The 60,948-nt window shown below is 40.7% G+C and overlaps 3 protein-coding genes and 2 long non-coding RNA genes across 5 annotated transcripts; all 5 read left to right on the top strand.

The window, feature by feature from the left end:
• Positions 1-1,353: 1,353 nt before the first annotated feature.
• On the top strand, positions 1,354-1,898 carry LOC131333814 (uncharacterized). Its single transcript, XR_009201922.1, has 4 exons — positions 1,354-1,439; positions 1,535-1,570; positions 1,710-1,766; positions 1,862-1,898. It is a non-coding gene; the product is annotated as an uncharacterized LOC131333814 (long non-coding RNA).
• Positions 1,899-1,918: 20 nt separating this feature from the next.
• Positions 1,919-6,725, top strand: LOC131332730 (uncharacterized). Its single transcript, XM_058367026.1, has 11 exons — positions 1,919-2,113; positions 2,201-2,236; positions 2,331-2,366; positions 2,459-2,509; positions 2,600-2,814; positions 2,892-3,065; positions 3,221-3,325; positions 3,414-3,483; positions 3,569-3,664; positions 3,754-3,850; positions 6,588-6,725. The coding sequence occupies exons 1-10, from the start codon at positions 1,919-1,921 to the stop codon at positions 3,835-3,837; spliced, it is 1,062 nt and encodes a 353-aa protein (XP_058223009.1). The 3' UTR covers positions 3,838-3,850; positions 6,588-6,725.
• A 5,652-nt stretch (positions 6,726-12,377) lies between these two features.
• LOC131332729 (putative disease resistance protein At1g50180) lies at positions 12,378-13,695 on the top strand. The gene is made up of 3 exons (XM_058367025.1): positions 12,378-12,962; positions 13,097-13,227; positions 13,311-13,695. The coding sequence occupies exons 1-3, from the start codon at positions 12,378-12,380 to the stop codon at positions 13,693-13,695; spliced, it is 1,101 nt and encodes a 366-aa protein (XP_058223008.1).
• Positions 13,696-13,731: 36 nt separating this feature from the next.
• On the top strand, positions 13,732-16,218 carry LOC131332728 (disease resistance protein RPH8A-like). Its single transcript, XM_058367024.1, has 3 exons — positions 13,732-13,968; positions 15,317-15,512; positions 15,590-16,218. The coding sequence occupies exons 1-3, from the start codon at positions 13,732-13,734 to the stop codon at positions 16,216-16,218; spliced, it is 1,062 nt and encodes a 353-aa protein (XP_058223007.1).
• A 13,964-nt stretch (positions 16,219-30,182) lies between these two features.
• LOC131333810 (uncharacterized) lies at positions 30,183-31,119 on the top strand. Its single transcript, XR_009201921.1, has 3 exons — positions 30,183-30,286; positions 30,581-30,868; positions 30,971-31,119. It is a non-coding gene; the product is annotated as an uncharacterized LOC131333810 (long non-coding RNA).
• The last annotated feature ends 29,829 nt before the right edge of the window (positions 31,120-60,948 follow it).

The raw sequence follows: 60,948 nt of genomic DNA, 5'->3' as shown, positions 1-60,948 counted from the left end.
ATGGGTTGGTATGCGAATAGAGTTCACTTAGACGATGCTAGGTAATGGATGAATTGGAAAGTTTTGTTTTCTTTAGAATGCCTGCAGGCGGGATTTTGAGATGTGATGAGTTGGATGTGATGGTTTGAAACTGGCAAAGTAAGCCCAGTGTTGAATGATGAATGATGATTGGCAAAGTAAGCCCAATGATGAATGATGTATTGATACTGGCAAAGTAAGCCTAGTGATGATTGTGAAGTGGTATATAAGATAAGCGAACCCTAGTTATGATTCGGGCATGATAAGCTTTCTTTTGTTGTAATGAGAGGGATACACGCTAGGTACATAACTGAAGTGCAATCCGCGACAACAAAAGAAAGTGAGCTCATGGGACAGGGCATAGCTAGCGGTTGGGGAGGAAAGATCCCGCGGAGGAGATCTTAGATTACACGACAAGTTAATGGATAGTAATAAACTGATTATATGGAACAAACTCTGTGTTACTTTTTCGCACTATTATTATCCTGTTGCATGCTAATTGTAAAGTAAGAAGGGTAGTTTGGTTGGATTATACTTCGGGGTGAACTTGTTCACTCAGGTACGGATTGCCTGGCTTCCGTGCCAGATTTTGCAGATAATCAAGAAGAGACACCAAATCCTGAAGGTGAACAGTTTTATGCTGAAGAGAACCCAGAGGTGGGAGCTGAGCCAGAATATGCTTGGGATCCGTATCAAACTTAGAAGATGGCTCTGTTATTTTGTTTAGTTTATTACCACAAAGACTATTTTCAGTATTTCTACGATAATTTGTAATAGATGAAAATTTAGGGTATTATCCGGTTTGGATTTTGAATTTTAATTCAATAAATTTTAGAAATCAGTATTTAAAACCTCCGATTTTATTTTCAAAAATCGGGGCGTTATAGTATTGCCCAAAAAAGTAAAAACCATTTTCCTAAAAACTCGAGCCAAGATGACGCTGCGGAATTCACGAGAGAATAACTTGTGTACTATTCCAAACGAGATAGGTACTCATAGCCACAAGCAGTTCTTAATTCCAGAGAAAAATAGAGAAAACTCTGCAATATTATTAATAAAAACTTAATAATTCAATAATTTACACCCCTATTTATACTAGCAAGAGTCCTAACATTAACGTAACTACTTAGAGTGGAAACCAAGTAAAACAATACTTGGAAACCAAGACTAACAAAATTAAAAGACGGATAGAAATATGCCAAAACAAGCGGCATTAAAAGAGAAATTCCTAAAACGAATAATTTCTAAAATAAAGTTTCCATATAATTGAAATCTCCTAAATTCTTGTCATGCATCACAAGACCTCAATTTTGGACTCCGTCGTCTGCCGAGTTGTGCATTCTGTAGGGGCGGCTACTGTAGGAGAGGCGGTCGGGTTTCATGTAGCATGGCCCAAAAGCCTTATATTGTTTGCCCCTGAGGTATACATATTATTATGGTTTTGTACATGTTGAATTTGAATTACTAGACTACAAATTAATTAGTATTGTTACTTATGGGGAAATGTTTGGATTAGGTTGGTTCGAAAAAACCTGGCATGTTTGGAGATGAGGTACAACGTGCTCTCCTAAAATTAAATTGCCTTACTTGGTTTACTATGGAAAATCTTTAACTTAGAGAGCTTTACTAGTATTTTTCTTTTAATGTTAAAAGTTGTTTATCCTTGTGCACTCTATCAATTTTTAATGTAGGCGACGCCAAAAAACCAAGATTGTAGAAATAATTTGGAGTTACCAAACATCAATAAGGTGCAACTTTATTACCGTGAAGTTTATTTTTCACATCGTTCATGCATTGTCAATTTATGATTATTGTGATCTAATTTCCTATCTTTTTGTTGTAGAGCCAGCAATGTAGACTAGCAGTGGGATCAGTCAATAAAAATGTTGCTCTTGGTACGATGTTTTGGAAGAGTGGAGCGAATGAACTTCATACAGTACCACTAGGTGAGGACCATATGCGCGTGTCAATTGATGTTGTGAAGGTAAAGGATGCCCTTCTTCCTATACCTATCTCCGAAGAGGTGGCTACAGTAGGAGATGCGGTTGGTTGGTTTGTAGCTTGGCCCAAAGACCTTATATTTTTTGCCCCTGAGGTATAATATCATTATGCTTTTTTCCATGTCGAATTTGAATTACTAGACTACTAATTAATTGTTACTTTATGAAAATGTTTGGCTTAGGTTGCTTCAAAAAAACCTAGCATGGTTGGGAATGAGGTATAACGTGCTATCTTAAAAGCTTTATGATGATTTCTTTTTATAAGCTAAGTTGGCTTACATTGGTTTTCTTTTTGGGAAATGTTTGGCTTAGGCTGTTTGTAAAAAACCTCGCATGACTGGAAATAAGGTATAATATGCTATCTTAAAAGGTTTATAATGATTTCTTTATGCGATTTAAGTTGGCTTACAATGGTTTACTTTGGAATTCCTTTCACGTAGAATGCTTTGAAACATCATGGAGTGGTTGGTCGTAAAGTCGTCGGCGATGAGGTAAAAAGTAACACTTTAAACTATTTATTACTATTTTTCGAAAAAAGTTGAGAGTAACTTGTACTTTTGCATTCTGTCCAATATGACTAGGTGACTTCAAAAAATGTGGAGTGGGAAAGTAATTTGGAATACATTGAGATATTTACCACATTGACCAAACACACCGATAAGATGGAAGCTTTTCAAATTCCTATAGATGATGACATATTTGGTGCGGAGGTTGATGCTCAACTGCAAAAAGTTGACATGGAGTACATGTGTCATATGAAAGAAGTATCTGCTACATGCATAATGTTATACATAAGGTAAGAGTTATTGAATACATCTTTTAATGGTTGCAGAAGTATGTAGTGGTTATAAATTTTGTTTCATTCTTTTCCAGACAACTCTATTCGGGTATCAAGGTTTCCAATATGGATACAAGATTTGCATTTGTTAACCCTTGCTCACTTAGTGAAAATTATAAGACTAGTGAAGCTTCAAAGCCCGGAATGCTTGCAAGTCGACTTGAAGATGTCAAGAATGACCAATTGCTTTTGGTTCCTTGTAATATTGGGTAAGTTTCACAGATCTATACATTGTTCCTCTTAATTTGCTTTTGTTTTGTTCTGTTTTTGCTTTTAGTATGCTTGTCTGGCTCTCTATTTCTGTTGTGTCTGTAGCAAAGCAAGAGTTATTGGTCATAGCTAATTATGTCTTGTTTCATATTAGGGTCCATTGGGTATTGTGTGTCATTGATTTGTCATCTTCAACAGTGTACTACATGGATTCAATTAATAAGGAAGTCCACTCACCCCTTAAACTCTTGATTAAGACGTAAGTTTTTGGACTTTGAGCATTATTGTTTGAGCTCTTTTCCTAATATATTATGTTGATAGTACTTACAAGTATTCCCTCCTTGAAGTGCATTCAAAATCTATGACAGCAGTAAGGGAGTTCGGAGTAGTCGAATTATTAATTGGAAAACAGTCGAGGTATCAATGCAATCTCTCTCTTTTTGGGTTTTTTTGGAATTGTTTTTATGTTTTTTCTGATTGAAATTATCGTGTTTGTCTACAGTGCCCGAAACAACCTACAAACGTGGAATGTGGGTTCTATGTAATGAAATACATGAAAGATTTGATTAGAGAAGAGAGGATCTTAAGCAGAGGAAGTGTAAGACTTATTTTTAACTTGTATTTCTTTATATTGCTTTATGAATAGAACTATTAACTTGTAAGTATTTTTTTTTCAATCCATTGCAGTTCAATGGAAAAAAAACTTACACGAAAGCCGAAATTGATGAAGTGCGAGCCGAGTGGATAAAGTCCGTCATGAACGAAATATAATCAGCTTATATGTGTAAGTTAGCTCTTCATTTATTTGAGTTTACTGTGTGCTTGCTCTTCATTTATTTGAGTTTACTGTGTGCTTGCTCTGCTGCCCAGTTCTGAATTGTGGCTGCTTGTGATGGCTATTGTTCCTATCTACTGTTTTTCTATGGATTTTGTTCTGCTACTGCTTCGATTGTGGCACTAGTACGCTTAAGCTTAAGCGACTGTTGCTGTTGTTGTCATAGCTTTGTTGCTGTCTATTGAATAATGGCTCCCGATAGCTACTGCTACTGTTTTAGTTGCATGCAATCTGTCATGTAGCTTCTGGTATATGCTAGAATACTTTATGAGTTCTACATCTGTTTTGTTGCTGATGTTTCTATTGTGGTCATCATGGCAATAGTTAGCTGCTGCTGTAACGTTTTGTTTGGTGCTGATCAGTATTGAAATGTTCTGGTATATGCTAGTATAACTGGACCTGTTGTTGCATTTGACCATGTGGGATGCTAATAGCTATAGGAAAATGAGTGAGACTAATTACCTGTTATGGGAAATTGAATTGTATCATACGCATTACCTATAGTTGTCTTTGTTCCACCTTATTTTCCTGTAGCATTTTTAAGAACCCTAACCTCATCTGATAAGGTGTTGAGTCTTGCATCAGAAGTTTACATGGAAGATATATCTTGGGTTTAAAGTAGGAGCAAAGATCATGATTTTGGGGTGGGGGTTGGAGTTTGTAACAACCGTATCTGTTTTGGAGTGTCTAGTCGCTTGGAAGCATGCACTTTGGATTTTGGGTATATAAGTAAATTTTTTAACCTTCAGTTGTTGCCATTGTATGAATTCTCCGGGTAGATGTCATTATGTATTGCACCTGTTAGAGGGGATGCTAGTTAAGCTTGATAATTCAAATCGTTAGTTCTGTTTGTGGTTGTAATCAGTCAGTTGGGAGTTGGTTAGAGAATGGGTATATGGACAGCTTTATTTATATGAGGTGATAACTAATAAATTTAGTTATTGATCTATTGGGAATTCAGTTGATAAAAATTTTTCCTTTAGGTACTGTGTGTGTGTCTGTGTGTGAGAATCCATTCACCTGTTGCTTTTGTACAACAGAGATGTCATTCTGGATTCAGCTGTTGCCATTACCTGGGCAATGTTACTTGGGACAAATTTGATCACATTTGTGTTCTAAATTTCGAGGGTAGATTTTGCAAAAACGGTTCTCCCGTTTTCCCTTGCCTTTTTGTTTTGTTGTGTTATTGTTCCTTCTTCTTTCCTTTACACTATAAGCTTCTATCCTAATTTTGGTGACACAATTGCCGGTATAACCTTCTATGTAATTTTATGATCAACTTTGTCTGCCACATCTCTAGGCGCATTTAGTGACCACTGCTTTACTATTAGTCTCACCTGTGCAGTCCAATAACCATCCTAATGGTAGTACGGAGAACTTCAAGGTTCAGTCAGTTGCCAGAGTTTGGTTCTAAAGATGTGTTTTCTGCTACTTTTTTCTTGGAGTTCTTGTTTAGTTCACACAGTGATCACCCCAGCATATGCGAGAGTACACCTCATTGTGATTCCTGCTGTTGGTCACCAACCTTATCTAGTCATGAGCAATAAGAGTGTGCACCTGCTGTTAACCTTTTGTGTGGGTCGGTATATGGGTACGTTCATCCCATTAGGGTCACATTGCAAAGTTATGTTTCTTAATTCCATGAGTGTACATGTTCTGAAGATGTGGAGTGTTATTATAGTGTCTTATTGCAACAGTTACATACACTTATGAATTATGTACAATTTTTCATGACTTTGCTGTAACAACGTGAAAACAGGGGCGAACAACTGGATATTTTACTCGGCATAAAGTTTTTGAAAGCTCTATATGAGGCATATTTAGTGTTTCTCATAGGATATATAGGGATTTCTAATAATGGAGTTCTTCGTTTTACCCACGTAACTAACTTTAGGTCTCTAGATGGTTGGCTCCCTATCCTTGCCTTTGTCTTCTCCTATGGCTGCAGAAGTTGATGTTCCTTGTACGAATCCATTGTCTTGTTGAATGTCAACTTCAGATCCCAGTGCTTTGTGATATTGTAATGTTGAGTTTCAATTTGGCTAAGTCATGATTTAGTAAGAATATAAACCCAGCTTGCATGGTTCAGTTTCGGTTTAGGTTGGTACAAACAAGTTTAGTTTAGCCGAGGAAACTTCAGTTCTTGGATTAGGTGTTGTTCACTAAAGCTTGGTTTTAGGCTATGGAAACATGGATATACATGAATATACTTTGCCATACATATGTATGATATTTGATATGTAGCCATGCAGTAAGATACTTCATAGAAGGGAGAAGTGCCTTAGAGAGGCAAGCGTGAGGCGTGTGCGTCTCATGAAGGCCACCGATTTTGTAGTTTGTGATGCTCTATTTCCAATATCTTCTATTGTTCAAGTAGCAGATTTCTTTCGGTCCAATATCTCACCATTCGGTACTTAGCCAAATATGTATTGTGAGTTCTGTTGATCCTATTGTTGGCCAATGCAATCATGGTTGTCCAGCTTTATGATTTCATTGTGAAATATGACAAGGCTACTTTATGCCCGGATATGTGTTTTTATGAATGGTAATTTCAAGATCTTCTCTTGACTGCAGACTCGTGCTTTCAGTATGCTAATGTAGTTAGTTTTTTTGCTTTTTTGTTTTCTGCTGGATTTAAGCATTGGAGTTCTTGATGTTGCTACTTTTTGTTTTCTGGTGGATTTAGGCATGCTCTGAGGGACGAAGTGCTTGAAATTGGCTTCAGAGAATGAAGAAGTGTTTGAAATTGGCTTCAAAGAATGAAGAATTCGTTGTAGCTTAGGACATAACTCCGTGCTTGTGGTTCAATTAGTTTTCTTTGTCCTTTTTATTGTTAAGCTTTTGTTCTGCATTTTTTATACATTTTCAGAAATTTGATTGACGGTAGGTTAATTCAAATGTAGGCTTTCCGGCACGATGTTTCTATCTATGACCTGTTTTGTGCAAGATGCAATATCAGTTATGCATATTTCGTATTGCAATGTCTTTTGTTCTGGAGAAGATAGCTATGGGTTGAATACATATTTTACGTGTATTTATTATTGGTTAGAGATTCGGGCATTTTTTAAATGCACAAAAAAAAAAAAAAGATAGCATCTTTCAATCACATTTTTAGACTGTGATGATAACAACATTTAATCACGGTTTTAGACGAAAACTGTGATCTAAAAAACAGAAAAGATCACACCTAACTATTTTCCATCTCATTTTTTAGACATGATAGATCACAGTGTTTGGTGGTGATTGTTATCTACATATAATCACGGTTTTTTAGGAAGAGTGTGATCAAAACTCGAAAAAAAACACGGAAAGGAGTTTCCATCTCGGTTTTTCCTAGAAACGATCACGCTTTTTGGGTGTGATTGTTTCTATTTTTCAATCACGGTTTATAACCATGATAAAAGAGAGTCACTTACAATCACACCCAGATCTATCACAGTAGGAGGAGTGTGATAGAAGACTAACTATCACTGTCAATAACTGTGATTGTTATGCTTTATTGTAGTAGTGGTGTCCTAATGGGTTGTTTATATTGCCGCAGTCTATTGGACTGCAATCGTTCCCACCACGTAGAAACAAAGTCATGTAATTTATGAACCACATATTTGACCACATTCTCTTCCGGAATACTCATGTAGAACTCAAAGAATTTATCAACTTTGTGAAACCAATAAATAAAATTCTTAGGATGACAATACCCATGAAAACAAAGAATTATTGGTTCTACCTGAAAAGTTGTCATCTGTGCGATAAAACCCTTCAAACCTTGAATGTCGCTTCTTCGACTGACATCCATATTAATCCTCAAATAACTCGTCTTTAGATTCATCCTCACTTTCAAGTTGGTAATAAGAATATCCTTCAGAGACGTTTTGGTTAATAGTTGGTTGTGGGCAAATTCCTCAATACGGTTCCTATCAACTTTGTATTTAACAGATTGATCATGGACAAATCCCTTGGTGTGAGTCCTGTTAAATCCTTCCCCATGACTCAATGGGTGTGTCTTCAACTATGTTTAGTGCCATCGAACCAAGCAAAGCCTTGGTCTAATACTACTTAATGTAGAGGAATTCACGAGAGAATAGCTTGCGTACTATTCCAAACGAGGTAGGTATTCATAGCCATGAGCAGTTCTTGAATCCATAAGAAGAATAGAGAAAACTCTGCAATATTTTTTATAGAAACTTAATAATTCAATAAATTACGCCCCTATTTATACTAGTAAGAGTCATAACAATAAGGTAACTAGTTAGAGTGGAGACCAAGCAAAACAATACAGGAAACCAAGACTAACAAAGTTAAAAGACGGATAGAAATATGCCTAAACAAGCTGCATTAAAAGAGAAATTCCTAAAACGAATAATTTCTAAAATATAGTTTCCATATAATTGAAATCTCCTAAATTCTTGTCCTACATCACAAGACCTCAATTTTGGACTCCGTCGTCTGCCGAGTTGTGCTGTCGTGTTGCCACAACCACTTATCATAATAGGATAACCTATTTGCAATGTCGACAGTCAATCAGGCCATATCTCTACTATTGGTTAATATTCGCAAAACGGGAGCAGTGTATTGAGGATTGGATACAAGTCTATTCAAAAGAATAAGTGGCTCTCCGATTAGCACAGTTCTGGAGAAGAAAAATAGCCCATTAAGTATTAAGTGGCACATCTAAAACCAGATAAACAGAATCATAAACTTTGAACAGAAGTTTGTACTTTATATTGATCGACAAAATTTTCAGCCTTGTATCCTAACTGTTTCCGTGAATGAAAAACTACTGCAATACTAAAACAAGAATATTATGGATATGATAGTATCTAGGACACGTCTGAATTTCCCAATCAAATTCAAATGACTCCGCTCTCTTCTTCATAATAAACTTCTTTACCGTTTCAAAAAAAAAAAGAGCGATACTTATTCATGGGGCCACTATAAAGCGGCTCTTTACGGAGGAAACGAATCACGATCATCCAAAACCTCCGTAAATAAACTGTTCATGGAATCCTCCTTTAAAAAGATTTTCTCAAAAAAAAAAAAAAAACCTTCATAATGAACTTCAAGCACATAATGGGCATGGGTGCTAGGACTTTTCTTTGGCTTGACATTTGGGATTTGGCATCCCTTTCGGTCCCCTCTTTTCAGATTTGGGGACAGGGTTGTGTTCAATTTAGGGAGGGTGGCCCCTTCATGCTAATAATCGAAGTTGACACTTTGATTCGAAATAATTCTTGGTGTTGGCCCAGGACGAAGAAAGTTGTCACTAAAGAGATCATGGACAGCACTTCTAGATCACTAATCCCAAATTCTACCCTAAAAAGTATCTGAGATGAGGAAAAAATGGTTTGGTTAAGTAACATGTTCTTAGGTGGGCTGTCATTCAACGGACGGTTATCCTTTGAAGATTATCAACCAAGGATATATAGAATGTAGAGTTGGGGTTTAGTTACTGACAGTGTGTGCGTGCTCTGCGGATCTGATTCAGAGAGCCATAGCCATCTGTTTTTTCAGTGTTACTTTTCTGTGGAATGATTAGAAGTCCAGTAAGGCCTAGATCAAGAAGTCATCTGGGCTATCCAACACATGACTGGGAACGGTTACCAGCATTCACTGTATAAACCTGCTACTTTGTACCAATTAGCACTTAAGTTATCCGATCACGCTCATCAATCACGGGGCTATTCTAAAACTTAATGAACGGAACGAATCCATATTAAAAGATATAGACATAAAAGAAATAAAAGAAATAATGGACAAATAAAATGGGATGGAGGGAGTAAGTGCTTTAGAAGCTTTTTTTCACCATATATTAGCGTAGGCCCAATTTGAAATCTATTTGCCCCACATCGGAAATGAAATGGTAACAGAGTTAGTATATAACGATCATGAATCCTGAGCAGCAATCTATAACTCAAGATTAATCCTTTTAGACACGTGATTAGGCTAAGAGTTATCAAGTCAGCTAGCACAACTCATTATGCTTGACGACTAAGTGTGTGACTCCCATACTAAGGTATGATGGAGAAGGCCCATAAAACACCACATGGCGATACTCGAGAAACACTAAATAATAACTCGTGTGTTGTCTCATTCAATAAGGACCAATAATTGGTCTAGTGGAGATAGTAATGTGTTCATACTAACTTCTTTTTCTTTATAACTTAGGGTGTTTGAATCCAAATACGCATACCTTGACTCATCTATGGGAGCCAATCCCTTAGTCTACTGGCGGGGACTAAACCCAAGACAAAGTTTCGTTGAGACTAGACCCATAACAATTTTGATATCACTTAGAGGCTGTAGGAGGAAAAAACTCCTAAATCTCACAGCTTGACCACCGGCTAAGGCTTTGGAGTTGTGTTCACACAAACTTAAATATTCAGAATGATAGTGAGTTATTCTCGTGGTTAGTGAATTTCTTTGTAACTTTTGGTTAAAACATTAGGAATTAAGTACTCCTCAAAATATAAAAAATGTTGATCAAAGTTGAAAAAATACGATAAAAAAGAAGACTATTTGTTATGAATAATGCATGTGGATGACAAAGTCAAGAAATAAGTTATGAGTGAATAGTGATTATGATTGTAATAGTCTAAATAGTTTTTGCTTTGTTCCCTTATAGTTTGCCTATATAAATGGCAATTGGTTTATAAGTAATGGACAGATTTTTGAGAATAGATGAAACAGAAACAGAAAAGAAAGGAAAGAAAAGAAACCGACAGAAAGGTAATGAGAATATGATCAATCTGGAAGATTGATCTCTATAGTTCTTGAAGAACTATTTGATATATATATATATATATATATATATATATATATATATTGTGTCCAATGTTTATTTACATTTATGCGAGTTCCTTTTATATTTGTCTCAATTTTATAACACTATTCACTTAATTCAGACAAATATGCTCTAAAATAGACTTACAAATAAAGACATAAACCGTGTCTCTTGGAGTTGTTTCTAATCAAACTCCCAACTACACAGAATGAATTTAGCCCTTAGAAGAAGTACTAGTTGCCATCAAAGAAACAGTCAAGATGTGAAGCCCCAAGATTCCAACTGTCCCATATCAGGGAGTTGGAAAGACCCACCAGTTACTATTAATTTGAGGTTAACCTTTTGAATCACGTGGTTAGGCGAATGGTTAGCAGGTCAGCTGGAGCGAGTTGTTACACAAGAGCAATTAGTTGGTACCCCATTGGTTTACTTCCCGTAGAAGGACCCAATATTAAGCCAGAATAGGTCTTTTCTTTGGTGTAGAAATTTTTCAGTGCCAAGCGGGAATATCTCATGTGGTACCTGCTCGGCACATCTGAGCCGTCCAATGCACTTTTGAACGGCCCAGATTGAAAAAATTTCCCACTGGGAGTGGGAGGTACGATCGATCGATGTGATAAAGGCTTGTTGTGGTGTCGGGACTGGAAAGGGTGGTGGACTGGTTGGGGTGCTAGGCAGTGCAAGGGGGCTTGGGGTGGTTGCTATTTTAGGGAGTTTTTGTGGGGGAGAAAAGGGGAGGGAATTCTGTTAGTTGACTTGATAGTCAAACTAGCAGCTAGCAGGGGGAAATTGCAATGTAATTATACACCAAAGGAGAGAGAGAGAGAGAGAGAGAGAGAGAGAGAGAGGGAGGGTGAACAATTCAATGCAATTATAAACCAAAAAAAGAAGAAAAAGTTCGCTGAATGTTAGGTCTGTGAAATCGAAGGATTTGGAGATATTCATTTTGGCCGAATGTCAAGTCTGCAAAACCGAAGGAGAGAGAGAAGGGGTGAACAATTCAATGCAAAATTGAACTCTCACCCACCGCATGTATATTTCTTTCCACATACTAGTGGGGTCCATTCACCTCATTTCACACTCTTTGTCTAAGAATTTACTACTACTCCTATAAAGGAATCAAATTTCTACGGATCAAATAGGGGACCAGAGTAACTGGTTTAGGGGCATTTTTACTAAGCAAAAGTTATAAGACAACAATTAATTTTTGGGTTTTGTTCTTATTTTAAAAAAATTCATGCAGCCATATTTTTATGCATTATGCGCTTGTCTCGACGAGAGCAATCGAAAAAATAAAAATTATAATTTTTGCACAAGTATTTGGTAAAATATCAAAGAAAATAACTCAAAAAGCCGACTTTTTTTTGTTGTTGTTCTTGATATTTTTGCCAAAAGAGATCTAACTTTCCACAAAATCATTTATTTCACAACCAATCGGGGGCTCCAGAATTAATTATGTAATCAACTTTCCACGAACAAAATAGGACCAGCAACATCAACCACACAAGACTTTTCATCACAACTAGTCCCGTGTCACTTGCTGGACAATATCCCATCCCATATAGGCTATCATATTCGGGGCTCACTTGAATAACATATAAACTAAGAAGATTATTATTCCAGTTTTACCTCACAATCTCCTTTCTCTCTACATCCAAGGGCTACTATAGGAAGCAACAATTAAAACAAGAAAAAATGGCAGAGGGTGCGGTGTTCCAACTTCTATCCAACTTCGCACCCTATCTCCAGGAAGAGGTAAACCTGTTAACCGGAGTGGGGGAGGAGATTGAATTCATTAGAGCCGAATTCGAGCGCATGACAAATTTCCTCAGAGTAGCTGATGCTGTGGAAGAGAGAAACCTGGAACTCAAAGTATGGTTGAAGCAAGTTCGAGAAGCTGCATATGACACTGCAGATGCTCTTGACATTGCAGATGCTCTTGACATGTACATGCTTCGCCTTGGACATCAACATGGCGCAGGATTCTGCGGGTTTATTTGCAAGGTTTCTTGCTTTATTAAGACTTTGAAAGCTCGCCACCAAATTGCTTCTGAAGTAAAACGAATCAAGTCCAAATTCATTGATATTTCCACGGGATATCAGAGATATAGTAACGTAGATGGCACAATAGAGAAAGGCTCAAGCTCCACTCATTCTGGCATTGTATGGTATGATTGTCGTGGCGACGCCCTTCTACTCCAAGAAGCTGACCTTGTGGGCATCAGCAAGCCCAAATCACAATTGATTCAGTGGCTATTGGATGTAGATCCTCAACTCAAGGTGATTTTGGTAGTAGGAACGGGTGGTTTGGGCAAAACCATGCACCCTCACTAGAAAGGTCTACAATGATGCAACAGTGAAGAGGCACTTTCAAACCCATGTACGTTTGGATCACTGTTTCTGAAACATTCAAGGTCGAAGAGCTTTTAAAAGACATGATCCAACAACTCTTTGAAGAATTCAGGCTACCACTCCCACAAGGAATGGACAATATGAATACAAATAGCTTGAAAAGGATAATTAATGATTTTCTGCAGCAGAAGAGGTATGTGTTTGTTTTGGACGATGTCTGGGGTATTCCTGCGTGGCAATTTTTCAAAATTATATTTCCTGAATTAATTGTGGCAGCCAAATAGTCCTAACAACGAGAAATCTTGACTTAGCCTCTTTCGCTAGTAAAGAATATCATGGTTCTGTTTATACTCTCCAACCCTTACCTTGCGAACCTTCATGGGAGTTGTTTTGCAAGAAGGCATTTCAAGGGAATCCTTGTCCCTCGTATTTGGAAGATCTTTCAAGAGACATCTTGAAAAGATGTGAGGGTTTACCACTTGCAATTGTGGCAATCGGTGGTCTTTTATCAACAAAGGAGAACCGTCTTGACGAGTGGGAGATGATTTACCGCGGCCTTGGAGCAGAACTAGAAAGCAATGACAAACTCATGAGCATGAAAAAAATACTGTCCCTCAGTTACTTTGATCTCCCTTACTATCTCAAGTTATGTTTTCTATAATTGAGTATTTTTCCTGAAGATTTTTTCATTGATCACATGACGTTAATTCGGTTGTGGGTGGCGGAAGGATTTGTAGAAGTGAAAGCTGGAATGACAAAAGAAGAAGTTGCTGAGGGATACGTTAATGAGCTAATCAATAGAAGTTTAGTTCAAGTGGCAAAGAAGAGGCGTGATGGGAGGTCGAAAAGTTATCGAATCCATGACCTTTGGCGTGAAATAGTTGTTTCAAAGTCTAGAGAGCAAAACTTTGTGTCATTAACTAGTGCCGAGAAGGTGCGACGCTAGCTTATCAGTGCACACTAATTTGGAAAACATACAAATCAATTGCTTTACTCGACTTCGTTCTTTGTTTGTGTTTGGCGTGGAAGATCCACTATCCATGTTGTCTAAAGTGTTGTCGTTAGGCAAAGGGACGAGGCTATTAACGGTGTTAGATTTGAGAGGTACACATTTGAAAAGATTTCCCGAAGGAATTGTGAAGCTAGTTCATCTTATTTATCTAAGTCTAAGGGAGATCGACCGAGGTAAAATTGATCCCAAAGTCGATTGGAAACCTCAAGAAACTCACTACAAGAAAAATTGCATTGGGTGACGAATGAAAATCGTCGCAAATTGTATATTTTTCGTCACAAATAATATAGGTGACGAAAAAAAATTTGTCGACTAGAGGTTGTCGAGGATTCCTACCTGGTGACGAAATCTATTTTTCGTCACCTATAGTGCCTTTTGGTGACGAAAAATTTCGTCACGGAAAAATGACTTGGGGACGAAATTTTCTTCGTCACCTATTGTGTTTTTTTGATGACAAAAAATTTCGTCACAAATTATTCCCTTTGGCTCGTCAAAGGTGATCCATCGGTGACGAAATTTTTCGTCGCGAAAGACATTCTTATATGTGAAAACAATCTCACTTTCTTGCTCCTGCGGGGTTTCGAACCCGAGTCTCCTAAGTTTTGCACACAAGCTTTAACCAACTATACCACACAAACTTCTCAGCATATGTTTGAAATATCTAATATATAACACATACATTGAACATTAAAATGTATTTTGAACGGCATTTTAAACTATTAAACATTAAAATTAGCAATTTTAATAAACATGAAAGTCGTAGCTCTTTATGTTATTGTTCAAACCCAATTTAAATTATCTCAATCAGAGTTCTGAGCAAAGAGTTATGCCCGAAATATATTTGGTGACAAAGCGTAATTCATAAATTTCGTCACCAAAGGATAAATTTTTCGTCACTGAAAACGCAAAAAGAAGACGAAAATATTTTTCGTCGCCAAATTGGTTCATTTGGCGACAAAATATTTTTTCCGTCACCGAATAGTTATCTTTGGCGACAAAAAATAATTTCGTCTCCTTTTTTACTCTTTTGGCGACGAAAATTTTATTTCGTCGCCAAATAGGAGCATTTGGTGACAAAAATATCTTTTTCATCACTAAATAGTTATAATTGGTGACAAAATAATTTCGTCAAGGAAATTATCAAAACAGTGACGAATTTATTTTTTTGTCGCCAAATATACTCATTTAGCGACGAAATTAAATTTTGTCGCCACTTTTTCGTCACTAAACATACTTTTTCTTGTAGTGACTAGAAACATTGGATCTCAAGTTGACACGTGTTACAGAGTTGCCAGAAGAGATACTGAAGTTGCAATATCTTCGTCATCTCTTATTGACTAGTGTTAACAAAAGATTGAGGGGTTGTTACGATGGTTTTCACGTTTTAACTGGATTCAAAGTCCCAAAAGGAATAGGGAGCTTGACATCCTTGCAGAAATTATGTTATATTGAGGCAGAAAATGGAAGTAAAGCATTGTGTTGAGCGAGCTTGGGAAGCTGACTCAACTGAGGAAGTTGCACATTTTAAGACTACCACATGAAGATGGAAAGGTGCTATGTTCATCCCTTGAGAAGCTAAACAACCTTCAATCGTTGCATGTTGGTGCAAAAGAGGAAGATGAGATCATTGATCTAGATTCTTTGTCTTCGGCACCTCGACGAATTAGGACACTCTATTTAAAAGGACGCCTACAAGACCTACCCCACTGGATACATTCACTTCACAACTTGACGAGAGTATGCTTATGGTGGAGTAAGTTAAGGGATGTTGATCCACTGCAATCCTTTCAAGACTTGCCACATTTGGTTAGCCTTAATCTCGGGGCGGCTTATGAAGGAGAAGGATTATGTTTCAAGGCAGGTGGGTTTGAAAGCCTCAAATGTTTATGTCTGACTCGAATGGAAGGATTAAAATGGGTGAGAGTGGAGGCTGGCTCAATGCCTCTTCTTGAAGAGGCATATCTCTGTGAGTGCAAATCGATGAAGAAGTTGCCCTCAGGGATTGAACATCTGACCAACCTTAAACTTCTTGACTTGGCAGATTTGTCAGATAGCTTGATTACAAGTTTGAATAGAGACTTAAAAGGTGGGGATTTTTGGAAAATTGCACACATCCCTAAAGTTTTGATTGTGGACAGCAAATCGGGCATTTGGAAAATAACTTATCTATAATATGGTGGAGAGCAGGAGGGATGATGATCTTTGAGATCGGGTCATATCTTAAATTACAGTGTCCTGTTTTTATTTTTATTTTTCAGGGTTTTTTACCACTTGGCAACTTATTTGTAAAATCCTATTGTGAATAATGGATTCAAAGTTTTATTTTTCGTTCTTTTTTTGTTTTCGAGATTAGTAGATCGAGAATCTCTTATTTAACATAATTGGCTTGACTGGATTTGGAACAACAAAGCATGCATTCGGTTTGAAATTAATAATTGCAATTTATATTAACTGAACATCAAGAGTTCTTTCAATGAATCTAGGATTCCTTAGGCTTGTGAAAATCTGTCTTGTTTGTATAATTGTACTAGTGTAATGCCTCGTGCTTAATTCGTACGTTTTTGTATACTCATTGTGGGTGCCCCAACCTGAATTTGTGAGAGTCGCCATCCGGATTTTTGAAATGGACGATCAGAGAAACCGATGACTTGTTTAGAAAAAAGCTTTTGGTCTAGCAAAAACGTTGAGATTCTGGATTTGAGAGCCATGTTACGACCGTAGAAGGTTTTATTGAATAAGCACCCCGCTCGCCTAGTGAAAACCGGTCTCTGCTAAGCGTTTTAAATGGGGGATTTAATATCATTTGAAAATTTGAACTTTTAAAACAAGTACGGGAAAGGGACATGTGATTTAATATGTCGCACAAACGTGCCTAGTTTGCTCACTGTACAGTATGAAAAATGAGTGAATAATGTGAAAATAAAACAACAATTTATATCAGAGGACTACTTCTGCTAAAAGAATACCGCTCGACGAAACAAATACGCCACACAGTGTACCTAAAACACCGTGCGGTGTATTTGTCTGCACATTCCTCACGTTTACATCATAAATGGAACCTACGTCTATAAAATGGCTTTTATGCATTCTGAGTTTTTGGAAACAGTTAATTAGACCATTTCGTTCATTTTATAATGTAAAATCCTGTTAAAAGCCATTTTGAGATGTTTAAGAATGTTAGTGAAGCCAAAAGTGACTTTTAACTTGTAAATCCACTCTGGAGTGTACCTGCACAGCCTTCAAATAATGTTAGCTAAAGTAGATGAGAGAGAAATACTGAATAGGTGTGGGCATGCGTGCCCGTTTTCGGAATTTCCGGATTCCGAGACGCGAGGCAGGGATCGAGGGAGCGCGAGCGGGGAAGCAAGCGCTCGCAAAATACAGAGTCGCCACTCGGGTTTTGAAGGTCTGACACCCAAGGAACCGTATTTCGAAGCACTTGCCGCGCTGTTTGATTTGAAAAAGTTAAGGAACCAATCCGTCATAACCATATCTGGGTTCGGGAGCCAGGTTACGAGAGGGGAAGGGTTTTATGGCACCCCTCTCGCCCAATCCGGAGATCGGTCTCTACTTAGGCATTTGCGAAAATGTTTGTTTGCGATTCTGTTTGATTAATCAATTTTTAGCCAATTAGGGCGGGGGAACAGTTAATCGGGGATTAAAACTGTAACAGTTTGCAGGATGTGATGGATAGCATGCATGAGCAGTTAGTATAGGATGAGAACAAATTGGTGTGGGAGTTTAAACAAACTGGGAGGCCCCTGTTTTGGAGTGACGTGCGCAGGAAGAAATCAGCATGCACTGAACAAGTCACCGCATGCTGTTCACTCCTGCGTGCACAACTCCAAGACACGCGCGCGCCGGTGAGCCTAAACCCACAGCTCTTATTCTCAAACCATCTGGGCTCTGGAAGGACCAGTGCACACCCAGGACAAACCACGCAGTTTATAGCAACATAATATACAGTTTAAAGGAATGTTAAAGGCTAAAAAGCCCTACAAATTAATAAAACTCCCCATAAACAGTGTGGGGACAAAATAATGACCTAAAACTAAGCTACCCGTGCAAGGCCACTCACTGGTCAGAGGCACTCTGTCGCGCGATGGTTTCAGATTGGCGCGCGAGGATGCGCCCAGGCGCACTGTCGCGCGACGGAGCCAGTCTGGCGCGCGATGGTGCGCCCTGGCGCGGACCAGTGTTTGGTTTACACATTTCTGGGTTCTGGGACAGGTCCAGAATGATCCCAGGGGTACTCCAAAACAGAAGACATGCAAATTGAACTACGGCTAGCAATTTCTAACAAAGGAAAGCAGTAAACTGGTTTTTAACATGCTTAACAGAGTGATCTATACATAAAATAAAGCACAAAACAGTAGGACACCAATCCCCACGCGGTCCATCGCATGCAGCACCGAAGTGTCGCGCGCGATAGTGGGACCATCGCGCGTTGGTTCCTACCTCGACGGTTTTTGAAACCTTGCTACCTTTAGGACCAGGACTGGTATTGATTACCAGCCTTGGCCCTGCCAGCCCCCCTCAGAGATCAGAACAGCAAACAGAACAAAGGTAAGCTATACCTTCGGTTTTGAGTTTGAAAGGTGTTTGAACTTTGATGTTTGAAGGCTTGATTGAGGAGTTTGAGTGGTAGAAGCAAAGAACAAGCTTTGTTCTTGGAAGGTTGAGGTGTGAAAATGGGGAATGGTGACCCAAAGTGTATTCTTTTGAAATTCTTGAACCCTTTTAATGGAAGAAGAATGGGGGTATTTATAGAGAAGGATGGAGGTGAATCTGGTTGGTGTAATGAGAGGAGCTCAACCAGTCCACGAGGCTGGTTGAGGTTTGCTTGGTGGCTAAGCATCCCAGCTGATAAAGGTGATGGGGACAGCTTTGACCATCGCGCGATGGAGTCAGTCTGTCGCGCGATGGTGCGCCCTGGCGCACTGTCGCGCGATGGAGTGAGTCAGGCACGCGATGGTGCGCCCTGGCGCACTGTCGCGCGATGGAGTGAGTCAAGCGCGCGAGGGTGCGCCCTGGCACGGGATGGTTGCGCCCTGGCGCACATCAGTAGGGTTTTTGATTTTTTTGAAGTGGCTTAGGCTAGGTTAGGTTCAAGGGTTTTGCAAACACTCAAAGCTCAAACACGCTATCATTCCCAGGGTGTTCTTGATCCATTTCATCATCGGGGAATCAAAAAACCGTAAGTAAACTAATCTGGAAGCCCAGATTGGGGTGTCTACAGTAGCCCCTCTTTGACGGCACTTGAAGCACCATCGACTTGGTACAAGTAACGTCAAAGAATTCTAGACACCCCTCAAGGCAATCCAGAGCAGAACATACTAGCAAAGTAGACAAGTAAACTTAAGGAACCTGATCGGTGGAATGGACTGGCTGTCCATTGCCGGGGATGGAAGTAGAAGTGGACGAGTGAATCGCCGCTTGTTGATCGAATTTGGACAGAATAGGCTGTCGTTGCAGATGTGGACGGGACAGGCCGTCGTTGCTGGGGATCAAGCTATCCTCGGCATAAAGTGTTCCCACAAACACGGGTAGGTCGTGTCAGGCAGGTTGAATTCCATCTGTAGGGAATCAGAGCCAATCTCCTTATCAAAGACCACCCGAGACAGAGCAATAAGCCTGCTGGAAGATGCCCTTGAGGCTAGACTGAGGGTGTTTGTCGTTCGGGACAGGCCAAGACGGACTCTCCTGGGGAACAATCAGTTGTGAATGAACGGACCATCAAATGATGTTCTGGTCGTTGTTTGTGGATTTGACAGGACCGGCTGTCGTGAATGCGGACGGAGAGATCAATGTGCCGAATGACCAAACCGTTGGGGGATTTGACAGGAAGGATCATCAGTATAAATGATCAAACCGTTGAAGTCTGGATGGAAGGATCATCAATATAAATGGTCGAACCGTTGCAGACAGGATGGAAGGATCATCAGTAAAAATGATCGAACCGTTGAAGTCATGATAGGAGACGGGTTGATCAGTGTGCAGAATGATCAAGCCGTTGATTTGGTGGAGATAAATGATATGGCTGACCGTCATGGATGATATGGCTGACCATCGTTGAATGACTGATATGGCTGACCGTCATTGATGATATGGCTGACCATCGTTGAATGACTGATATGGCTGACCGTCATGGATAATATGGCTGACCATCGGGTTGATTGAGTCAGACGATATGGCTGACCGTCGTTGATGATATGGCTGACCATCAGGTTGATTGGGTCGGACGATATGGCTGACCGTCGTTGATGATTTGGACGGGCGGGAAGATCACTTTGCAAAATTATCAAGCCGTTGGACAATGGACAGGACCGGCTGTCGTTGATTTGAGACGGGAAGATCAGTGTGCAGAATGATCGAGCCGTTGAGAAATGGACAGGACCGGCTGTCGTTGATTTGAGACGGGCGGATCAGTGTGCAGAATGATCGTGCCGTTAAGAAATGGACAGGACCGGCTGTCGTTGATTTGATACGGGCGGATCAGTGTGCAGAATGATCGAGCCGTTGAGAAATGGACAGGACCGGCTGTCATTGATTTGAGACGGGTGGATCGGTGTATAGAATGATCGAGCCATTGAGATTGGATTGAATTCTGATTCCCCAAAGAGCATTCCAAGTGCCAGCAGAGTAGGATGGCAAGGCTGTGTGCTTGATGGTTACCATGGCAAGCGAGATAAGAAAAGTGGCACGTGGCACGCTCCCGTACTTGCACTAACCCACAGAAGCGATTCCGTCATAGAATTTTCTTGCTTTAAACATTTGATATACAATATGCAAAGATGCATACTAAGAAAATGCACAAATTGAAAATGTAGATGCAAGCTAAGGGCGGCTCCTACGAGGACAACAATGCCTAAGGACTACCACTGAGCTCCAGTACTTTACTGTCTTTTGCTTTTGGGATACGCATCCAGATAGAGAGATGCCCGAGCGAGCCGGCGTGCCCAGTTGACATGGTAACAGCATTGGGCCTGCGTGCCGTTTCATCGATGCTTGGGCGGATAAGCCCCAGAGATATGCTTTGCTTGGCCTTGGGCCGACATGCCCTTGATGCTTCAAGAGATTCCGCTGCTTGCGGATTACTGATACTAGGGTAGCAATGTAACAATTGCGCTTTCCAGTTTATTGACACTCTTTTACAAGTGTTGAAGAAAATGCAAAAACTAACCACTAATATCTAATTTGCATTGACAAGTGATTTGAATCGACACACAGACGTGCGCACATAAACAGACTCGCCTAGCTCGAATGAAAAGGGAAAAAGAGCCCCAGGGTATAATGCAAACCCTTAGACACACGGAACATAATGAAATTTTTGGGTATTAATGAGCCAAAAACTCACAACATTCCTTTAGACAGGTGAAACTGACACTTGCGAAAGACGCAAAAAGGCACAAAGACCTGTACAAACAAAACCGAGAAAAGTATCTCGAAACGACAGTTGATTGAAAAGCTGGAAAAATGTCGCAAAAACGGACATAAGACGCAGATAATGACTCGTATAGGCCCGGACTGAAACCGACACCCCCGTGCAGTCACATTAAGTCCATATGGCTTGCATGGTATGACAAGACTTGGCAAAAGCCCCTGGAATGACATTCGAGGGTAGTAGCTAACTGCTACCGTCTGTTGCAAGAAACGTGCGCAGGTTTGAGACCAACGCGCATCACTTCGAACAAATGCGCTGCGGTTGCTTATACCAGACTTCGCTGAACTTAGAATAAATTGTGAGCCGGTTAAGGCCTCTAGCATTTCGTTCTGTTTTTTGATGCTTCAAATATTTTAAGACTTATGCTCAACCTGTAAATTGAAGAAGCAGTTTGTAATAAAATTGAAAGACAAAGGTTTTCCCCCTTCTGATTCCTCCAATGCAGTTTGATGTGATCTTCGATCCTCTTCGACCTTTGATGTGTACCAAAATGTCAACCATGGATCCAATTGATAGAATGTGACCGAGTCTCAAAAAGAGACTGCTTACGTATCCCAAGCTAGGGAATCAGGTCAAAACGTAGTTCAGGCTAAGGTTCACTCGAGTATTTTACCTCACCCTTTTACGCTTTAACTTTTGCCTAGAACCGCCCATTCGGGTTTTCGACCTAGCGAGCTTTCAAATGTTGCCTCTACTTTTGCCTAGACCTCCTTCATAGGTTCTTGGTCTAGCAGGCTGCTCTAACTTTTGCTTGGAACTGCCCACCCTTGGGGTTTTCAGCCCAACGAGCTTCTCTCAGGGAAAAGACTTTTGAATTGATCCATGTTGACCAAGGTATTTGAAATTGATTGCCATCAAGGTCGTCGAGATCGATGATCTCTAGCCACAGCCTCAGATAAAACGGCTTTGATAGCGCAGAGTCCAGTGTGTTTTGGTTGACATGTCTCGTTCCAGACCAATTTTGAACTTGCTAACTTGTACTTGGTGGAACGTTGTTCCTACAAACTTGAACATGTATGAGGCGCTGGACCTTTTGAGCTTCTGCTTTTTGGCTTGGCATCTGGTAGCAAAGGGATTCGATGTTTCTTTATCTCAAGATCAATACCAGGCGTGTCTTTGTAAGACCATGCCAAGTCGTTGCTGAATTCTTCGAGCCTGTCTGACCGGGGGCAATGCTCCTTTGGGGGCAATGTTGAACCAGTTTGAACTATTTGGAGGTCTACTTCATCTTTCAAGTTTATTTGAAACTACTTTTCCTTTTAATAGGCTGAGCATGCCTTTCGTCTTCCCTTTCGGCGAGGGAACACATTTCCTTGGGAATGTCCCATCGAAATCTATCCCTTCGTCGTCTGGGTCGACACAGTTTATTCACAAGCCAACAAAGTACTTAGAAGCAAGATAAAGCATATCATAAAGAAAGCCCATCGGGGTTGCCAAGTACAGCAGACTCAAAACTTGAAACAAAAGCTACGACGTGGAGGGCCAAGAGGCACAACCTCCGACTCAGAGCTAGACTACACAAATGCAAAAGACTCCGTGTCAGACTCAGACAAAACGCCAATGCAAACTAGACGCGGTTTGAAAATGCAATATTAAAAAAGCTACCCATAGCTTCCACAAAAAGAGGCAGGATCCAGCGGGTGTCAGGCCCAAGCAACAGCACTTCGGCTTCCTCAGCTTCTTGGACCAAACCTACTCGGTGCTCCTTTGATCAACGGACTTCAACTGGCCAGTCCGCTCCTTTGTAAGTTCCTCATTACTGTCAATCCAGGTGTCGGCAGTGAAGACCTCAATTGCCCAACCTACAGCCATCATGTTAATCTCCGATTCGAACGGGATGGATACGATTGGTTTGGGTTGGCTCTCTGGGACGATATAGTGGCTAGGGTTGAATATGGTGGAGCTTGGGTTGATTTGAGTGGAGGTGATAGATATTTGACCAACCAGAGGGTCAAAGTTGTGTTGAGGCAAGGAGTTGGAAATGACGTTGGGCTTTGGTGGAACTTGAACCATGCCATTGTCAATGAGATCTTGAATCTCATGTCGAAGACGATAGCATGCGTCAGTGGGATGTCTAGGCATTTGGTGGAAGGCACAGAAGAGGTGAGGTTTGTAACCAGAAGGTATAACTTTTGGCGGGGAAGTTGGGGTCAAGGGTTTGAGATGCCCAGACTTGACGAGTTTTTCCATCACTGCGGATAGAGATGCCTCGAAGACAGAGAAATTCCGAGGCTGGGTTCGAAAACGGTAGCTTTGGGCATTTTGAACCTGATTGACATCAGCAGCGTGATTGGAGTCGAAAGCCATAGCATCGCTCCCACTTGTAGCTGTATTGGAGTAGTTGCTGTTACCAAACAGAGCGCTACTATTTCCAAAATAGGGCTGCGGCTTCGCTTTCTGTGAGGAGGACTCTCCCCTAGGCAGAATTCCACTTTGCAGTGCATCCTCAATGGCTAGGCTTGACTCGAAGAAAGTCTCAAAGTTTGCAGATGCTTGAACCAACACGAGGTGCTTGGCGACGTCAGGCTGAAGATTGCGGGAGATGATGCGGAGTTGATCCCTCTCGCTCGGGCGATCAGTCATTAGCGCGGCTTTGGCTCTCCACCTCTTAACAAAATCCGCAAAGGACTCATTTGCTTCCATTTTTGTAGATTCCAACTCACGAGTAGTCATCTTGAGTTGAAAGTTATAATTGTACTGCGAGACAAAGGCAGCCCCTATGTCTTCCCAAGTTCTTCTTTTGGAGATGTCAAGCGACAGAAACCAATGGAAGGCAGGCCCAGAGAGAGTCTGTGGGAAAAGCTGAGACATGGCCTCACTTTCCACACCCAACAGCTTCATGGCAGCATGGTAGCCAAAGAGATGAGTCTTGGGATCACCGCTCCCATCGAACTTAACCAAGTCAGGCATCTTGAATTTGTTAGGAAGCCTAGCATTAGGGTACAGGCAGAGACGATCCAGGTCAATTCCTCCTGCGCTGATCTTCTCAGATTTTGAAATAGCTTCTTCCAACCTAACCATCTTGGCCATAAGAGCAGCTATGTCAGGGTCTTGAACAGGCCTAACAACAGCGGGATTTGGAGCAAGCACACGAGCCTCTCTAGAAGTGGGCTGAACGATAAGCCGGCCTTCACGGTTTGGATCCTCAACAAGGACGGGTTCCGCATGAACATCCTCATCGTCCTCGCCTTCCTCTTCGGCCACTGGTGGAAGACGAGTGTTGATAAGGTCATTTAGGCGAGTGATGTTAGCATCTGTCTGAGTAGCCCTCTGTTGCATAGCAGTGATGCTAGTCTGGATATTCATGAGGATGGTTTCCAAAGTGAGCGGTTGATCTGTCATCGCAGGTTTTTCAATGGAGCTTGAAGAAGCTGAAGATGGGGAAGCCGGCGGCGTGGCTTTTTGCAATATCGATGGCGAACCCGACTGTAGGGCGGCCAACAGTGAACCTGGAGAAGCCTCCGTTGTGACTGACAGGGAATCTAGCCTGACAAGCCTTTGAATCGGATTCTGATGCAAATGTTCCCAAGTAGGTTTGGCTCTTCCTTTCGGTACTCTCTTGTTCGGTGCAATGACCTTAAGCTTCGGACAGCAAAGTAAGACAAAAGCTCAGTGATGTTCCTACAGCAAAATGCAATGTACACGTCGTTGTCGGTGTCAACCCTAGACTCTAGAACTAGAGACAAGTCTGTCTCATGATGTTCGGAGGCTGCCAGAATCCTGAGAATTCTTTTTGGGGGTGTATCCTTTGAATAGATCAAACTGATCCTAAGAGATGTCAAAACAGACTAAGTCTTCGACTAGTCCCATTTGAAGATTCGACTTTGAATTAGAAACAACTCGGTATTAACGGCATGACACCTTAACCGGGGTGGCGTGAGCAACGCTGTGCTTTAGCCGGGGTGGTTGTAAGTGACAAGGCACTTGTAACCTGAATGATATCAACGTCACGACATCAATACTTTGTGGTTCCTTATTGTCGGTCGAATCCTTAATCGGGCATGAGCCAAGGACTTAATAAGGTCTGATTTCTCAAAGTCTTGCTGATCTAAGGACTTTGAAAAAAATTAACAACGTGCACCATCGAGATGCACGACTCTTCATCGGGTCTAGCAGCGTCCTAATAAGCATAAGACAGACTCGAAAGAGAGAGACAACCTAAAAGCCGCCCTAAACATGCTCCTACGCAAAACAGAATGTATGTACAGTGCATGCGATAGGAAAAGCAGTAACACGTAGACAGGATATGGGGGTTAGATGCAAGTAGATCTTACCTTGCAGGTACCTGTCCTAGTTTGGAGAGTTCTAGTGCTTTGTATATGCAAAGGCTGGTTTTGGCTTGTAACGGGTTCCTCGGACTAGAGCCAAGATATACCTCCCACTGCCCGCGTAATCGCAGAGCAACAGTCGAACGGTAGAATGACTCATCATCGTCGAAGGTTGTTGGTCATTCGGGGTCCCCGGGCTCCGGTAAACCGTGCCGGATTGCCAAAACGATCCAACGGGGCTTTATCCCACATCAATGCAAATGAAGATGCTAAAGAAGTTGATTAATGAAAATAGAATCGCAAATTCGCAAACGCCCTTTTCAAATTTGGCTCACTTTATTTAATCAATGCTTAGAAGAAACTACACGAGAGAATGATCAGAAAAGTCCCAGATTGGATTGGCCGGACACGAGGTCCCGTTAAATCACCATTCCAACCTTCGGCAGCGCGAAGCTCACCGTCTTGACAAACTTTTGTGGGATCGTTCTTCAAGTGTACTGAAATCTAAACATAGACCAATATTGGTTCAATCCCCAGCAGAGTCGCCACTGTGGGCATGCGTGCCCGTTTTCGGAATTTCCGGATTCCGAGACGCGAGACAAGGATCGAGGGAGCGCGAGCGGGGAAGCAAGCGCTCGCAAAATACAGAGTCACCACTCGGGTTTTGAAGGTCTGACACCCAAGGAACCGTATTTCGAAGCACTTGCCGCGCTGTTTGATTTGAAAAAGTTAAGGAACCAGTCCGTCATAACCACATCTGGGTTCGGGAGCCAGGTTACGAGAGGGGAAGGGTTTTATGGCACCCCTCTCGCCCAATCCGGAGATCGGTCTCTACTTAGGCATTTGCGAAAATGTTTGTTTGCGATTCTGTTTGATTAATCAATTTTTAGCCAATTAGGGCGGGGGAACAGTTAATCGGGGATTAAAACTGTAACAGTTTGCAGGATGTGATGGATAGCATGCATGAGTAGTTAGTATAGGATGAGAACAAATTGGTGTGGGAGTTTAAACAAACTGGGAGGCCCCTGTTTTGGAGTGACGTGCGCAGGAAGAAATCAGCATGCACTGAACAAGTCACCGCATGCTGTTCACTCCTGCGTGCACAACTCCAAGACACGCGCGCGCCGGTGAGCCTAAACCCACAGCTCTTATTCTCAAACCATCTGGGCTCTGGAAGGACCAGTGCACACCCAGGACAAACCACGCAGTTTATAGCAACATAATATACAGTTTAAAGGAATGTTAAAGGCTAAAAAGCCCTACAAATTAATAAAACTCCCCATAAACAGTGTGGGGACAAAATAATGACCTAAAACTAAGCTACCCGTGCAAGACCACTCACTGGTCAGAGGCACTCTGTCGCGCGATGGTTTCAGATTGGCGCGCGAGGATGCGCCCAGGCGCACTGTCGCGCGACGGAGCCAGTCTGGCGCGCGATGGAGCGCCTTGGCGCGGACCAGTGTTTGGTTTACACATTTCTGGGTTCTGGGACAGGTCCAGAATGATCCCAGGGGTACTCCAAAACAGAAGACATGCAAATTGAACTACGGCTAGCAATTTCTAACAAAGGAAAGCAGTAAACTGGTTTTTAACATGCTTAACAGAGTGATCTATACATAAAATAAAGCACAAAACAGTAGGACACCAATCCCCACGCGGTCCATCGCATGCAGCACCGAAGTGTCGCGCGCGATAGTGGGACCATCGCGCGTTGGTTCCTACCTCGACGGTTTTTGAAACCTTGCTACCTTTAGGACCAGGACTGGTATTGATTACCAGCCTTGGCCCTGCCAGCCCCCCTCAGAGATCAGAACAGAAAACAGAACAAAGGTAAGCTATACCTTCGGTTTTGAGTTTGAAAGGTGTTTGAACTTTGATGTTTGAAGGCTTGATTGAGGAGTTTGAGTGGTAGAAGCAAAGAACAAGCTTTGTTCTTGGAAGGTTGAGGTGTGAAAATGGGGAATGGTGACCCAAAGTGTATTCTTTTGAAATTCTTGAACCCTTTTAATGGAAGAAGAATGGGGGTATTTATAGAGAATGATGGAGGTGAATCTGGTTGGTGTAATGAGAGGAGCTCAACCAGTCCACGAGGCTGGTTGAGGTTTGCTTGGTGGCTAAGCATCCCAGCTGATAAAGGTGATGGGGACAGCTTTGACCATCGCGCGATGGAGTCAGTCTGTCGCGCGATGGAGTGAGTCAGGCGCGCGATGGTGCGCCCTGGCGCACTGTCGCGCGATGGAGTGAGTCAGGCGCGCGATGGTGCGCCCTGGCGCACTGTCGCGCGATGGAGTGAGTCAGGCGCGCGAGGGTGCGCCCTGGCACTGGATGGTTGCGCCCTGGCGCACATCAGTAGGGTTTTTGATTTTTTTGAAGTGGCTTAGGCTAGGCTAGGTTCAAGGGTTTTGCAAACACTCAAAGCTCAAACACGCTATCATTCCCAGGGTGTTCTTGATCCATTTCATCATCGGGGAATCAAAAAACCGTAAGTAAACTAATCTGGAAGCCCAGATTGGGGTGTCTACAATAGGCTGGACAGAACAACAAAACAGAAAGAATATGTATTTAATAAAATGCTGCACAGTGGACTACGTTACGCCGCGCAGTGTAGTAGAACACCGCATGGTGTAGTGTATCCAGTGCATTTGCTAGTTTTTTTTTTTTTTTTACTTTTTGAATATACAGCTTGTTCGAGGCTTTAACCCGGTATGGGCAAACTGGGAAAAGGCCTCTATAGCCTCCCCTCAGGACCAATGTATGATTTTGGCCAAAGGAATTTCGTTATACCTTTTTGAGCTTGAACGTGTTTGAAAGATGGAGAAGGAGGGTGACTTGAGCTAAGGGGTACAAAAATCAGTAGGAGTACTGAGTTTTTGAGAGAAATTTCAGAGTATTTTGAGAGGAGGATGGGTTTTTGCAATGAGATTGCTCTGTGATGGGAGAGGTATTTGACATTGTCCGTGAGTTCAAAGGTGAAAATAGAGTTGGTTTTTATAGAAAAATCAGTCAAGACAATGATGGTATAGTGTAGAGTAGGCCCTTGACCGAGAATAATCATGGCGATTTTCCGCCAATGTCTTAATTAATGAATAATCTCTAAAGAAAAGCAAATTAAAGTACCTCCTCCACTAAACAAAGTAATTATGTGATTGTATCCATCCTCCTAATCCTATATGCTAAAGGGAACTGATTTTCGCGCTCCAAGATTTACTGCAGGCGCTTCACCTTTTTATTTTTATACTGTGATGTTGCTGGCAACATCAGTGTATATATTTTGTTTTTACACTGTGATGTTGCCAGCAACATCACTGTGTAAAAACAAAAAGATGGAGCGCCTGCAGTAAATCTTAGAATGCGAATATCAATTCCCCTCCTAAATCTCCTATCCTAATCTCTCCTAAATAATAAGAACCGGATTGGGGGATGCCCAATTTTGGTTCAATTTTTCCAATTGTGCCCCCGGAGGTTCCAGGCTAGAGAGTTTTGGGTGTCTAAATTCGTAATTTCCCTTGGGCCTGGGGTAGTGGGCTACCTGGCGTGATCCGCGTGCTCTGCAGGGTGCGTGCAGTATCTTGTTCGTTGATTCTGCTGTCTTCCCTGACGGCTTTCCCCACTCCCTTGCATTTCGTTTCTTTTGTTGCAGCAAGCTCCGCTGGTTTCTGACCTTCTCCTCCGGGTTTCAAGGGCTTTCTGTTGCGTGATTTTTCAGGTACTGCTCTGCCTTCGCCTCCTTCTCCGTTGTGCATTTGGTTTTTTGCCCCTGCTTTCGATGGCCTTCTCCTGTACCTTCTTGCGGTCTGATTGACCTCCCCTCCTGCGCCCTCGGGTGTCCCTTCGTTGCTGGTATTGATTATTGTGTGATTAGGTTAGTTGTGCAGGCTCGCCAATGGCGTTGCGTTTGATTATTTTCTTGCTGAAACCCTGTTACCCTTTTGTTGTTTCCTATGCTGGTGACTTGTATTGGCGGGAAGTGCGTTTTGTTGGTAGCCACTCTTTGGTTTTGTTTCCTGTTTATAGAAAAAGCTTAGCTCGGTTTTATTTTTTCGAGTGATTTTGTTGTGTTTTCCATATGAAGGGTGTTTGCTCTGGTTATCTTCTCCGATGATTTCTGATTGCTCTTTGCGTTGTGTTCGCTTCTCGGCTTTACTATTATACTCGGAGTTGTTGTCTGCAGAGTTGGTTTTGTGTTGTCTCGGCGTGGATAGATGTTGTTCAGTTTAGCTGTGCTTTTCCTACTTTTACTGCAGGATGGTGGTCCATGTTCCGTTTCAGCGTTGGGATAAGATTCCCAGCCCTTCTCCCGTGTCTTCAAGAGGAGCTTCATACTATCTGGAAACTGCTGAAGGGGAGCAGGTGATTGCTGCTCTTGTGATGCGTGGTGCTGACAGTCGTATGGTTTACCAGCCATTTGATGAAGACTACTAGGATGTTTTCAATTTGGGCCATGTTAGTGAGTGGAATTATGGCTTCCAGTTAAATGCGTGGTTGGATGATGTTGTGTACCATTCATTTGTGAGGTACAGCGAGGAAGGTATGTATTGACCAAGACTATTTTTTGGCTTCTCCAATTTGACAATGTTATCTATTGTGTCAATTTCCATCTTGCGTTTGCACTGCTTTTCATTTTCCCCTTTTTTGGTGCGATTGACCTTTAGAATTTTTCCTGCACAGCTGTTCATCGATGCTGGTATCTAAAAAAACTTTCCTTGCCCCGGTGCCACTGAGGTTAGATGTTACATTCTCTTAAGGTTCCCCCCCCCCCCCCCCAGAGGATTTCCCTAGGGTCAGTTACACAGAGTAATGGACTTCTCCGGCTTTTTCGCAGAGGTTGCCCTGTGCTCTTCATCAATACTTCCCTACCGATGGTTCAAGTACTTGGATTCTCCTGCGCCATGGCAAGAAAGCTTGGTCAGTAGAAATTGTCGGCCATGAGTTTCGCAAAAATTGGAATGAGTTCCACCGGCGCATCAGCTAGAGGTTCACCATGGGATTGTTTTTTCGTGTGAGCGTAAGTGGATCTTTCATACAACTATGTTCGATAAAGATGGCTGCGAACTTCTGTTTGATTGGTCTGGCCCAAGTGGTTGCTGGCAGGATTTGCCCCCACCTTCAGGTTAGCGCTGCAATGTTTCCAGACAAATTGCCTTTGTGTGTAGTGTCCCCTTGCTTTCAGCTTCAGCTAATATATGTATGTGATTTGTTTCTTGTGTTATAGGTAATCTACAGACTGCTTGCTTGCCTTCGGTTCTTGTCGATTGTCATGCAGTGAATGAAATTCATTTACTTCGATGTGTATGGACCTGACCTGCGCAATGTATGTTGTGCCTCTCTTTTGGCTATGTTCACTGCCTTCCATTGTGTGCTACATTTGGAAAATTATTCCTTGGTGTTGACCAATGTGTTTGCATTCCCCCTTCACCAGGAGTTCAACATATAGTAATATAGAGCTGATTATAAATTAGCAAGGAAAATGAATCGAAAAATAAATGCAGAGATCAAATCAACACAAACTTTTATTCGTAGTCTTTTTTCGGAATTTTTTGCCCAATGCCGCTTAACGCTTTCGGTACTGTTCCATCAAGAAAACAGCAATTACAGAAAATCATGCACAGCAATAAAAAAAAAAAAGGCAAAGAAAAAATAAAACCCATGCCATATACGAAAAAAAACTTTTGTTATTCTACTCCCCCAGCACTGTGTATGCCTAGATAATAGTGAGCCACCACTTGCATTTCACACATGCTCTCTCCACCAACCACGGTCACCACCAAAATACTGTGCCCATTAGCAGTTAGAGCTTCCAGGCTAGGGCCAGTTCTTCATTGACATTCAGTGCAGCATTCAGTTCATCCTTCATCACTGCCATGGAAGACGAACTCTGGTATCTGTGTCTCTTCCCTTTAACTTTTAACCATGCATATGTAAAGAGATCAAACATCTTTCCTGTTTTTGATTGTCCTGTTATGTAGTGCATGTTTTCATGTTCCCATTTTTTAGCATATATATTTGTAGTTCCATCTATGCACTACTGTTTCTCCTCAGCACACAGTGTTTTTGGTGGTGGAGCATCTGCTACACTTTGATCACATACAAGTACTATGCAATAACAAACAACTGAGACTCAAAACAAACTGTAAACTCATTTATAGAGGGCAAAAAATGTCCCAGGACAAGCGTAAGAGAACACCATATTCAGAGCTATCACAAGAACAAAAAGATCAAATAAATGCAAGAAAAAGGGCCTGGAGATCAGAGAAAAAAAACAGACAAACTGACCTCTTCCCAGTTGAAATACAAGACCAAATTAGTGCAGAGGGAGATACTGACTCAACCCTCTTCTCCAGCAATTTGGCACAGCACCTTCATGCTCACCAGCAAATGTCACCTGAACACACTATTTTCCCTGGAGAAAATGCAGGTACAATACATAGATTTCAGTCATTTATGCTCTCATTGAATTAATTTTTAAAATGCCACTGTATTTTTCCCATACACTAAGAAATTTTAAAGCTAATGACAGCTAATCTTCTCTATTTTCAGTAGGCTCTTCGACATTACCATCAACTTCATACTCCAATGAACCATGTATGTACATTGCACATTTTTTTTTACCACAGTTTCACACTTCCAAGTTGTTCTGTTCAATATTGATCAAATCCTAATGGTTTTGCTTTTGTCTAGGTATGCTGTTTGACATTTCCATCGGTATTTATTCGAATCAACACCATATAAGCAATACTCACATTCCACTTTACATTCTTAATTACTAATATGTAAATATAGGTGTAGCAGTTGGGAATCTAATGGTGGCGCCAACTATTCGACAGCGTCCCACACCAACAGAACCATTCACATTGCCATTAATGCAAAACTGCAAATTTTGCGGAGCCATAAAATTCCCATATGAAACACAAGTTTTGCTGCTCTGGTGGTGACATCTCCCTCTATCCAATTCTTATTCCATCAGAACGAAAAAAACACCACCGCATCAGCGTCTAGCCATGCAGCTGAAGCAATTCCAATAAAAAAACCCAGGTTGTACTGAAGCCACAAAAGCTTCAATGAACAATATTTTGCTATGAAAAATTCCCTTTCCAACTGCTTTTGCACTGCCATCTATGGCTACTCCAAGCCGTGTTGATGTTATGCTTCTTATGTAGATCAACTAATGCTTTTGATACTTTGATCAATCTCCGTAATGTATCTGCGTATGTGTAATGTATCTCCGTATGTTCGTCAACTAATGCTTTTCCATGTGTAAATCACTAATGCTTTTGACACTTTGATCAATCTATGTAATGTATCTACGTGTGTACATCAACTAATGCTTTTGATACTTTCAACAATTTATGTAATATATCAACCTGCCTATTTCCATGCCCTACCTATTTCCATGCTCTTCTATTGCTTCCAGCTCTAAAATTATTACAAACAAGACTTATCTAGCCTAAATCAAAACTTGCTCCCTTCAACAGGCATGCATTCATGCTATGCACGAAGGAGAACCTAGTATCCACTAAACAAGAATTTGTACAAACTTAATTGACTCTACTATTGCTCAAACTGAGAGGGACAAATATGGTAGTATATATTATGTTATTTGTTCGGGAGAGGGGGAGGGGATGAGGATCTTTGAGATTGGGTTATCTCCGCTGTTAATGGCCTATATGTTGTGGTGTTGGTGAGAGCTTTAAAAATGTGGTGTTGACGATTCCTCATCTGCCGATCGAGTTGTGCTATCATGTGACTCGTGTTGCCACAACCACTTATCAGAACGGGATAACCTATTTGCAATTGTTGCATAGGGCCCATGGGTGCATCCACATGGGATAATATTTAGTTGTATTTTGAATATGTGATAAGTCCAATATGTGATAAGTGGACTCTACAACTTTAGATGATAAATATTAAGTGGATTCAACCACTTAAGGTGATGAGTCCTACAGGGACTCAAATTGCCTAAGTGATAGAGATAAGTTTTATATCTCTACTCTTCTCATCTATATATACCCATAGCCTACAATAGAAAAGATATCAGTTGTATTTTCGCTCACATATCAATTAGTAGTCTCTCTCTCCTAGTTCTCTCTATGGTACCATAGTAGCCTCTCCACCTGTGAGAAGGGTTTCTAATATTTCTTTGTGCAAGGTGTGCGTATTGGTAGGGCTCGTAAGACAAGTCTTCAATCTGTTATATTTGTGTAATCTGCGGCAAATATTTTGTATTACCCGCATTATTTGCTAACAGTGGTATTAGAGCCTTCGATGCTTGTTTTTGCTCTTTATATGCATTAACACGATCCTTCACCTAGTGGGAGTGTACCACTAGCAGACTCTTAAGATCCACAGATTCGAAGAAGCCAACGTGGAATAGTTCCTTGTCGTCACTTCAAGATTGAAGGAGAGTCCTTCATGACTGTTTCAGTGGAAGTTGACGAGCTAGCTTCTTTCGAAGATAAGTCACCTACTTTGCAATGGAAGAAGAGATGAGTTCAATGGCTGAGAATAAAGTTTAGGAGTCAGTTGATCTTCTGTCTGGGCGTATAACCATTGGCAATAAATGGGTTCTAAAGATTAGGCGCAAGGCTGATGGGTCCATTGACAGGTATAAGGCCAGACTCGTGGCGAAAGGCTATACCCAACATGAGGGTATGGATTATGAGGAAATGTTCTCCCTTGTGGTGAGATTTGTTTCCATTCACCTCATTCTCGCTATCGTCACACATTTAGATTTGGAATTGTTCCAAATGGATGTGAAGACAGCATTTCTCAATGGAGAACTAGACGAAGAGATCTATATGGATCAACCAGTGGGTTTTAAGGTCAAGGGACGAGCACTGTAGAGACCCATATTAATTTTTGATTTTTTTAAAATTAAGAAATGTCGTGGTTACTTGATTTTGAGGGTTAATGTGAAGAAAATAGAAGTTTGGGGTGTAAGAGTAATTTGAAAGTGTGTGAGTATATATAGATGGGGGGGAGGGGGGTGTAGAGAACCATTTTTCCCCACACACTCTCAGCTCTCTCTCTCTCTCTCTCTCTCTCTCTCTCTCTCTCTCTCTCTCTCTCTCTCTCTCAAAACCCATGAAAATCAACCTCTATCCCACCTTCCATATGCGATCTTGAGCTCGTATTTTGTTGGGTTTGGCTCGGAGCGGAGTATTCAATTGATTTCAAAGTTTCGGGAGCTAGGGCTTGTTCAAATCTCGTGGGTATCGCTCTCCAAGTTTGAAGTAGGGATTTCTCTCCTCCTTTATGTGTTCATGTGTTGATTTGGTGTGTTTAAGGGTGTTTGAACTTCTATTTTGTTGTTGGGAGAAATCTATTAAAAACTAGAGATCGTGCGCTGAAAACTTAAGTTCTATCCGTAGGGATTGAGTTCTACCGGTAGGAAAAGTCTTATGACGAGTCTGTTTTGTTTCTCTACCAGTAGGAATGTTTCTCTACCGGTAGAAGTTGAAAATTTGGTTCTCTATCGGTAGAACTATTTCTCTACCGGTAGAAATTGAAAAAATTTGCATTTTTGGAAAATATCAAACGATCATAACTTTATCATCCGGACTCTGTTTGGGGCATATTATATATCGAAATTGATGTACAAAAAATCTACTTTCTAACGGTGGTAGTCTCATGATCAAATTCTAAACCTATAAGAAGTTATAGCTAAAATACGGTAGGTTGGTTGTTAGAATCCATACCGATTTTGGAGGCTACGTCGTATTCGAATTTTACGGGTGATTTGGTACGCTCCTAAGTGTTCGAGATGGATATATTGTATGCATTGGGTACCTTATACCCTTAGAATCATTTGGGTGAGACACAGATGTTTCTAGGTACGTTTAATTATTTGAAAGGTTTGACGAGCTTTAAGTGATAGGCTAGCATGCTAGAGAAATGTTTGTCGACACCTAGAGAAAATATGGGTTGAAATGGTGAATTGTATATTGAAGTTGGAATGGGGATACTTGAATGACAAAGATTGATTATATTTATAAAATAAAAATGTGAGTTACAACTATTAATTTCCTCTTGTATTATAAATTGAAATGAGAAACTATTACTAATTATTTGCATGAAGTTGAGCTATAAAATGACAAATTGATGTTTCGTGGTACAACCAATAGATAGGTGATGTGGGTATACGAGTTTCATGAAGTCGTGATTGTTGATTTGCTTATATTGAATTGTTCTGATGTGTATGCATGAGGTAAAGGTTTGGGTATTTGTTGGGCTAGTGTGGTACGATCGATAAATGAAATACGCTTGTCAACCAACTATGATACGGAAACTAGCAAGGATAATGATTGGATGTGATTGAGGGAACAGACTCAGGGTGACCCTAACGCTCGAGGGAAAAGACCTGAGGTGACCCAAGTTATTGTGATTGAGGGAACAGACTCAGGGTGACCCTAACGCTCGAGGGAAAAGACTTAAGGTGACCCAAGTTATGGTGATTGAGGGAATAGACTCGGGGTGACCCTAACGCTCGAGGGAAAAGACCCGGGGTGACCCAAGTTATTGTGATTGAAGGAATAGACTCGGGGTGACCCTAACGCTCGAGGGAAAAGACCCAAGTGATTGTGACTAGCTAATGTTGAGAAAAAAAAATTGAAATTCCTTGATTAAAAAGGAAGGAAAAGAAAAGGATTTTAACAAGAAAATCCTATGGCATTCTTGAGCGAATCAACAGACTCCGGTATTTGGGCACAAATCAACGGGCTCCGGTATTCAAACTCGAATCAACAGAGCTTAACTCGTATTAATTTTGTGTACCTCTACACTACTTTGCTATTAAAATGGGATGGTTTTATATGAAAATGGTTTACTAACCCATAAAGTGGAATTGAGACATAACTAGATATTCAATGAAGAACATCAAACTTTGAACTTGAGTTGGTATCTCATAGATTTCCGATCATTGGGCTCGTTGTCCTGATGCCGGTTTGGATGAAAGATATGCGTACGTATGATTGTCAGTTACTCATGTTAGGTTGATGTTGAAGTGGAAAGTATGATAATAAGGGTAAAGATGAGGGATAAAATAGATAGTAACGTGGAAATTTGTTTGGTATGAATATTTGTGTGATATATTGTGAGAGGTTTATAAAGGATAATTGCATGTCAAATTTATAAAAGGAAGTTTGATGTGAAAGAATTTTGGTAGAGTAAAACTTTAGACTAGAATATAAGTTGTGAGTAAGAAAGCGGAATAAACATTGACATGTCGACACTAATAAGATGATGTGATAAAGGGGACACGAGAGAGGATACGATAAATGCTTTTAAAAGATTTAACTGGGTAGTCGTGTGAGTTCCTTGGCGTCGTAAGAAGGTTGGGTCCGAAGTGTCTTTGTTCGTTTTATGTTTCTCTCTCTTATGTGTAGTGTGGGTATATACTTAGTTGAGATGTGGGGTGGTGAAGTGAGAAAAGAAAGAGTAAATGGCCGTTAAAGAACCTGAGATGCTTCTAAGTCATTGAAAGATAAATGAATAGACGAATTATGATATTGGGGATGGCAAATAGAGGTTTTAGCTGAAAAGTGTATGTCCGAGGTTTAGAAGGTTGGCGTGTGAGATAGAGTTCTATGTAAACTTTTGTATAAAGGTTGGGATTGAGTCACATATTACTCTTCTAGTCAAACAATTATTATTTTATCAAAATGTTTTCCTTAGCACTCATCTTCCCATGAGCATATAAAGTTGTAAGAGATTTTCCTACTGGGCTAGTGTAGCTCAACTTATCATTTTTCAGGTGACCTTAGAGCAGTAGCATGGAGCGAAATGCATGCATTCAAGTGTATATTTTTGAAAGAAGTGGTAAAAGTGACTTATGGACATTTTGGTAAATCATGTTTTGGGAATGTAATAGAACCTTAACTCAACTTCATTTAATGATGTAATATGTTCAAACCCTTTTGGGGTAGTATGTAAGATAATGAGAGGAGTATTATTTATGAAAAGCTTTCTTTATTTATGTAGAAAATCAAGGTCGTGACAAGCGCAAGGTGTGCCGCTTAAAACGTTCCATTTACACCTAAAACAATCGTCTAGACAATGGTACATTCGGTTTCATCGAGGTATTATTACTGTGGGCTTCACGATGATCAAAGAGGACCATTGTGTGTATGTTAAGAGAGTTGAGAATAAGTTTCTCATTCTCTCACTATATGTGGACAATATTTTGTTGGCGGGAAATGATTTGGAGTTAATCAAAGCCACTAAAAAGTGGTTGTCCTCCACATTTGAGATGATGGACTTGGGGTCTAGCAAATTATGTGCTTGGGGTTAAGATCTCAAGAGATCGTTCCAAGAGACTTCTTAGTATGTCTCAAGAGGCTTACATAAAGAGAATTTTGGAACGGTTTCGTATGCACTATTCTAAACCCATAGATACTCCAATCAAGAAGGGTCAAATTCTTAGCACTGACCTAAGTCCTAAAATTGAAGAAGAGAAGAGACAAATGGCAAATGTTCCATATACAAGTACAGTTGGTAGTCTAATGTATGCTATGACGTGTACTAGACCCGATATACGTTTCGTAGTTGGGATGGTTAGCCGATATCAAAGTAATCCTGGTACTGCCCATTGGAGTGCAGTTAAGAGGATATTCTGGTACTTGTGAGGGACTGCAGACTTCGCATTATGCTATCAAGGTGGCACTCTTAGATTGGTCGGCTATAGTGACGCAGATAGGTCGGCTAACAGATGAGCGTAAGTCTGTTTCTGGCTATGCTTTCATACTTGGAGGATGAGCCATTACATAGTGCAGCAAGAAACAACAGTGTGTTTCTTTATCTACAATGGAATCAGAATACGTGGCATGCACTGTTGCTATTCAAGAAGCGATATGGTTGAGGAGATTCTTACAAAGCTTAAGTGTAATAGGACATCTGGGTGAGGCTGTCACGCCCTCGATTTTTAGCATAAATAAAGATAGTTTTTCATAAATAAAACTCCTCACATTGTCATACATAATACCCCAAAAGAGTTCATCATGTCCTAATCATTAAATTACATATCCAACTCCAAGAATTTGAACAAGTTACATCATTTAAAGAAATAGAGTTAAAGTTCCATTACATTCCCAAAATATGTTTTACCAAAAAGTCCATGAGTCTTCTTTACCACCTCTTCCGAGAATATGGACTACAATGCATGCACTTCACTTCATACTACTGCTCCGGGATCACACCTGAAAAATGATAGGTTGAGCTACACTAGCCCGGTAGAGAAATCTACACAACCATTATATGCAAATGGGATGATAGGTAGAATGAATAAAAAAAACAAGGTAAGGTATCTCAAAGGAGGAACAAAACATGACTAGTGATTATCCCAACGTCGATGACATAAGTGAAGTACCGTGACTACACACCAAGAATATAGGCTAACCATAACCCCCCTATTCCGAATACTCTATCCGCTCCTAGACTTCACTTTAGTCATAACGTCACACGTTTAAAGAAAAGGACCTATTGATACATGACTCTGTGGTGTTGTTTTAGCAACCAATCATTCCTCTCATATATTCATCAAACAAACCCTCACGTTTACTCATATACATCACCGTTGCAATCCCACATCACACATCAAAAGCGAGTGCTCTTTCCGAGCTGTTTATGGAGTCCCGTTACTCCCTACAAGTACCTTCCTCACTAAAGGAATTGAATCACATCACGTAGTATAGGTCACCGTACCACAATTCTTCCAATACACCTCACAACTCAGCCATTCATCTCAATCACATATAATGAATTTACAACAAAGCATTATTCACAAAGAAGTAGTACGGAAAATTTCATCTCAATCAACTCGCTATCATTACGTTATTAGTTTCTCATTACCATACAAGCACATATCAAGGATTATTCCCTAACAACGATTCAAAGATTTCCACCTTGTAACTCATAAAACCGTACAAGTTTCGCAAAGGATGTACCGCATATCAAACATAAGAAAAATGTCTCAAGTACCCACGTCTAGCGTTGCTTAACTCAAAGGAGTGTCCTACGTGTTTGTTTTTCACATAGCATGTCAACACATACCACCTTCGCTCACCTATATACGTTATATTCTCGAAACCCTCATTTCAGTGTCAAAGACTTATATGGAACCCAACAACCACTACAAAGCCTTGAGTATACCACTAGTCTCGTCAAACCATTCATTTAAGTACTCAAGAGAACCTAAGAACGTCCATGTCTCACCTAAACGATTCTAAGGAAAGGGATTACCCAACATATACAAACATATTCACCTTATTTTGGCTATCAAATCTTATCGGCTTGGAATTAGGCTACGAGACCACCACCATTGGAAAGTAGACCTTCCGTACATCAATTTCGATATAAAATTTGTCCAAAACGGAGTTCGGATGAAAAAGTTATGCCCTTCCGAAGTTTTACCAAAATGCAAATTTTATATTTCCTACCGGTAGGAGACCAGAATTTCATGAAAATGATATTACTGGATAGTTTTTCTACCGGTAGGGCCAAAACTTCTATCGGTAGGACTTGGGTTTTCAGTGCATGATTTTCAGACTCCACCAGAACATTTCTAACAACGAAAGCAACGATTTAGGGCACGATTCAAACTCCAAATCAACACATAAACACATAATAGAAGTGAGAAATCCCTACCTCGAAGTCGAAGAATGAAATCCAAGCTCAAGCAAGCAAGCCCTACCTCCGAAAACCTTGAATCAACAGAATACTCCTCTTCGAGCTCAAACCCACGAATTTCCAAGCTCTAAAACACCTAAATGCGAAAACCTTACGGCGGATTGAGGTGGTTTCGAAGTATTTTGGGGTGTTGGAGTGTGAGAGTTTGAGAGAGAGAGAGAGAGCGAGAGGAGCCGAGAGAGAGAGAGAGAGAGAGGGTTGGGGATTTTTAATCCTCTACACCCTCACACACACTAGGGCACACACACCAACCACACTTGCACTCCCTCCACTTTCAATCCTATCACATTGACCCCATATCAAATAAATTTAACAAATTTCACATTTATTCGATATTCTAACATTAATAAAGCCTTTAAACGATTTTTTTGAAAATACGGGTCTCTACAGAGGCTGTAGTGCTTCATTGTGATAGCACATCAGCAATAGGTTATGCAAGAGATCCCAAGTACCATGGTCAAACAAAGCAAATTGACACCCGTCATCACTTCATTCGTGATATCATTATTGTGGTTCTGAAGCATGTCTCTATGAGCGACATGGTTGCTGATCCTTCAACCAAACCCATTGCTAGAGACATATTTCATAGACATGTTAGGGATTTGGGGTTACGTAGGATTTGATATGCTTGAGTTTGATGGACACTTTTTGGAATTTTATGCATTAATAATGAAATTTGTTTTCAATTATTTATATGCAAATTGGAATAATATATAATTAGTTCACATATCTTGTAATTAAAATTTGTCACCAGGTTTTTGATTGTCCCTCTCACACAGGAGATCACCCCAGTGCTTAGGTAGTGCGCGAGATGAGACATAAAATGATCACAATGTGTAATCTTATTGGCTCTTGGAGAGTAGGCTAGGGTTTATAGTTAAAACTATTTGTTGCCTTAGTGAGGGCTACGATGAGACTAAAACAAGTCGAATGTGGAGTGTAGCGACCCGAAATTTCTTTTAAATTTTTGAAATGTTATAAGTTAATGCGAAATTTGTGGAGTTATTTTGGTTTGGGGTTTGATCGATAGAATCGTAATTGGAGGGAGTGTTAGTGTGATTTGGTGTGTGTGTGAGTATATATAGAGGGGTGTGTGTGTAGGGGATTAAAAACCCCCAAATATCTCTCTCTCCTCACGTCTCTCTCTCTCTCGGCTCTCCCTCTCTCTCTCCGGCTCTCTCTCTCTCTCTTTCTCTCTCTCTCATCCTCTCACCCAAAAACTTCACCAATCACTTGAAATCCATGAAATCTAACCTTCAATCCGTCTCCTACGCGTGATTTGAGCCTTGGAATCGCATGGGTTTGTGCTAGAACTCGTTCTTGGAAGATTTCGAAGCTTTGGAAGCTAGGGCTCGTTCGTTGATCTCGAGTTTGAAGCTTCTAACCTTGAGGTAGGGATTTCTTACTCATTCTATGTGTTTATGAGTTGATTTCATGCTTTAATCGAGCTTTGATCGTCCTACTTCGTTCATTTGAAAAGGTGTCAAAATCTGCAGAAAATCGCCTAAAATCTCCTAGGGATCGATCCCCAAGCAAGAGGGATCGATCCTCATTCAAATCTGAAAAACATCTGACTTTTGCCCTTGGGGATCGATCCCCAAGAGAGGAGGGATCGATCCCTCCCTTCTCTGGAATTTCTGTTCGTCTTCTGGGTTTCAGCCCAACTTCAAATGGCCATAACCTTCTCTTCCGATGTCGGATTCATGCAAACTTTATATCGATTCGAAGGTCTTGAAGTTAGCTTTCATTTGCCACTGAAATCACTTTAAGAATCTTAGTACACAAAAAGTTATGACCATTTGAGTAAAGGTGTGTCAATCTACCGATGTCCGTGGTTAATCCTAAGGTTGTTCTCGTTCCGTGTTATGATTTCGTTTATGATTAGAACATGTTTAAGTCACTCTTGAGTATGATTGCTTACGTCCCAATAACTCATTGTTCGACCTTGTTTCTTGGCACTCATTAGAGCTAAATATTAACGAAGTTGGTTAGGGATCGTACCATGAGGTTGATAGGAATATCGTGGACCATAAGAGGTAATATGGTAAGTGTTGTGGGTAGACATGAGTTTGTCTAGTGATTAGATGGGTAGTATTGTGACTCGTATCCTTATGCTTCATCATATTGAGCTCCCTAGGTTCCTTTGGCACCCGTTTTATAAGATTCTCGTATAGAACCTAGAGGGTGGTTTGTCGTGGAGTCGTTATGGGTTGGATATGTGACGTAGAGCATTGTGATAGACTTAGAGTAATAATGTGAACTTAATGTATTTATCAACGTACGATGTGACATGTTTACGAGTTTGCATTGCAAGGTGGATTTGAGAAATTGTTGCCTGTTTGTACGTTGAACGATGGTTTGTGTGTGTGTATGCTTGAATTGAGAATTCGAATAAAGGGCCCGCAACGCAAGGTGTGGTAATGCGAGGACTCTAGAGGGCCCGCAACGCAAGGTGTGGTAATGCGGAAACCCAGGTGGAGAGAATTCACTGTGACGCAAGTGGTGGTAACACAGTTGAATGTCTCACATGATGAAGGAAGATATGATTGATTACGGAAGTTCATGTTATTGATTGAGCTGTGTATTATTGGGGATTGTAACCGTTGAAAAAGAGAATAAATGATTGAATTTATCAAAGTTTTTGAAAAGGAAAGAATTTGGTTTTGGAAAAAGGATTTCTATAAAGATCCTCCGGCTATTCTTGAGCGAATGAACGGTTTCCGGTATTCATGCGTAGAATCAACGGACTCCGGCTATTCAGACTTGAACCAACGGAGCTTGACCCGTAAGGGTCAAGAGTTTTCTTGAAAGTATTTTTGGCAACCAAGAAAGGAACGTTTTTATGAAAATGGGCTTAATGATGAATGGTAAGAAATGAGGAAGCTAGTTGTGGTGTTCGTTGAGAAATCTTAAAATGGTATGAGAAATTGACGTAGGTTATTTGGATGGATGTGTGTGTTGAATGCTACTTCTGACTCGATATATGAATGGTTAGGGATAACTATAAGATGTATAGGATCCCGTAGTCGTAGTCTGTCGGTTCATTGTGGTGCTCCTTTATACCTCTTGTTCGTCTCATTGAAATTCATTCACTCTTGTTGCATGTTTCATCACATTTACTTATAGCTTGTGTATAGAATTCTCTACTGGGCTAGTGTAGCTCAACCTATCATTTTCAGGTAAAAAGCAAGGATTTGAAGCGGAGCGCATGGTGTGCATGCTTGACTTCACATCTTTTGAAAGCTGTCATCGAGGAATGATTTTATCATCCATTGTTTGATTTCTTGAAAAGGTGTAACTGTAAATCATTTGAATTCTCTTAACTTTGGATATTCTGAAATCTCTAAACTTTACTATCTTTGTCTAATTATGGAATTTGGGCCGTAGTGCCAATGTTGTAAAATCTCTAAACTTAGGGACTTGGTTTGTAAGTGATCTTTTGGGAACTCTCTTTTGGGTATTATCTATATTAAGCGGAGATTGATTATTGAAATGGATTATTATTTATGTTGAAAATCGAGGGCGTGACATGGAGTGTATCTGCACCTCCATGCAGTCTGTATAAAGCCGGATGTGAGATTCTTGAGAAAGGACTTTAGTAGAACTTGTCTCGGAAACTCAGGTTGGCACCTGAGTAGCGTTTGAACCAAGATCTGTATGGTGTAAGAGTGTGACATAACCTAAGTGGGAGCTCCACCATAGCATACAAATCATACTGTATGTGCTTTGAGTCGACCGTGAAAGGGTGTGACAAAATAGATCCTTTCTTCGTCACTGTGTGAGCCCTTGGACTATGTAGTCCCTATACACTTATACCCTTTGGGACTTAGAACTATGTCATGAAGTTGAAATTTGATGTTGCTACTTTAGCATGTCATCCAAGGATCACAAGCTATACGGTCCAGCGGAGCGTGTCTAGGAAAGCAGTCAAGATTAGATGGATTGCAATGAGTGTCTAAGGAAAGATCATTTGTTATCACACTAATGGTTTGTGGCTCATAGCCCGGGCGATTGTGTCGACGATGGTTTGATACAATCATTGAGCACAAATGCGTTAAGAGGTCTTGCGTGGCTCTATTATACTACGTGAGGGATTGGAGGTGCATGATTTGGTGTGGTTAGATAATTTGGGGTATAGACGAGATGTTGAGTGTTATGTTAGTTAGATGGTGGCTTAATATAACACTTCGTTTTAGTACTTTTCTCGCTTGGTCACACGTTTCACTTTCCCGTATGAAGAGGAGAATAGGATTGAGGAATTCATTGAACGAAAGATTCAATATATATACCCATTGTGTACAAGTGGAAGATGTTGCATAGGGCCCATGGGTGCGTCCACATGGGATAATATTTGGTTGTATTTATCATGTATTTTAGATATGTGATAAGTCCAATATGTGATAAGTGAACTCTACAACTTTAGATGATAAATATTAAGTGGATTCAACCACTTAAGGTGATGAGTCCTACAGGGACTCAAATTGCCGAAGTGACAGAGATAAGTCTTATATCTCTACTCTTCTCATCTATATATACCCATAGCCTACAATAGGAAAGATATCAGTTGTATTTTCTCTCACATATCAATTAGTAGTGACTCTCTCTCCTAGTTCTCTCTAGGGCACCATCTAGCCCCTGGGGATTTGAAACTTGTGAAATCTGTGGAGGACTCCTGTAGCCTCTCCACCTGCGAGAAGGGTTTCTAATATTTCTTTGTGCAGGGTGTGCGTATTGGTAGGGCTCGTAAGACAAGTCTTCGATCCATTATATTTGTGTAATCCGCAGCAGGTATTTTGTATTACCCACATTATTTGCTAACAGCAATATCTGACAGTTAAGCAGGCCACATCTCTACTATTGGTTAATATTAGCAAAGCAAGAGCAGAGTATTGAGGATTGGATAGAAGTCGATTCAAAAGGATAAGTGCCTCTCGGATTAGCAAAGCTCAGCAGAAGAAAAATGGCCCATTAAGTATTAAATGGCACGTCTAAAACCGGATAAACAGAATCAGAAACATTGAACAGAATTATGTACCAAATATTGACAAAATTTTGCAGCCTTGTATCGTAACTGTTTCCATGAACGAAATACTAGTGCAATACCGACGACTAAAACCAGAATATCAAAGGATATGATAATATCTAGGAGAGGTCTGACCCCAATCAAAATTAAAATGACTCCACTCTCTACTTTATATTAAACTTCTTTACCGTTTCAAAAAAAACAAAACAAAACAGAAACTTCATAATAAACTTCAATGTAAGAGAATATTAACGCAAAAGGAATCCGGACCCATACGCTAAAGGAATCCTTCTTGGAATCCTCTTGCCCAGCATGCAGAATTTCAAAACCAGGTTTCCCCGAAGATGCCAAGAAAGCCAACAGAGTAACAGCACTCCTGCAAAGTTTCACTTCCTGAAAATTTGATATGGAAGAAATTGTGCATCAAGTGATATTCAAGTGCCACGAACGGGGGGCATGACTCTGAGGAAACATTGCACCTATGCATCTTGTCCACCAACTCCACAGAATTTCTGATTTACCATAAAAACAAAAAAAAACTAAAAAAGAAGCTTCCACTGGTTTGGACTTATGATTTCAAATCGATATCATGCAGTCTGTCAAAATAATGCAATTACATTCAGAGAGATTGAAAAAGGTTAATGGCAAACTAAAAAGCAAATAACAGAGAAAAAAATGACAAACTAACAGTGGCTTGAAAAAAATGAAAGCAGGCAGGAAATGAGTCATGACAGAAAATAAATGGGTGAATTCGTATTTTCCAGGGTGATACATATTTTCCAGAAGTTTATGTCAAAGGAGAAAAGGAACAAGAAGCCTCACATTCATAACAAGCATGATGTACAATAACTAGTTAAACTATTTTCACAAGGTTTCAAATTCTGGAAATTGATAGCCTAAAAATAGATGGGTGAATTCGTATAAACCCTGAACTAAAAGCAAAGAAATCAAAACATTATCTGGAAGAGATAAAAGACGCGACGGGAATATAGACCATGGTGATTTCAGCCCATTTGATCATTCTTTTCCGGATTAAAACAGTAAACTCTCCTTTTAAAAAAAATTGGCACCATTTGTTCTTCCAAACCTGCTCAAAGATGCTAAGCATTTCTTCTTTTAAGCAATTGATACGAATGTAACCTGAAAGTCTCATTTATGTCCAGTTCTGAAAAACTACAAAAATAACATGACACGACATTGATGTGCATCGAATAAGTGTCAGCTCAAACCATGTCCCCGCGTGACACGAGGCGAATAAGTGTCAGCTCAAACCATGGAATGTTTCGAAATTGATTTCAACAAGTGAAGTACAAGAAAGCTAAATGTACCCTTAAAGAAACATATCAAACTCATGATACAATCTACCCAAAAAGGCCACGGCCATGTTGACAGTTTGAAAAAATATTCTATGCATGGTCAAAAACGGGTTGCCCGTTGATCATGTATGGCCCCACTTGGATATTGATTAGACATGGGCTACAAGCCAAGAAAAGTCTCTGTGACTTTTCGTTCCGCTATGTTTAACCACATGTTTCAGAGTCCTTGGTGTGATGCTAAAGAGGCCTTAAGTATGATACCTTTGGTAATCGAGGTGTGAGGCCTAGACCCTTCTTCTTCAAAACCTTATTCTTCTTCCTTATCTTCTGTTCAAGAACACTATTCACAGGTCAAAGAATACCCTGCCCTTTGTAATCTGTCATGAATAGCAACACTTCAACTCCGTCCAACATTACAAACTGAGAACTAGTTGAACATAGTACGTACTCTTGATACCAGTATCTGTGTTCCATTTCCACTGCAAGCGGCACAATCCGCTAAACACCCAAGAATAACACTGAATCCTTGAGAAGAAGCATTTTTTGCATCAATATTTGCAGCTCGAAGCTCCACTGCACCCCGCCTCCTCTAATCAAATTGAGCAAAACATGGCCGTTACTTTTGGACCTGCATTCACCAAAGCAACAAAAACCATTAGTGAAACCGTGGATACCTATTTACACCTCAACACACCAAGCATAAGGTTGAAACATTCCATTCGGAAGCGTGAAGAGCTCAATAAATATGTAAAAGCACAGAACCATAACATAACCTATTAACCTTGCAGACCATCCACACACCAAGGTTTTTTACTTTCTTTTTTGCTTCAATCGGATATGTAGGATTTTTCTTTCCTGATAGAATTCACGGAGAGACAAAGGGAGTACAAAATTAGCACCACCCTGTTTAAGCAAGTTCAGGAAGGCCACAATTAGGGTGGCTCAGATTTATTAGGAAATGGTTTGCCCAAAGTTGCTTTTGGGGAGTGGTTCAGTTCTGAGGTGTTCCCTTCCCTTCTACCTTGAATTCACGAGAATATAATGGATGTAGTTCTAAAGTTTGCCACGGACTTCTTCTGTACACTTCAAGCCTAGAGTTCCTTTAAGCCTCCCCATTTTTTTTAAGCAATTAAGAATACATCAGAACAAGTACTGAGTGGTGCAGCCTCTACATGGCTCTTTTCAAGACTCCTACAGTGTTACCTGTTGCCCCTTATCTCTCTAATAAAATACCCGTAGGCATAATACAGCAATCAATTTGCAATATTCTGCATCATCTCTAATGTTTTATTGAGCTCCGTAGGCATAAAACCTGATCCATTTGCAGCATGCTCACATGAAACAGTATTTAGTTAATTGATAGCTCCATGAATTAAGGGCAAAGAGAAATGCAATTATACATACTACTTTCAAGATAATAAACTTACAAAACAAAATAGAAAGAAAACCTGCTCTTGCTGCTACTTTGTACCAAGCAACACATGACTGGGAATGGGTACCAGCACTCACTGAATAAACCTGCTCTTGCTGCTACTTTGTACCAAGCATTAAGTTATTCGATTACGGTCATCAGGGGCCATTCTAAAAGTTCATGTACGGTTCGAATCCTGCTTTGTACCAAGCATTAAGTTATTCAATTACGCTCATCAGGGGCCATTCTAAAAGTTCCTGTACGGTTCGAATCCACATTGAAAGATATAGGCAATAGACATAAAAGAGACAAAAGAAATAATGGATAAACAAAATGAGACAGAGGGAGTAAGTTCTTTAGAGTCTTTTTTCCACCATATATTAGTTTAGGCCCAATTTGAAATCTATTTGTCCCACATCAGACATGAAATGGTAATAGAGTTAGTATATAACAAATCGTGAACATCAATCTACAACTCGAGATTACTCTTTTGATCACATGTTTCGTCTAAGAGTTATCAAGTCACCACCTGATGCAGCTCGTTACACTCAATACTAAGTGTGTGACTCCGACACTAATGTATGATGGAGAAGGTACTTAGAACACTACATGGCAGTATCCAGAAGCACTAAATAATTTGTGTTGTCCCCTTCAATAAGGACCAATAATTGGTCTAGTGGAGATAATATTGTGTGTTCACACTAACTTCTTCCTTGTCTTTTATAACTTAGGTTGTGTGAACCAAAATACGCACATCTATTATCTATGGGAGCCAATCCTTTAGTCCACTGGTGGGGTTTATACCCAAGACAAAGTTCCGTCTGGACTAGACCCATAACAGTTTTGATATCATGACCGGAGACCGTAGGAGGAAAAAAACTCCCAAATCTCACAGCTTGACAACCGGGCTAAGGCCTTGGAGTTGTGTTCACACTAACTTAAATATTCAGATTTATAGTGAGTTATTCTCGTGGTTAGTTAATTCCTTTGTAACTTTTGGTTAAAACATTTGGAATTAAGTACTCTACAAAATATAAAAAATGGGGATCAAAGTTGAAAAAATACAAAAAAAACGAACACTATTCAATTAATTCAAGACAAATATGCTCTAAAATAGACAAACGAATAAAGACATAAAACCGTGTCTCTTGGAATCAAACTCCCAGTTAGGGCCTATTTGATAAAACTGAAAACTGAAACTGAATGCTGAAAATTTAAGTACTGAAAACTGAATTCTGAATTTTTTAAGTTGAAAAGCTGTTTGATAAACATATTAAGTACTGAATTAAAAAAAGATAAATTAATTTTAGTTCCGATTCTCTCTTAATTTACTAATGGTCACAATGTACTTATAATAATAGTGGAATGGTGCTTGTGGTGGTGGTGGTGGTGGTGGTGGTGTGTTGGTGGTGATGGAGTGGTGACGGCAGTGGTGGTGGTGGTGTTGGAGTGCTGGCGATAGTGGTGTAATAGTGGTGGTGGAGTGATGGTGATGTAACGGTGGTAGTGAGCGGTGGTGGTGGTGCAATGGTGGTGGTGGCTGTGGAGTGATGGTGTAATGGTGACAGTGAGTGGCGTCGGTGGAGTGAAAGTTGTGCAATGGTGGCATTATGGTGGCGGCGGCGGCGACAGTATGGTAGTGGTGGTGGTAGTGTGGTAATGGTGGTGGTGGTGATGGAGTGATAGGGGAGTGGTGGTTGTAGTGGTGAAGTGGTGGCGATGGTGGAGGAGTTGTGGTGGTGGTGGTGGTGGAGTGGTGGCGAGAGTGGTGGTGGTGATGGTAGCGAAGTGGTGGTGGTGGTGGTGGCGGCGGCGGTGGTATGGTGATTAAATGCAAGTACACAAGAATTCAGCCAGAATTAAGTAGCTCAAAGCTACTCTTTTTTTTTTCAACTTTTTAGCCTACATTTTAAGTAGCACTTAATTTGTTAAGCAATATATAATGTTGTTATTGAATCTACTAAATCACTTATTACTTAATTGATTCAGTTTTAAGTACTGAATTTAGGTTATCAAATAAGCCCTAGTCAGAATGAATTTAGCAGTTAAAAGTAGTACTAGTTGCCATCAAAGAAACAGACAAGAACAATTTCCTAAATTAACATGAGAGGAAAGGAAAGCATATCTCAAGGTCTGCCTAAACCAAAGGACAGAGACCAATACCAGTGCATCACCCCATTTATTTCAATCCATCGTTTGTATTTTGTTTCATAGTTTGGATCCAGAATTCTGAATGAAACAGTCGACATATGGATCACGCATTTACATTTATCCAACTAATCTGAAATTTTTTTATGGATACTCGAAAAAATAATGAACAGTGTTCGATCATTTGTGTGGGATCATGTTTACACCTCTTAATCAAAACTGGGCATATTTCAACCAAAACCAATACAAATGGCTTCTGAAAAATCCATACCTCTTACGAATACTATTGATCAACAATTGAACAAATAGTTATGGGGCCCTTGTGGTTGACGTGTAGTGTGCCATAGGAGGCACATATTGGCTTTGACTAGTACCAAATTCAGGCAGTACATTGAAACCAATGGGAATGTTCCATTTTGGCCATTACCATATTGACTTCCAATTCTATTACTTCCACTAGTATTTGTGTAACGCCCCGAATTTTGGGAACGTTAAAAGGATAATTTCATTGAAAATTAAATGGAGTTTGGCTCAATATTACATCATAATCTTAACAAAAGTACTTTTATTCAACAAAAGAGGGGGGGGGGTGGGAAACTAGGGTTCCTATCTACTGCTCCGCTTGTTCCTCCATCCTGGCCAGCTCCTCGGCTCCGAAAGCTTCCAAAGTGTAGAGTTCACCCTGTTCATCTATAAGATCTGACACATTATACCAGCGTCGCCACCAATATAATATGTTAGGGTCACCAAAGGTAACACCGTGAGCTACAAAAGCTCAATAGAGTAACCCATACCCACTAACCCTTAACTTACAAGCAAACGATCATAAATTCAATGTTTTGCACATAGTTCATACATATTCGACAAAATAGTTAACAATGACACATCCGCATTCATTATTCAACTAACGTTGGTGTCCATGATTTTTCGAGTTTCTCCTACGCGACTCCTAGTAGACCGTGTCACCAATTTCCACATTTCATAACCATATCAACGTTTTTAAAATCGTTTTTTTAACACACCCAACCTCGGTTCCGCCGTTCCGGTCTCTCGAGTATCCTCACAATGGTTCCGCCGCACCGGGTTCCCATTGGCACACTTTGCATTGGCTCCTCTCCGCGGATAACCAAGCCACACACCCTGTAACACCCCGAAAATTTGGAGACATTAATAAAATATTTAAAAGATTATTTTCACAAAAGAAATTTACAAATTTACTACGTCACTAGTTCAAAAGCATATGTCATTATATTACAATCGTTTTGAATAAATCAACATATTACAATTTCCAAATAAACTTAGAAGCTTCCAAAATAAAGTTGACTTAAATTAATCAGAGCGACTATGCGCACGGAAACCAAGGTTTTCAGCTCCTTTCTCAATAGGATTGAACTCGATCGAATCGTACGACACTTCTGCTCCGTCTTCACTACCTGGCATTCGAGTTACCAGGGCAACATAGTACCGTGAGCAATGACGCTCAGTAGCCAAAACCCACCCGAACCCATAACTTACAAGCAACAAGATTTATAATGGGAATGCAATAAGAATAACATCAAAAGAGAACAAATCCATTATTTCATTACTATTCTTTAACCTAACTGAAATCTCGGACCTTATCCACAGATCCGTTCCTACCCATAACCTCTGGCACTAACACTGGTGTGGTCCGACTCCCCTTTTCCAGATCCGGATGAAAGATACCTAAGTTATATACCCGATATCTCATCCGCGACCATAAGTTCAGATAAAAATTCCCGGGTGCGCACGCGAGCACACTCTGTCCCGGTTTGTGACCCAAGCACAATACCACCATTATGACCCGTCCCAACATCCGAGAGTCGACCACCACCATGCTGTACCCAAGGTTTCGCAAACCAACAATTCACAAATTCACCACCAATCAATCTCCAATCCATATATCACCACGGGTTTCAAACCCGGAATCCAAATATCAGCCTCTCACTTTATCCAATTTTCCATTAACCATATTTCAACGTCTAAGATGATAAGTCCGCACATCGCAACCAACCCAGGAACCTATTTGTCCAAACTATCAATATAACAATATTTCACAGTTCAACATTTTTCGAAACATGCTCACAGACTAACAACAATTAAATTCGCGATAATAACAAATCATGCAATAAAGCTAAACACATATTAATTTATCATACGTTTAATTTTAATCATGCGATTCAGTGATCCAACTAAACATACTAACATGCTAAACTATTTAACCTTGCGATGTAAATTAAGTTACTCCTTTTATTGTCTCTTTTCTTTTTCTTTTTTTTTTTGAAACTAAAGTCTACGATTTACTCTTAATCATCTTGGGACTTATAATCTTAGCCTTAAATTTTTAAGGGTTAGATTTATAAACAAATCTAACTTGAGGGACTAAACTGTAAATATTCTGAGAATTTTTCAAATCTAGTGGCTACCATTTTTGGGAAAAACAGTGGGTTTCGATCGGTTCGGCTGGTGGCGTCGGAATCGAAAACTAATTTACTTTGGGGCTTAATATTAACTTTAACTACTCATGACATAGATTTGTAAGCTCTTAAATCATGAGGGACTAGACTGTAATTATTACAACTAATTTTTCCAACCAAGTTTTCCCGAGCTACTGTATCATTTCGGAAAAACAGAGGATCTCGGCCGGCTCGACCGACAACGGTGGATTTGATTATTATCCTACCGAAACACGAAACAATCAATACGAAACATAATATATATTTAGGGAGGTGAGTTCGGACTACCTCGCGTCGGCGAAACGATTTACGGAGAGGTTCGGAGCGGCGACGGAGTTCGGTACGTGGCGGCGGAGCTACGGGGTGATGGTGACCCGGCTGGTGGAGGTGGGTCCGGTGGGGGTGGTGGCTGCTACGGAGAAGGAGGAGCCGAGGGAGGTGGTGGTTCGCGGCTGGACGGAGGAGGTGTCGGGCGGTGAGGAGGGGAGGGACGGAGGGAGTACGGAGGAGGTGCAGGCCGAAGGTGGCGGTTAGCATGGGTGGCGTCCGGTTACCACGGAGAGGAGGAGAAGGAGTTCCCGCTGGTGGTGTACGGCTGGAGATGGAGATGGTGGCCGGTTGTGGTGGCGTTCTCGGTGGTGGGCTCGGCAGTGGTGAGGACCCAGTTGGTGAGGTGATGAGAAATGGTGTGATGGAGGCTGCCTTTTTTTCTCTCTCTCTCTCTCTCTCTCTCAGCCGAAGGGTGCTGGAAGACAGAAAAGAAAATTGGGAAAGGGGGGCATAAGAGTGGGTTGCATGGAGTAATGACCCATGGGTACTTATGTGTTGTCCAAATATGAGGGAATTAGGGAGTAAAATGGGGGAATTTTTCTCCCTTCTCTGCCGAAAATGAAATGGGAAAAAAAGGCTGGGTTTGGTCCGGGACAACACACGCACACACTAGAAAAATCTCGTCTGATACGCGCGCACACGATCGATTATAGAAATAAAATTAGCGTGACGACATAAATAATTTCTTGCATTAAATAAATTAACAAAAATAGTATTTTTGTTTTGATAATAATAATAATTATTTATTAAAAATACCGGGTCTTTACAATCTATCCCCCTTAAAATAATTTCGTCCTCGAAATTAAAGCGTACTCCGTAGTGAATGTAATTGTCAGTAGTCGGCATGAATCATGTCTTCTCGCCCCCCAGTTGATTCCTCCAATGCTCGGTGTCTCCATAGGACCTTGACTAATTGGTTGTTTGCCCACGGGTATCTTTTTTTGTTTTTTTTTTGCACGATCAAGAATTTCCACCGATTGCTCTTCAAAAATCGCATCCTCATCCAATGTGACTTCCTCCTAGTTGAACATGTGTGTAGGGTGTGGGCCATGTATATCCACGGCATAGAAACATGAAAAACGCGTGTTGTGAACTTTGGCGATCTGCAGTGGTAAAGCTAGGCAATAGGCTACTTTTCCAATTCACTTCAAGATCTCGAATGGACCAATGTAGTGAGGCGATACTTTCCTTTCTTGCCAAATTGGATGATCTCACAGCGTGGCTTAAACAAAAAGTACGTTGAAAGTCTACGGTCTCATCCTCTTGTCGGCGTAGCTCTTTTATCGGCTTTGAGTGATCAGGAGTCGTCAACAAATCGCCTTCATCGGTCAGTTCTTGAAAGTTTGATTCTTGCCTCTTAGACGGTGAATGGTACTTTTCTCCAAAAGAAACGAGAAGATTACAAGAATTTTCATGAGGTTTCAAACATGAGTCGAATGTTCAAAGGTCAAAGCACAACATAGAAAGTACGAACAGATCCTCCACGAGTCGAGGTGCAATTAGTTTTGAGTTGGAGTTGGAGCACGATGAAAATGATAATTAGGTTAACCCAAGTAAACTCAATGATGCTAATCAAAAATCAATAAATAAATGTGAACTCAATGATTGGAATTTGAAGAGTTTCATCATTGTAGTAGTGATGATTAAAGAATTAATATGCGAGTGAAACAAACAAGTACTTGGGCTTCTAATTATTGCAATGGAATAAACAAGGTGAGTTCTCTTAAGAAATATAGATCTATCGCAATAAGTTCTGAAGGATTACAAGGCCCAATGATGAAATCGAACTAAATATTTATTTTGCACCACATCGGCTAAACACAGTTCAAAACAAGCATCTAACTCTAGTTATAAAAAAAAAATATTGGCACAACTGAAAAATAAGCAATGGCTTACGAGTCCATTCTTGGGATAGAGCAAGGAATTGATAGAATAATTATTGGATTTTATTAGCTCAAGACAGGATACCTAGCTTAAAGAAAACGAAGCATGACAACGATCTGTGCACTCAAGGACTAAACAACTCCAATATTGAAACTCGAACTAGGTTCGGGAATTTAGAGTTTTGAAAGGTCGGAGGAATGTTTTGATGTGATATCAAAAGAATTCAAAGGTTGCGACCGGTCCTTGTATGGCTAGCAACGAAAATTATTTAAAATTGCTAAGAGTGCACTAGCCCAAATTAAACGATGATTGCATTGAATATGCAGTATGTGAGTGATTAGGAAGGTTATGTTCACAATTGAGGTAACTGTTGACTTCACAAGCAATTCTGATCAACTAATGAAAGGTCGAAACAAGATGATCTTTAGGAACACCTATCTCCCCAGAAAATGTCACGAGAATTAGGTGTTTGAATTATACAAGGAGTTCAACAATTTAGGATTTAGTTGAATTTGCAGCTCCAACAATGGAGAGTCATAATGAAGGTGATTTTAAGAAGAGTCAAGAGAGATTGAAGCCAGCGAGCGGTTAGGATACAATCGATTGAATGAGAATGGGGACTTAGATGAATAATTGTCAATAGCTCGTCTATCCCCCTTAAAAAAAAATAGAACCTTATTGCAAGAGAATGGTTGCTGCTTTCTCAGATATTCACGACCTTGAGCTCTTCATGATCTGTTTGAACTATGATGGTGCCTTCATCAGATGTAGTTTGCATAGTATATAGCTGGGTGATGATTTCGAATCTCTGACAACATTAAGATTTTATTCGTTGATCTATCTACTTTCTCGAGAGGACTACGATGCTTGAGGTTGGGGTGTCGAAATAGTCGATGTGGCAATCGCTTGCAGAACTTACATGACCTCCATGTTACTCGATATCACATTGGGCTTCGTGTTGCGTTGACCTCGAGATTGGTGTAAACATGTTGATACTTGGGCGGCATCGACAATAGTGTTCATGTGAAGTTAGGGTTAGGGGTTTCTAATTATGACTGGCAAGGATTTTGAAATTGCAAAAATAAAACAACTTTTGAAAAGTCCTTTTTTTTTTTAAAATAAAATGAACAAAAACTATTGAAAGTATCTATGCATAGAGTGCCACATGGGCCAGACACGCATGCTTATTACAGTTAGCCCTTACTGCTAGTCAAACATGCAAGACTTAAGTTTTCTCACGGTACGTTCACACCATGACCCTACCCTTTCCAACTTATCTCTGATCGTAGCCTAGACGAGGAAGGAAAAACTATCTTTCATCTGGTACTTAATTTATAGGTAGCCTCTTCGACGACCTCGATCGCTTCTCCTACGATTGTCAAGGTCTATCACATCGTTTTCGAACAAGAACTTTTTGACCGCGTTGATCTGCTTACATATACTAAGGTGAGTTCTTCTATCTCTTTCTTTGAGTTGTTGACTTCAGTACTTTGATGGAGTTGCTTCGGGCGACAAGACATATTTATATGCTACTCTTATAATAAAATAAAATATCGTACAATAGCTAAGAAAATAGATAAATTACACGCATAACTACCCCAGATAACACTCTTGAAAAAAATGATCTACCCAATTTACCCAAGGCCGATGGTTTGAACCTAGAGCTCTGATACCATTTGTAACACCCCGAAAATTTGGAGACATTAATAAAATATTTAAAAGATTATTTTCACAAAAGAAATTTACAAATTTACTACGTCACTAGTTCAAAAGCATATGTCATTATATTACAATCGTTTTGAATAAATCAACATATTACAATTTCCAAATAAACTTAGAAGCTTCCAAAATAAAGTTGACTTAAATTAATCAGAGCGACTATGCGCACGGAAACCAAGGTTTTCAGCTCCTTTCTCAATAGGATTGAACTCGATCGAATCGTACGACACTTCTGCTCCGTCTTCGCTACCTGGCATTCGAGTTACCAGGGCAACATAGTACCGTGAGCAATGACGCTCAGTAGCCAAAACCCACCCGAACCCATAACTTACAAGCAACAAGATTTATAATGGGAATGCAATAAGAATAACATCAAAAGAGAACAAATCCATTATTTCATTACTATTCTTTAACCTAACTGAAATCTCGGACCTTATCCACAGATCCGTTCCTACCCATAACCTCTGGCACTAACACTGGTGTGGTCCGACTCCCCTTTTCCAGATCCGGATGAAAGATACCTAAGTTATATACCCGATATCTCATCCGCGACCATAAGTTCAGATAAAAATTCCCGGGTGCGCACGCGAGCACACTCTGTCCCGGTTTGTGACCCAAGCACAATACCACCATTATGACCCGTCCCAACATCCGAGAGTCGACCACCACCATGCTGTACCCAAGGTTTCGCAAACCAACAATTCACAAATTCACCACCAATCAATCTCCAATCCATATATCACCACGGGTTTCAAACCCGGAATCCAAATATCAGCCTCTCACTTTATCCAATTTTCCATTAACCATATTTCAACGTCTAAGATAATAAGTCCGCACATCGCAACCAACCCAGGAACCTATTTGTCCAAACTATCAATATAACAATATTTCACAGTTCAACATTTTTCGAAACATGCTCACAGACTAACAACAATTAAATTCGCGATAATAACAAATCATGCAATAAAGCTAAACACATATTAATTTATCATACGTTTAATTTTAATCATGCGATTCAGTGATCCAACTAAACATACTAACATGCTAAACTATTTAACCTTGCGATGTAAATTAAGTTACTCCTTTTATTGTCTCTTTTCTTTTTCTTTTTTTTTTTGAAACTAAAGTCTACGATTTACTCTTAATCATCTTGGGACTTATAATCTTAGCCTTAAATTTTTAAGGGTTAGATTTATAAACAAATCTAACTTGAGGGACTAAACTGTAAATATTCTGAGAATTTTTCAAATCTAGTGGCTACCATTTTTGGGAAAAACAGTGGGTTTCGATCGGTTCGGCTGGTGGCGTCGGAATCGAAAACTAATTTACTTTGGGGCTTAATATTAACTTTAACTACTCATGACATAGATTTGTAAGCTCTTAAATCATGAGGGACTAGACTGTAATTATTACAACTAATTTTTCCAACCAAGTTTTCCCGAGCTACTGTATCATTTCGGAAAAACAGAGGATCTCGGCCGGCTCGACCGACAACGGTGGATTTGATTATTATCCTACCGAAACACGAAACAATCAATACGAAACATAATATATATTTAGGGAGGTGAGTTCGGACTACCTCGCGTCGGCGAAACGATTTACGGAGAGGTTCGGAGCGGCGACGGAGTTCGGTACGTGGCGGCGGAGCTACGGGGTGATGGTGACCCGGCTGGTGGAGGTGGGTCCGGTGGGGGTGGTGGCTGCTACGGAGAAGGAGGAGCCGAGGGAGGTGGTGGTTCGCGGCTGGACGGAGGAGGTGTCGGGCGGTGAGGAGGGGAGGGACGGAGGGAGTACGGAGGAGGTGCAGGCCGAAGGTGGCGGTTAGCATGGGTGGCGTCCGGTTACCACGGAGAGGAGGAGAAGGAGTTCCCGCTGGTGGTGTACGGCTGGAGATGGAGATGGTGGCCGGTTGTGGTGGCGTTCTCGGTGGTGGGCTCGGCAGTGGTGAGGACCCAGTTGGTGAGGTGATGAGAAATGGTGTGATGGAGGCCGCCTTTTTTTCTCTCTCTCTCTCTCTCTCTCAGCTGAAGGGTGCTGGAAGACAGAAAAGAAAATTGGGAAAGGGAGGCATAAGAGTGGGTTGCATGGAGTAATGACCCATGGGTACTTATGTGTTGTCCAAATATGAGGGAATTAGGGAGTAAAATGGGGGAATTTTTCTCCCTTCTCTGCCGAAAATGAAATGGGAAAAAAAGGCTGGGTTTGGTCCGGGACAACACACGCACACACTAGAAAAATCTCGTCTGATACGCGCGCACACGATCGATTATAGAAATAAAATTAGCGTGACGACATAAATAATTTCTTGCATTAAATAAATTAACAAAAATAGTATTTTTGTTTTGATAATAATAATTATTATTTATTAAAAATACCGGGTCTTTACACACCCAACTTCAGTTCCGCCGTTTCGGTCTCCCGAGTATCCTCATGTAGACACCCCAATCTGGGCTTCTAGTTAGTTTACTTTAGATTTTTGATTCCCCGATGATGAATTGGATCAAGGACACCCCGGGAATGTCGAGTATTTGAGCTTTGAGTGTTTGCAAAACCCTTGAATCGAACCAATCCTAAGCCACGTCAAAAAGCCAAAAGCCCTACTGGCATGTGTTGGTTTTGCTCGCGCGTGCCAGTCTGTGATCCGCGCGCACTAGTTAAAGTTGCCGCCGACCTTGTACTTTCCACTTCTGGAAGGTTTCTAGAAGCTTTCCATTTCTAAAAAGTTTCCATTATTGGAATAGTTTCCATTTATGGAATGCTTTCCATTAATAGAAGATTTCCATTAATGGAATAGTTTCTATTAATGGAGGGTTTCCATTAATGGAAGGGTCTTGCCCTATAAATACCCCCCATGGTTCATCTTTTAAAGGGTTCAAAAAAAATCCATACATATTGGGTTAGGAAGGTTAGGGAAAAAAGGGCACAAAATCTCGTACCCTATTCAACCTCAAAGCTCAATACTCTTTCAAACTCAAAAACCAAAGGTATAATTCCTTTGTTCTGCTCACTGTTCTGATCCCCGAGGGGGCCTGGCAGGGTCAAGGCTGGTAATCAATACCAGTCCTGGTCCTAAAGCTGGCAAGGTTTCAAAAGCCGTCATGGTTGGAACCAACGCGTGACGGTCCCATTCCCGCTCGCGACTATCCCAGTCAGCGCGTGATGGAGCGCGTGGGGATTGGTGTCCTACTAATTATGTCTTACTTTGCATATAGGTCACTGTTAAAGCATTCTAACAACCAATTTACTGCTTTCCTTAGTATAAACTGTTGATTTTAATTCAATATTCATATCTGCTATTTTGGAGTACCCCTGGGATCATTCTGCACCTGTCCCAGAACCCAGAACGTGTAAACCAAACACTAGTTAGACCATCGCGCGCCAGACTGACTCCTGCACGCGACGGTCAAACTGCAAGGTAGTGGTCCACAGTCAAAGTTTGACCGTTGACCATCGTGCAACAGACTGACTCCATCGCGCAACAGACTGACACCATCACGCAACACTCTGAAACCATCGCGCGACAGAGTGCTTTTGACCAGTGAGTGGCCTTGCATGGGTAACTTAGCTTTAGGTCATTATTTTGTTCCCACACTGTTTATGTGGTGTTTTGTTAATTTGTATGGCTTTTCAGCCTTTAAACTGTTTAGAACTGTATATTATGCTGCCTATAAACTGCTTGGTTTGTCCTGGGTGTGTACTGGTCCTTCCAGAGCCCAGAGGGTTTAAGAATAAGAGCTGTGGGTTTGAGCTCACTGGCGCGCGCGTGTGTTAGAGTTGCGCACGCAGGAGCGAACAACATGTAGTGACTTGTTCAGTGCATGCTGATTTCTTCTTGCGCACGTCATTCCAAAACAGGGGCTTCCAGTCTGTTTAAACTCCCACAGCAGTCTGTTCTCATCCTATACTAACTGCTCATCCATGCTATCTATCACATCCTGCAAAAGTGCTACAGCTTTAATCCCCATTAAATTGTTCCCCCACCCCTAATTGGCTAAAGAATTGATTAATCAAACAGAATCGCAAACGTTTTCGCAAATACCTAAGTAGAGACCAATCTCCGGATTGGGCGAGAGGGGTGCCTTAAAACCCTTCCCCTCTCATAAGCTGGCTCCCGAACCCAGATATGGCTATGACGAACTAGTTCCTTAACTTTTTCAAATCAAAAATAGCGCGACAGGTGCTTCGAAATACGGTTCCTTGGATGTT

This window comes from Rhododendron vialii, chromosome 7a (assembly GCF_030253575.1).
Source record: "Rhododendron vialii isolate Sample 1 chromosome 7a, ASM3025357v1".
Taxonomy (NCBI): domain Eukaryota; kingdom Viridiplantae; phylum Streptophyta; class Magnoliopsida; order Ericales; family Ericaceae; genus Rhododendron; species Rhododendron vialii.
The sequence above is the reverse complement of the archived record's forward strand: the minus strand, read 5'-3'. Positions and strand labels throughout refer to the sequence as shown.

What these genes read in the sequence shown, in the direction of transcription:
- LOC131332730 (XM_058367026.1), top strand. Translation starts at nt 1,919, where the DNA reads ATGTTTTGGAAGAGTGGAGCGAATGAACTTCATACAGTACCACTAGGT. An exon ending in GTAAAGTCGTCGGCGATGAG is followed by an intron (nt 2,510 to 2,599) that starts GTAAAAAGTAAC and finishes CAATATGACTAG; the next exon opens with GTGACTTCAAAAAATGTGGA. An exon ending in GGATCTTAAGCAGAGGAAGT is followed by an intron (nt 3,665 to 3,753) that starts GTAAGACTTATT and finishes AATCCATTGCAG; the next exon opens with TTCAATGGAAAAAAAACTTA.
- LOC131332729 (XM_058367025.1), top strand. Translation starts at nt 12,378, where the DNA reads ATGGCAGAGGGTGCGGTGTTCCAACTTCTATCCAACTTCGCACCCTAT. An exon ending in ATGTAGATCCTCAACTCAAG is followed by an intron (nt 12,963 to 13,096) that starts GTGATTTTGGTA and finishes GAAACATTCAAG; the next exon opens with GTCGAAGAGCTTTTAAAAGA. An exon ending in GATTTTCTGCAGCAGAAGAG is followed by an intron (nt 13,228 to 13,310) that starts GTATGTGTTTGT and finishes TAATTGTGGCAG; the next exon opens with CCAAATAGTCCTAACAACGA.
- LOC131332728 (XM_058367024.1), top strand. Translation starts at nt 13,732, where the DNA reads ATGACGTTAATTCGGTTGTGGGTGGCGGAAGGATTTGTAGAAGTGAAA. An exon ending in CATTAACTAGTGCCGAGAAG is followed by an intron (nt 13,969 to 15,316) that starts GTGCGACGCTAG and finishes TTGGATCTCAAG; the next exon opens with TTGACACGTGTTACAGAGTT. An exon ending in TATTGAGGCAGAAAATGGAA is followed by an intron (nt 15,513 to 15,589) that starts GTAAAGCATTGT and finishes TACCACATGAAG; the next exon opens with ATGGAAAGGTGCTATGTTCA.